This window comes from Ictidomys tridecemlineatus, unplaced genomic scaffold, assembly GCF_052094955.1.
Source record: "Ictidomys tridecemlineatus isolate mIctTri1 unplaced genomic scaffold, mIctTri1.hap1 Scaffold_3830, whole genome shotgun sequence".
Classification (NCBI taxonomy): Eukaryota; Metazoa; Chordata; class Mammalia; order Rodentia; family Sciuridae; genus Ictidomys; species Ictidomys tridecemlineatus.
This window is the reverse complement of record NW_027522525.1, coordinates 44,179-107,459: the sequence shown is the minus strand read 5'-3', so window position 1 is coordinate 107,459 and position 63,281 is coordinate 44,179. Positions and strand designations below refer to the sequence as shown.

General features: G+C 44.2%; 1 protein-coding gene across 1 annotated transcript; it reads left to right on the top strand.

The window, feature by feature from the left end:
* The first annotated feature begins 26,305 nt into the window (after window positions 1–26,305).
* Window positions 26,306–27,394, top strand: LOC101978197 (ADP-ribosylation factor-like protein 5A). Its single transcript, XM_040285728.2, has one exon. The coding sequence runs from the start codon at window positions 26,455–26,457 to the stop codon at window positions 26,917–26,919; it is 465 nt and encodes a 154-aa protein (XP_040141662.2). The 5' UTR covers window positions 26,306–26,454; the 3' UTR covers window positions 26,920–27,394.
* The last annotated feature ends 35,887 nt before the right edge of the window (window positions 27,395–63,281 follow it).

Here is a 63,281-nt window from a genome sequence, read left to right as displayed (position 1 = left end):
GGGTGCAAAAGCATCGTTACTGAAAGCAGACGTTTTTAGATTGGGGTGCAGAAGGACTTTTACAGAGAGCACAGGTAGAAGACTGGGGTGCAGAAGGAATGTTGCAGAGAGCAGAGGATGGAGACTGGGATGCAGGAGGACTTTTGCAGAAAGCAGAGGTTGGAGAGTGAGGTGCAGAAAGACTGTTAAAGAGAACAGATATTGGAGACTGGGGTGCAGAAGGACTTATAAGAAAGCAGATGTTAAAGATTGGGATGCAGAAGGACGGATAAAAAGAGCAGAGATTGGAGATTCGGTACAGAAGGACTGCTATAGAGAGCAGAGATTGGACACTTGGATGCAGAATGACTGTTGCAGAGAACAGAGGTTGGAGACTGGGGTGCAGAAGGACTGTTGCAGAGAGCAGAGGTTGGAGACTTGGGTGCACAAGCATCATTGCAGAGAGTAGCTGTTGGAGACTGGGGTGAAAAATTCCTCTCACAGAGAGCAGTGGTTTGAGACTGGGGTGCAGAAAGCCTGTTATAGAGAGCAAAAATTGGAGACTGGGGTGCAGAATGTGTTTCAGAGAGCAGAATTTGTGGACTAAGTTTAAAAGGGTCTAACATAAAGCAGAGGTTGGAGACTGATGTACAGAAGGACTGTTACAGAGAGTAGAGTTTGAAGACTGGGTGCAGAAGGATTGTTGCAGAAAGCAGAGTTTTCAGACTGAGGTACAGAAGAACTGTGGCAGAGAGAAGATGTTGGAGACTGAGGTTCACAAGGACTTTTGCAGCGAGAAGATTTTTGAGACTGGGGTGCCGAAGGATCTTTGCAGTGAGAAGAGGTTGGAGTCTGGAATGCAGAAGGACTGTGGCAGAGAGCAGACGTTGGAGACTGGGGTGCAGAAGGATTACTGCAGAGAGCAGAGGTTGAAGACTGGGGTGCAGAAGTCCTGTTGCAGAGAGCAGAGGTTGGAGACTGAGGTGCAGAATGACTGTTACAGGGAGCAGATTTTGGAGACTGTGGAGCAGGATTGATACAGAAAACAGATGTTGAAGACTGGGGTGCAGAATGATTGTTGCAGACAGCAGATGTTGGAAACTGGGTTGCAGAAACACTGTTGAATAGAGCAGAGGTTGGAGACTTAGGTGCAGAAGGACTGTTACAGAGAGCAGAGGTTGGAGACTCTGGTGCAGAAAGACTGATACAGTAAGCAGGGTTTGGAGACTGGGGTGCAGAAGGACCATTACAGAGAGGAGAGGATGGAGACTGCGGTACAGAAAGACTGTTACAGAGAGCAGAGTTTGGAGACTGGGGTTCAGAAGGACTGTTGCAGAGAACAGAAATTGGAGACTGGGGTGCAGAAGGATCGTGGCAGAGAGCAGAGTATTCAGACTGAGGTGCAGAAGGACTAATGTAGAGAGCAGATGTTGGAGACTGGGGTGCATAATGACTGTTGCAGAGAGCAGAGGTTGGAGACTTTTATGCAGATGGACTGTTCCAGAGAGTAGATGTTGGAGACTGGGTGCAGAAAGCCTGTTAAAAAGAGCAGAGTTTGGAGAAAAGGTGCAGAAGGGACTATTACAGAGAGCAGAGACTGAAGACTGGTTTGCAAAAGGATCTTAAAGAGAGTAGAGTTTGGAGACTGAGATGCAGAAGGACTGTAACAGAGTGTTGAGTTTGAAGACTGAGGTGCAGGAGGACAATTGCAGATAGCATAGGTTGAAGACTGAGGTTCAGAAGGACTGTTAAAGAGAGCAGCGGTTGGAGACTGAGGTGCAGAAGGACTGATACAGAAAGCAGAGTTTTATAATGGGGTGCTGAAGGACCATTATAGAGAGCAGAGGCTGGAGACTGCGGTGCAGAAGAACTGTTACAGAGAGAAGAGTTTGGAGACTAGGGTGCAGAAGGACTGTTGCAGGGAACAGAGGTTGGTGACTGAGGGTGCCGAAGGACCTTTCAAGATAGCAGAGGTTGGAGACTAGGGTGCAGAAGAATCTTACAGAGAGCAGAGGCTGGAGACTGGGGTGCAGAGGGATTGTTGAAGAGAGAAAAGGATAGAGACTGAGGTGCAGAAGCACTGTTACAGAGAGCAGAGGTTGGAGTCTGTGGTGCAGGACTGATACAGAAAGCAGAGCGTGGAGACTGGGGTGCAGAAGGACCGTTACAAAGAGAAGAGATTGGAGACTGGGGTACAAAAGTACTTTTACAGAGAGCAGAGATTTGATACTGGGGAGCGGAAGGACTGTTGCAAAACAGAGGTTTAAGACAGGGTTGCAGAAGGACTGTTGCAGAGAGCAGAGGATGGAGACTGGGGTGTAGAAGTACTGTTACAGAGAGCAAAGGTTGCAGACTGAGTTTCAGAAGGACTCTTACAGAGGGCATAGTTTGAAGACTGTGGTGCAAAACGACTGATACAGAAAGCAGAGGTTGGATACTGAGGTGCATAAGGACCCTTACGGAGAACAGAGTTTGGAGACTGTGGTACAGAAGGACTGTTATAGAGAGCAAAGGTTGGAGACTGGCGTGCAGAAGAACTGATGTAGAGAACAGAGTTTGGAGACTGGGGTCCAGAAGGATCGTTGGGTCGAACAGAGTATGGAGACTGGGGTATAGAAGGACTGTTGCAGAGAGCAGATGTTGAAGACTGAGGTGTAGAAGGACTGTTGAAGAGAGCAGACGTTGGAAATCTTGGTGCAGAAGAACCGTTTGGGCGAGCAGAGTATGGAGACTTGGGTGTAGAAGGACTGTTGAAGAGAGCAGAGTTTCGAGACTGGTTTGCAGAAGGATCATTACAGAGAGCAGAGTTTGGAGCCTGGGGTGCAGAAGGAATGTTGCAGAGAGCAGAGGTTGGAGACTTGGGTGCAGAAGGACTGTTGCAGAAAGCAGAGGTTGGAGACTGACATGCAGAAAGACTGATAGAGAAAGCAGATGTTGGAGACTGGGGTGCAGAAGGACCGTTACAGAGAGCAGAGGTGAAAGACTGGGGTGCAGAAGGACTGTTACAGAGAGCAGACGTTAGAGACTGGGTTTCAGAAGGATCTTACAGAGAAAAGCTTTTGGAGACTGAGGTGCAGAAGGACTTATACAGAGAGAGGAGGTTCGAGACTGAGGTGCAGAAGGATCATTACAAAGAGCAGAGGTTGGAGACTGGGGTGCAGACAAACTTTTACAGAGAGCACAGGTTTGATACTGTTGAGCAGAAGAAATGTTGCAGGCAGCAGATGTTGGAGACTGGGGTGCAGAAGGACTGCTGCTGAAAGCAGAGTTCGGAGACTAGGGGCAAAAAGACTGTTACAGAGAGCAGAGGTTGGAGACTTGGGTGCAGATAAATCGCTGCAGACAGCAGAGTTTTTCTACTGAGGTACAGAAAAACTGTTGCAGAGAGCAGATGTTGTAGACTGGGTTGCACACGGACTGTTGCAGCGAGCAGAGGTTGGAGACTGGGATGCAGAAGGATCGTTGCAGAGAGCAGACGTTAGAGACTGGGGGGCAGATGGTCTGATACAGAGAGCAGAGGTTGGAGACTGGAGTGCAAAAGGCCTGTGAAAGAGAGCAGAATTTGGAGACTGGGGTGATGAAGGACTGTTACAGAGAGTAGAGTTTGGAGACTGGGTTGCAGAAAGATCTTACAGAGAGCAGAGAATGGAGACTTAGGTGCAGAAGCACTGTTACAGAGAGTAGAGGGTGGAGACTGAGGTGCAGAAGGACCGTTGCAGAGAGCAGAGGGTGGAGACTGAGGAGCAGAAATATTGTTACAGAGTGCAGAGGTTGGAGACTGGGGTGCAGAAGGAGTGTTACAGAGTGCAGATGTTTGAGACTGGGATGACGAAGGATTGTTAGGTTAGAGACTGGGGTGCAAATTTAGAGAAACGAGAGGTTTTTAGATTGGGGTGCAGAAGAACTTTTACAGAGAGCACAGGTAGGAGACTGGGGTGCAGAAGGCATGTTGCAGAGAGCAGAGGTTTGAGACTGGGATGCAGGAGGACTTTAGCAGAAAGCAGAGGTTGGAGAGTGAGGTGCAGAAAGACTGTTAAAGAGAGCAGATATTGGAGACTGGGGTGCAGAAGGACTTATAGAGAAAGCAGATGTTGGAGACTGGGGTGCAGAAGGACGGATAAAGATAGCAGAGGTTGGAGACCCGGTAAAGAAGGACTGCTATAGAGAGCAGAGGTTAGACACTGGGATGCAGAATGACTGTTGCAGAGAAAAGAGGTTGGAGACTGGGGTGCAGAAGGACTGTTCCAGAGAGCAGAGTATGGAGACTGGGGTGCACAATCATCATAGCAGAGAGTAGCTGTTGGAGACTGGGGTAAAGAATTCCTCTTACAGAGAGCAGTGCTTTGAGACTGTTGTGCAGAAGGCCTGTTATAGAGAGCAGAGATTGGAGACTGGGGTGCAGAATGTGTTTCAGTGAGCAGAGTTTGTGGACTGTTTAAAAGGGTCTTACAGAAAGCAGAGGTTGGAGACTGATGTACAGAAGGACTGTTACAGAGAGTAGAGTTTGAAGACTGGGTGCAGAAGGATTGTTGCAGAGAGCAGAGTTTTCAGACTGCAGTACAGAAGGACTGTTACAGAGAGCAGAGGTTGGAGACTGGGGTTCAGAATAAGTGTTGTAGAGAACAGAGGTTGGAGATTGGGGGGCAGAAGTACTGCTGCAGAGAGAAGAGGTTGGTGTCTGAGGTGCAGAACGACTGTTACAGAGAGCAGAGGTTCAAGACCGGGGTGCAGAAGGACTGATACAGAAAGGAGAGTATGGAGACTGGGGTGCAGAATGACCATTACAGAGAGCAGAGGTTGGAGACTGCAGTACAGAAGTACTGTTACAGAGAGCAGAGGTTTGAGACTGTGATGGAAAAGGACTGTTACAGAGAGCATATTTTGGAGACTGGGGTGAGGAAGCACTGTTGCAGAGAGAAGAGGTTTAAGACTGGGTTGCAGAAGAACTGCTGCAGAGAGCAGAGTTCGCAGAGTGAGGTGCAGAAGGACTGTTACAGAGAGAAGAGATTGGAGACTGTGGTGAAGGAAGACTGATACAGAAAGCAGAGGTTGGAGACTGGGGTTCAGAAGGACTCTTAAGGAGAACAGAGGTTAAAGACTGCGGTACAGAAGAAATGTTGTAGAGAAAAGGTTGGCGACTGGGGTGCAGAAGGAATGTTACAGAGAACAGCGTTTGGAAACCTGGGTGCAGAAGGATCTTACAGAGAGGAACTTTTGGAGACTGGAGCGCAGAAGGAATTTTGCAGAGAGCAGACGTTGGAGACTGGGGTGCAAAAGGATCATTGCAGAGAGTAGATTATGGAGACTGCTGTATAAAAGGACTGTTCTAGAGAGCAGAGGTTGGAGACTGTGGTGCAGAAGGACTCTTGCAGAGAGCAGTTGTTGAAGACTGATGTGCAGAAAAACTGTTACAGAGAGCAGTGTTTGGAGACTGGGGTTCAGGACTGATACTGAGAGCAGAGGTTTGAGACTGGGGTGCATAAGGACTGTTAAAGAGAGCAGAGTTTAGAGACTTGAATGCAGAAGGACTGATAGAAAAAAACAGTGTTTGGAGACTGGGGTTCAGAATACAGTTACAGAGAGAAGAGTTTGGAAATTGCAGTACAGAGGAACTGTTACAGAGAGCAGAGATTGGAGACTGGGGTGGAGAAGGACTGTTGCAGAGATCTGATTTTGGAGACTGGGGTGCAGAAGAACTGTTGTAGAGAATAGGTTGGAGACTGGGGTGCAGAAGGACTTTTGCAGAGGGTAGGGTTTGGAGATTGGGGTGCAGAAGACTGAGGTGAAGAAGGACTGTTGGAGACAACAGAGTTTGGAAACAGGGGTGCAGAAGGACCGGTGCAAAGAGCAGAGGTTGGAGACTGAGGTGCAGAAGGACCGTTGCTGAGAGCAGCGTTTGGAGACTGACGTGAAGAAGGATTGTTACAGAGAGAAGTGGTCGGAGACTGAGGTGCTGAAGAACTGTTACAGAGAGCAGAGTTTGGATACTGGGTTGCAGAAGGATCTTATATAGAGCAGAGTTTGGAGACTGAGGTGTAGTAGGACTGTTACAGAGAGCAGAGGTTGGAGACTGGGGTGCAGAAGGATACTTGCAGAGAGCAGAGTTTTCAGACTGAGGTGCAGAAGGAGTGTTGAGAGTGCAGACGTTAAAGACTAGGTTGCAGAAGGACGGTTGCAGTGAGGAGATGTTGGAGGCTGGAGTGCAGAAGGACTTTTACAGAGAGCAGAGGTTGGAGACTGAGGTGCAGAAGGAAAGTTACAGACAGTAGAGTTTACACATAGAGGTGTAGAAGGACTGTTGCAGAGAACAGATGTTGGAGACTGGGGTGTAAAAGGACTGATGCAGAGAGCAGAGGTTGGGGACTGGGATGAAGAAGGACTATTGCAGAGAGCAGAGTTTGGAGACTGATGTGCAGAAGGACTGTTTCAGAGAGTAGAGTTATGAGACTGGGGTGAGGAAGGACTGATACAGAAAAAAAGACTTTGGAAACTGGGGTGCATAAGGACCCTTACAGAGAGCAGAGGTTGGAGACTGCAGTACATAAGGACTGTTACAGAGAGTAGAGATTGGAGACTAGTGTACAGAAGAACTGTGGCAGAGAGCAGATAGTGGACACTGTGGTGCAGAAGGACTGTTGCAGAGAGCAGAGGTTTGAGAATGGGGTTAAGAAAGACTGTTGCAGATAACAGAGGTTGGAGACTTGGGTTCAGACGGACTGTCGCAGAGAACCGAGGTTGGAGACTGGGGTGCAGAAGGACCGTTGAAAAGAGAATAGGTGGGAGACTGGGGTGGAGAAGAAATGTTACAGAGAGCAGAGTTTGGAAACTGAGGTGCAGAAGGATCTTACAGAGAGCAGAGTTTTAAGACTGGGTGCAGAAGGATCTTACAGAGAGCAGAGTTTGGAGACTGAGGTGCAGAAGGACTGCACCAGAGAGCAGAGGTTGGAGATTGGGGTGCAGAAGGACTGTTAAAGAGAGCAGAGTTCAGAGACTTGGGTGCAGAAGGCCTGTTACAGAGAGCAGAGGATGGAGACTGAGGTGCAGAAGGACTGTTACAAAGATAGATGTTGAATACTGAGGTGCAAAAAGACCATTGCAGAGAGCAGATGTTGGAGACTGAGGTGCAGAAGGACTGTTGCGGAGTGCAGAGGTTTGAGACTTGGGTGTAAAAGGACTGTTGCAGCTAGCAGAGGTTGGGGATTCGGGTGCCAAAGGACCTTTGCAGAGAGCAGAATTTGGAGACTGAGGTGCAGATGGCCTGTTACAGAGAGCAGAGGTTGGAGACTTGAGTGCAGAAGGACTGATAGAAAAAGCAGTGTTTGGAGACTGGGGTTCAGAATACAGTTACAGAGACAAGAGTTTGGAAATTACAGTACAGAGGAACTGTTAAAAAGAGCAGAGATTGGAGACTGGGGTGGAGAAGGACTGTTGCAGAGATCTGATGTTGGAGACTGGGGTGCAGAAGGACTGTTGTAGAGAGTAGGTTGGAGACTGGGGTGCAGAAGGACTTTTGCAGAGAGTAGGGTTTTGAGATTGGGGTGCAGAAGACTGAGGTAAAGAAGGACTGATGGAGACAACAGAGTTTGGAGACAGGGGTGCAGAAAGACTGTTGCAGAGAGCAGAGGTTGGAGACTGAGGTGCAGAAGGATTGTTACAGAGAGCAGAGGTTTGAGACTGGGGTCCAGAAAAACTGTTGCAGAGAATGGAGTTAGGAGACTTAGGTGCAGCAGGACCGTTGCTGAGAGCAGCGTTTGGAGACTGACGTGAAGAAGGATTGTTATAGGGAGAAGAGGTTGGAGACTGAGGTGCTTAAGAACTGTTACAGAGAGCAGAGGTTGGAGACTGTGTTGCAGATGGATCTTAAAGAGAGCAGAGATTAAAGACAGGGGTGAAGAAGGACTGTTATAGAAAGCAGAGATTGGGCACTTGGGTGCAAAAGGACTGCTGTAGAGAAAAGAGGTTGAAACTTTGGTGCAGAAAGACTGTTGCAGATAGAAGAAGTTGGAGAAGAGGTTCAGAAGGACTGTTACATAGAGCAGACTTTGGAGACTCGGGTGCAGAAGGACCAATATAGAAAGCAGAGTTTGGAGACTGCGGTACAGAAGGACCGTTACAGAGAGCAGAAGTTGGAGACTGTGGTACAGAAGGACTTTTACAGGGAGCAGAGGTTGCACACTGGGGTGCAGAAGGATTATTGCAGACAACAGAGGTTTGAGAATGAGGTGTAGAAGACCGTTGCAGAGAGCAGAGTTTGGAGACTGATGAGCAGAAGCATTGTTACAGAGAGCAGATTTTGGAAACTGGGGTACAGAAGGACAGTTTCAGAGAGCAAAGGTTGGAAACTGGGTGCAGAAGGATCTTCAAGAGAGCAGAGGTTGGAGACTGTGGTGCAGAAAACTGTTGCAGAGTTCAGATGTTGGAGACTGGGGTGTAGAAAGATCGTTGCAGAGAGAATAGGTTGGATACTGGGGTACTGAAGGCCTGTTACATAGAACTGAGTTTGTAGAATGGGGTGCAGGAGGCCTGTTACAGAGAGCAGAGTTTGGAGACTGTGGTGCAGAAAACTGTTGCAGAGTTCAGATGTTGGAGACTGGGGTGTAGAAGGATCGTTGCAGAGAGAATAGGTTGGATACTGGGGTACTGAAGGCCTGTTACATAGAACTGAGTTTGTAGAATGGGGTGCAGGAGGCCTGTTACATAGAGCAGAGTTTGGAGACTGGGGAGCAGGTGGACTGTTACAAAGAGCAGAGTTTGGATACTGGGTTGCAGAAGGATCTTATATATAGCAGAGTTTGGAGACTGAGGTGCAGTAGGACTGTTACGGAGAGCAGAGGTTGGAGACTGGGGTGCAGAAGGATACTTGAAGAGAGCAGAGTTTTCAGACTGAGTTGCAGAAGGACTGTTGAGAGTGCAGATGTTAAAGACTGGGTTGCAGAAGGATGGTTGCAGTGAGGAGATGTTGGAGGCTGGAGTGCAGAAGGACTCTTACAGAGAGCAGAGGTTGGAGACTGAGGTGCAGAAGGACAGTTACAGACAGTAGAGTTTAGACACAGAGGTGTAGAAGGACTGTTGCAGAGAGCAGATGTTGGAGACTGGGGTGTAAAAGGACTGTTGCAGAGAGCAGAGTTTGGGGACTGGGATGAAGAAGGACTATTGCAGAGAGCAGAGTTTGGAGACTGCGGTGCAGGATGACTGTTTCAGAGAGAATACGTTGGAGACTGGGGTGCAGAAGAATCATTGCAGAGAACAGGTTGAAAACTGGGGTGCAGAATGACGGTTACAAAATGCAGAGTTTGAAGACTGCAGTTCAGAAAGACTGTTACAGAGAGCAGAGGATGAAGACTGAGGTGCAGAAGGACTGATCCATAAATCAGAGTTTGGAGACTGGGTATTACAAGGATCTTACCGAGTGCAGAGTTTGGAGACTGAAATGCAGCAGGACTGTTTGAGAGCACAGAGTTTGAAGAGTGAGGTACAGAAAGATCATTGCAGAGAGCACAGGTGGAGACTGTGTTGCAGAAGGATCGTTACAAAGAGCAGAGGTTGGAGACTGGGGTGCAGAAGGTCTGTTTAAGAGAGCACAGGTTGGAGACTGGGGTGCAGAAAAAATTTTGCAGAGAGCACAGGTTAGAGACTGTGGTGCAGAAGGACTGATATAGAAAGCAGAGGTTGGAGACTGGGGTGCAGAAGGACCGTTGAAAAGAGAATAGGTGGGAGACTGGGGTGGAGAAGGAATGTTACAGAGAGCAGAGTTTTGAAACTGAGGTGCAGAAGGATTTTACAGAGAGCAGAGTTTTAAGACTGGGGTGCAGAAGGATCTTACAGAGAGCAGAGTTTGGAGACTGAGGTGCAGAAGGACTGCACCAGAGAGCAGAGGTTGGAGATTGGGGTGCAGAAGGACTGTTAAAGAGAGCAGAGTTCAGAGACTTGGGTGCAGAAGGCCTGTTACAGAGAGCAGAGGATGGAGACTGAGGTGCAGAAGGACTGTTACAAAGACAGATGTTGAATACTGAGGTGCAAAAGACCATTGCAGAGAGCAGATGTTGGAGACTGAGGTGCAGAAGGACTGTTGCGGAGTGCAGAGGTTTGAGACTTGGGTGTAAAAGGACTGTTGCAGCTAGCAGAGGTTGGGGATTCGGGTGCCAAAGGACCTTTGCAGAGAGCAGAATTTGGAGACTGAGGTGCAGATGGCCTGTTACAGAGAGCAGAGGTTGGAGACTTGAGTGCAGAAGGACTGATAGAAAAAGCAGTGTTTGGAGACTGGGGTTCAGAATACAGTTACAGAGACAAGAGTTTGGAAATTACAGTACAGAGGAACTGTTAAAAAGAGCAGAGATTGGAGACTGGGGTGGAGAAGGACTGTTGCAGAGATCTGATGTTGGAGACTGGGGTGCAGAAGGACTGTTGTAGAGAGTAGGTTGGAGACTGGGGTGCAGAAGGACTTTTGCAGAGAGTAGGGTTTTGAGATTGGGGTGCAGAAGACTGAGGTAAAGAAGGACTGATGGAGACAACAGAGTTTGGAGACAGGGGTGCAGAAAGACTGTTGCAGAGAGCAGAGGTTGGAGACTGAGGTGCAGAAGGATTGTTACAGAGAGCAGAGGTTTGAGACTGGGGTCCGGAAAAACTGTTGCAGAGAATGGAGTTAGGAGACTTAGGTGCAGCAGGACCGTTGCTGAGAGCAGCGTTTGGAGACTGACGTGAAGAAGGATTGTTATAGGGAGAAGAGGTTGGAGACTGAGGTGCTTAAGAACTGTTACAGAGAGCAGAGGTTGGAGACTGTGTTGCAGATGGATCTTAAAGAGAGCAGAGATTAAAGACAGGGGTGAAGAAGGACTGTTATAGAAAGCAGAGATTGGGCACTTGGGTGCAAAAGGACTGCTGTAGAGAAAAGAGGTTGAAACTTTGGTGCAGAAAGACTGTTGCAGATAGAAGAAGTTGGAGAAGAGGTTCAGAAGGACTGTTACATAGAGCAGACTTTGGAGACTCGGGTGCAGAAGGACCAATATAGAAAGCAGAGTTTGGAGACTGCGGTACAGAAGGACCGTTACAGAGAGCAGAAGTTGGAGACTGTGGTACAGAAGGACTTTTACAGGGAGCAGAGGTTGCACACTGGGGTGCAGAAGGATTATTGCAGACAACAGAGGTTTGAGAATGAGGTGTAGAAGACCGTTGCAGAGAGCAGAGTTTGGAGACTGATGAGCAGAAGCATTGTTACAGAGAGCAGATTTTGGAAACTGGGGTACAGAAGGACAGTTTCAGAGAGCAAAGGTTGGAAACTGGGTGCAGAAGGATCTTCAAGAGAGCAGAGGTTGGAGACTGTGGTGCAGAAAACTGTTGCAGAGTTCAGATGTTGGAGACTGGGGTGTAGAAAGATCGTTGCAGAGAGAATAGGTTGGATACTGGGGTACTGAAGGCCTGTTACATAGAACTGAGTTTGTAGAATGGGGTGCAGGAGGCCTGTTACAGAGAGCAGAGTTTGGAGACTGTGGTGCAGAAAACTGTTGCAGAGTTCAGATGTTGGAGACTGGGGTGTAGGAGGATCGTTGCAGAGAGAATAGGTTGGATACTGGGGTACTGAAGGCCTGTTACATAGAACTGAGTTTGTAGAATGGGGTGCAGGAGGCCTGTTACATAGAGCAGAGTTTGGAGACTGGGGAGCAGGTGGACTGTTACAAAGAGCAGAGTTTGGATACTGGGTTGCAGAAGGATCTTATATATAGCAGAGTTTGGAGACTGAGGTGCAGTAGGACTGTTACGGAGAGCAGAGGTTGGAGACTGGGGTGCAGAAGGATACTTGAAGAGAGCAGAGTTTTCAGACTGAGTTGCAGAAGGACTGTTGAGAGTGCAGATGTTAAAGACTGGGTTGCAGAAGGATGGTTGCAGTGAGGAGATGTTGGAGGCTGGAGTGCAGAAGGACTCTTACAGAGAGCAGAGGTTGGAGACTGAGGTGCAGAAGGACAGTTACAGACAGTAGAGTTTAGACACAGAGGTGTAGAAGGACTGTTGCAGAGAGCAGATGTTGGAGACTGGGGTGTAAAAGGACTGTTGCAGAGAGCAGAGTTTGGGGACTGGGATGAAGAAGGACTATTGCAGAGAGCAGAGTTTGGAGACTGCGGTGCAGGATGACTGTTTCAGAGAGAATACGTTGGAGACTGGGGTGCAGAAGAATCATTGCAGAGAACAGGTTGAAAACTGGGGTGCAGAATGACGGTTACAAAATGCAGAGTTTGAAGACTGCAGTTCAGAAAGACTGTTACAGAGAGCAGAGGATGGAGACTGAGGTGCAGAAGGACTGATCCATAAATCAGAGTTTGGAGACTGGGTATTACAAGGATCTTACCGAGTGCAGAGTTTGGAGACTGAAATGCAGCAGGACTGTTTGAGAGCACAGAGTTTGAAGAGTGAGGTACAGAAAGATCATTGCAGAGAGCACAGGTGGAGACTGTGTTGCAGAAGGATCGTTACAAAGAGCAGAGGTTGGAGACTGGGGTGCAGAAGGTCTGTTTAAGAGAGCACAGGTTGGAGACTGGGGTGCAGAAAAAATTTTGCAGAGAGCACAGGTTAGAGACTGTGGTGCAGAAGGACTGATATAGAAAGCAGAGGTTGGAGACTGGGGTGCAGAAGGACCGTTGAAAAGAGAATAGGTGGGAGACTGGGGTGGAGAAGGAATGTTACAGAGAGCAGAGTTTTGAAACTGAGGTGCAGAAGGATTTTACAGAGAGCAGAGTTTTAAGACTGGGGTGCAGAAGGATCTTACAGAGAGCAGAGTTTGGAGACTGAGGTGCAGAAGGACTGCACCAGAGAGCAGAGGTTGGAGATTGGGGTGCAGAAGGACTGTTAAAGAGAGCAGAGTTCAGAGACTTGGGTGCAGAAGGCCTGTTACAGAGAGCAGAGGATGGAGACTGAGGTGCAGAAGGACTGTTACAAAGACAGATGTTGAATACTGAGGTGCAAAAGACCATTGCAGAGAGCAGATGTTGGAGACTGAGGTGCAGAAGGACTGTTGCGGAGTGCAGAGGTTTGAGACTTGGGTGTAAAAGGACTGTTGCAGCTAGCAGAGGTTGGGGATTCGGGTGCCAAAGGACCTTTGCAGAGAGCAGAATTTGGAGACTGAGGTGCAGATGGCCTGTTACAGAGAGCAGAGGTTGGAGACTTGAGTGCAGAAGGACTGATAGAAAAAGCAGTGTTTGGAGACTGGGGTTCAGAATACAGTTACAGATAGAAGAATTTGGAAATTGCAATACATAGGAACTGTTACAGAGAGCAGAGATTGGAGAATGGGGTGGAGAAAGACTGTTGCAGAGATCTGATGTTGGAGACTGGGGTGCAGAAGGACTGTTGTAGAGAGTAGGTTGGAGACTGGGGTGCAGAAGGATTTTGCAGAGAGTAGGGTTTTGAGATTGGGGTGCAGAAGACTGAGGTGAAGAAGGATTGTTTGAGACAACAGAGTTTGGAGACAGAGGTGCAGAAGGACCCTTGCAGAAATCAGTTTTTGGAGACTGAGGTGCAGAAGGATTGTTACAGAGAGAAGAGGTTGGAGACTGGGGTGCAGAAGGACTGTTGCAGAATGCAGAGGTTTGAGACTGGGGTGCGGAAAAACTGTTGCAGAGAATGGAGTTTGGAGACTTAAGTGAAGAAGGACCATTGCTGAGAACAGCGTTTGGAGACTGACGTGAAGAAGGATTGTTACAGAGAGAAGAGGTCGGAGACTGAGGTGCTGAAGAACTGTTACAGAGAGCAGAGGTTGGAGACTGGGGTGCAGATGGATCTTACAGAGAGCAGAGATTGGAGACAGGGTTGAAGAAGGACTGTTATAGAAAGCAGAGACTGGGGACTTGGGTGCAAAAGGACTGTTGCAGAGAGAAGAGGTTGAAGCTTAGGTGCAGAAGGATTGTTGCAGATAGAAGAGGTTGGAGATGACGTTCAGAAAGACTGTTACAGAGAGCAGAGTTTGGAGACTGGGGTGCAGAAGGACTAATATAGAAAGCAGAGTTAGGAGACTGCGGTGCAGAAGGACTGTTACAAAGAGCAGAAGTTGGAGACTGTGGTACAGAAGGACTTCTACAGAGAGCAGAGGTTGCACACTGGGGTGCAGAAGGATTATTGCAGACAACAGATGTTTGAGACTGAGGTGTAGAGGACCGTTGCAGAGAGCAGAGGTTGGAGACTGATGAGCAGAAGCATTGTTACAGAGAGCAGATTTTGGAGACTTGGGTACAGAAGGACTGTTTCCGAGAGCAGAAGTTGGAAACTGGTTGCAGAAGGATCTTCAAGAGAGCAGAGGTCGGAGACAGGGGTGCAGAAGAACTGTTGCAGAGATAAGATGTTGAAGACTGGGGTGTAGAAGGATCGTTGCAGAGAGAATAGGTTGGACACTGTGGTGCTGAAGGCCTGTTACAGAGAGCAGAGTAAGGAGACTGGGGTGCAGAAGGCCTGTTACAGAGAGCAGAAGTTGGAGACTGACATGCAGAAGGCCTACTATAGAGAGCAGAGTTTTGAGCCTGACGTGCAGAAAGCCTGTTACAGAGAGGAGAGGTTGGATACTGGGGTGCAGAAGGACTTTTACAGAGAGCACAGTTGAAGACTTGTTTACTGAAGGAACTTATAGAGAGCAGAGGTTGAAGACTGAGATGCACGAGGACTATTACAGAGAGCAGTGGTTGGAGACTGGGGTGCAGAAGAATCTGGAGAGCAGAGGTTTCAGACTGAGTTGCAGAAGTACTGTTACAGAGAGCAGAGGTTGGAGAGTGAGGTGTAGAAAGACTGTTACAGAGAACAGAGTTTAGACACCGAGGAGCAAAAGGACTGTTACAGAAAGCAGAGGTTGGAAATTGGGGTGCATTAGGACCGTTACAGAGAGCAGAGGTTGGAGACTGGAGTGAGGAAGGATTGTTACAGAAAGCACAGGTTGGAGACTGAGATGTAGAAGAATAGATACAGAAATCAGAGGTTGGAGACTGGAGTTCAGAAAGACTGATTAAAAAACAGAGGTTGGAGACTGGGTTATAGAAGGACCATTACAGAGAACAGAGTTTGGAGACTGCGGTGCATAAGCAGTGTTACAGAGAGCAGATGTTGGAGACTGGGGAGCAGAAGGAGTGTTATAAAGGATGGACGTTGGAGACTGCGGTGGTGCAGGACCCTTGCAGAAAGCAGAGGTTGGAGACTTCAGTGGAGAAGGAATGTTAGAGAGAAAAGATTTTGGAAACTAGAGACCAGAAAAATCTTACAGATAGCAGATTCTTGTGACTGTGGTGCAGAAGTACTGTTGTGGAAAACAGATGTCGAAGACTGGGGTCCAGAACGATCTTTGCAGAGAGCAGAGTTTGAAGATTGGGGTGCAGAAGGACTGTCGCAGAGAGCAGAGGTTGGAGACTGAGGTGCAGAAGGACTGATACAGAAATCAGAGATTGGAGTCTGCAGTGCAGAAGGACTGTTGCAGAGAGCAGAGATTGGAGACTGAGGTGCAGAATTTCTTTTACATAGAGAAGCAGTTGGAGACTGGGGTGCAGAAGGATCGTTGCAATGAGCAGAGCTTGGAGACACGGGTGCAGAAGAATCTTACAGAGACCAGAAGTTGGAGACTGAGGTGCAGAAGTACTGTTGCAGGGATAAGAGGTTGGAGACTTGGGTGCAGTAGGATCATTGCAGAGAGAAGTGGTTGGAGACTGGGGTGCAGAAATATCGTTGCAGAGAGCAGAGATTGGAGACTGCCGTGCAGAAGGCCTGTTACAGAGAGGAGAGGTTGGAGAGTGGGGTGCAAAAGTACTGTTATAGAGAGCAGTGTTAGGAGACTGGGTTGCTGAAGGATCTTACCAAAAGCAGAGTTTGGTTACTGAGGTGTAGGTGGACTCTTACAGAGAACAGTTGTTGGAGACTGGGTGTAGAAGGATCATGCAGAGAGTAGAGGTTTCAGACTGAGGTAAAGAAGGACTGTTACAGAGAGAAGAGTTTGGAGACTGAGGTGCAGAAAGACTGTTACAGAGAGCTGAGGTTGGAGACTTTTGTGCAGCAGGACTGTTACAGAGTGCAGAGTTTAAAGACTGGGTTGCAGAAGGATATGAAAAGAGCAGAGTTGGGAGACAGAGGTGCAGAAGGACTGTTAAAGAGAGCACAGGAAGGAGACTGGGGTGCAGAAAGGTCGTTGCAGAGAGCATAGTTTTCAGACTGCGGTGCAGAAGAACTGTTACAGAGAGCAGGTGTTGAGGACTGGGGTGCAGAAGGAATGTTACAGAGAGGAGAGGATGGAGACTTTAGGGCATAAAGATCTTACAGAGAGCAGAGGTTGGAGACAAGGATGCAGAAAGACTTTTGCCGAGAGCAGAGATTTGAGACTGTTGTGGAGAAGAATCATTGCAGAGAGAAGAAGTTTGAGACTGGGTTTCAGAAGGCCTGTTACAGAGATCAGAGTTTTGAGACTGGGTTGCAGAATTCCTCTTACAGAGAGCCGAGGTTGGAAACTGTTGTTCAGAAGGACTGTTACAGAGAGCAGAGTTTGGAGACTGGGATGCAGAAGGGTCTTACAGAGAGCAGAGGCAGGAGAATGAGGTGCAGAATGATCGTTGCAGAGAGTAGAGTTTTCAGACTGAGTTGCAGAAGGACTGTTGCAGAGAGCAAATGTTAAAGACTGAGGTTCAGAAGTACTGTTTCAGAGCGCAGAGGTTGGAGACTGGTGTGAAGAAGGATCATTGCAGAGAGCAGAGTTTGGAGACTGGTGTGCAGAAGGACTGTTACAGATAGCAGAGTTTGTAGACTAGGTTGGAGAAGGTTCCTACAGAGAGAAGAGATTGGAGAATGAGGTTCAGAAGAACTGCTACAGAGAGTAGAGTTTTGAGACTGAGGTGCAGAAGGAACGTTGCTGAGTACAGAGTTTTGAGACTGAGGTGAAGAAGGATTGTTACAGAGAGCAGAGATTTGAGATGGTTGCAGAAGGAGTGTTGCAGAGAGCAGAGGTTGGAGACTGGGGTGAAGAAGTACTTTTGCAGAGAGTAGACTTTGGAGACTGTGGTGCAGAAGGACTGTTACAGAGAGCAGAGGTTGGAGACAGGGGTGCAAAAGGATCTTTAAGAGAGCAGAATTTGGAGACTGAGGTACAGAAGGACTCTTGCAGAGATCAGAAGTTTGAGACTGTGGTGCAGTAAGATCATTGCAAAGAGCAGAGGTTGGTGACTGGCATGCAGAAGGCCCACTATAGAGAGCAGAGTTTTGAGACTGGCGTGCAGAAGGCCTGTTACAGAGAGGAGAGGTTGAAGACTGCGGTGCAGAAGGACTTTTATAGAGAGCACAGTTTGGAGACTGGTTTGCTTAAGAAACTTACAGAGAGCAGAGGTTGGAGACTGAGGTGCACGTGGACTGTTACAGAGAGCAGTGGTTGGAGACTGGGGTGCAGAATAATCTGGAGAGCAGAGGTTTCAGACTGAGGTGCAGAAGTACTGTTACAGAGAGCAGAGGTTGGAGACTGAGGTGTAGAAAGACTGTTATAGAGAGCAGAGTTTAGACCCTGAGGAGCAAAAGGAATGTTACAGAAAGCAGAGGTTGGAAATTGGGGTGCAGTAGGACCGTTACAGAGAGCAGAGGTTGGAGACTGCGGTATAAAAGGACTGTTACAGAGAGCAGAGTTTGGAGACTGGAGTGCAGAAGGACTGTTACAGAAAACACAGGTTGGAGACTGAGGTGTAGAAGGATAGATACAGAAAGCAGAGGTTTGAGACTGGGGTTCAGAAAGACCGATTAAAAAACAGAGGTTTGAGACTGGGTTATAGAAGGACCGTTACAGAGAACAGAGTTTGGAGACTGCGGTACATAAGGAGTGTTACAGAGAGCAGATGTTGGAGACTGGAGAGCAGAAGGAGTGTTACAGAGGACAGACGTTGGAGACTGGGGTGCCGAAAGACCCTTGCAGAAATCAGAGGTTGGAGACTGCAGTGGAGAAGAAATGTTAAAGAGAGAAGATATTGGAAACTGGAGACCAGAAAAATCTTACAGAGAGCAGATTTTTGAGACTGTGGTGCAGAAGTACTCTTGTAGAAAACAGACGTTGGAGCCTTGGGTCCAGAAAGATCCTTGCAGAGAGGAGCGTTTGGAGACTGGGGTGTAGAAGGACTGTTGCAGAGAGCAGATGTTGGAGACTGGGGTGCAGAAGGACTGTTGCAGAGAGAAAAGGTTGGAGACTGGAGTGCAGAAGGATTGTTGTAAAAAGCCGAGTTATGAGACTGAGGTGCAGAAGGACTGTTACAGAGAGCAGCGGTTGGAGACTGGGGAGCAGAAGTACTGTTGCCGAAAGCAGAGGTTGGAGACTGAGGTGCAGAAGGACTCATTGAGAGAGCAGATGTTGGAGACTGGGGTGGAAAAGGACTGATGCAGAGAGCAGAGATTGGATTATGGGGTGCAGAGAGACCATTACAGAGAGCAGAGGTTAGAAACTGCAGTACAGAAGGACTGTTGCAGAGAGCAGAGTTGGGAGACTGGGGTGCAGAAGGACTGTTGCAGAGAGTTGATGTTGGAGACTGAGGTGCAGAAGTCCTTTTACATAGAGCTGAAGTTGGAGACTTTGGTGCAGAAAGATCGTTGCAAGGAGAAGAACTTGGAGACAGGGTTTCAGAAGGATCTTACTGAGAGAAGAAGTTGGAGACTGAGGTGCAGAAGGAGTGTTGCAGAGATACGAGGTTGGAGACTGGCATGCAGTAGGATCATTGCAGAGGGCAGAGGTTGGAGACTGGGGTGCAGAAGAAATGTAACAGAGAGAACACGTTTGAGCCTGAGGTGTAGATGTATATATACAGAGAACAGAGTTTTGAGACTGGGCTTCAGAAGGACTGATAGAGAAAGCAGAGTTTGGTGACTGGGTTGCAGAAGGACTGTTACGGAGAACCGAGGGTGCAGACCGCGTTTCAGAAGGACTGTTTCAGAGAGCATATGTTGGAGACTGGGGACCAGAAAGACTTTTGCAGAGGAGAGAGTTTGGAGATTGGGTTTCAGAAGGACTGTTTCAGAGAGCATATGTTGGAGACTGGGGACCAGAAAGACTTTTGCAGAGGAGAGAGTTTGGAGATTGGGTTGCCGCAGGACACTTGATGGAAGCAGAGGTTAAAGACTGGGTTTTAGAAGGAATGTTGAAAAGTGTAGAGTTATAAACTGGAGTGATTATGAATCTTACAGAGAGCAGAGTTTGGAGACTGTGGTGCAGAAAGACTGTTGCAGAGAGCAGAGATTTGAGACTGGGGTGCAGAAAGACTGTTACAGAAAGCACAGGTTTAAGACTGGGGTGAGGACGGATAGATACAGAGCGCAGAGTTTGGAGACTGGGGTTCAGAAGGACTGATATAAAAAGTAGAGGTTAAAGACTGGGCTGCAGAAGGACCGTTACAGAGAGCAGAGGGTGGAGACTTCGGTACAGAATGACTGTTACAAAGAGCAGATGTTGGAGACTGGGGAGCAGAAGGACTGTTACAGAGGACAGAGGTTGGAGACTGGAGTGCCGCAGGACCTTCGAAGAAAGCAGAGGTTACAGACTGCGGTGGAGAAGGAATGTTAGAGAGACAGCAGATTTTGGACACTGGCGTGCAGAAAAATCTTACAGAGAGCAGAGGTTAGAAACTGTGGAGCAGAAAAACTGTTGCAGAGAGCACACATTGGAGCCTGGGTTCCAGAAGAATCGTTGCACAGAGCAGAATTTGGGGACTAGGGTTAGTAGGACTGTTGCTGAGAGCAGATGTTGGAGAATGTGGTGCAGAAGGACGGTTACAGAAAGCAGAGGTTGGAGACTGGGGTGCAGAAGGAAGGTTACAGAGAGCAGAGTTTGGAGACTGGGGTGCAGAAGGACTGTTGCAGGGAGCAGAGGTTGTTGACTGTGGTGTAAAAGGACTGTTGCAAAGAGAAGAGGTTTGAGACTGGTGTGGAAAAGAATGGTTGCAGAGAGAAGAATTTGGAGACTTGGGTGAGATGGTCTGTTACAGAGAGCACTGGTTTAAGACTGGGTTGATGAAGTATCTTACAGAGAGCAGAGGTTGGAGACTGAGGTGCACGGGGACTGTTACCGAGAGCAGTGGTTGGAGACTGGGGTGCAGAAGGATCGTGCAGAGAGCAGAATTTTCATACTGAGGTGCAAAAAAACTGTTTCAGAAATCAGAGGTTGGAGACTGGGGTTCAGTAGAATCATTGCAGAGAGCAGAGGTTGGAGAAAGGAGTGCAGAAGGCCCGATACAGAGAGCAGAGGTTGGAGACTGCAGTACAGAAGGTCTGTTACACAAAGCAGAGGTTGGAGACTGTTGTGCAGAAGGACGGTTACAGAGTGCAGAGTTTAAACACTGGGTTGCAGAAGGATCTTACAGAGAGCAGAATTGGGAGAATGAGGTGCAGAAGGATGTTACAGACAGCAGAGGTAGGAGAAGGGGTGCAGAAGGTTCGTTGCAGACAGCAGAGGTTTTATACTGAGGTGCAGAAGGACTGTTGCAGAGAGCAGATTTTGAAGACTAGGGTGCAGAAGGACTGTTGCAGAGAGCAGAGGTTGGACACTGGTGTGAAGAAAGACTGTTACAGAGAGCAGAATTTGGAGACTGGGTTTTAGAATGATCCTACAAAGAGCAGAGTTTGGAGACTGACGTGCAGAAGGACTGTTACAGAGAGTAGCGGTTGGACACTGAGGTGCAGTAGGACCCTTCAGAAAAGAGAGTTTGGAGACTGAGGTGCAGAAGAATTGTTACAGAGAGCAGAGTTTGGAGAATTGGTGCAGAAGGTCTGTTGCATACAGCATAGGTTGGAGACTGGGGTGCAGAAGGACTGTTGCAGACAGCAGAGGTAGGAGACTGGGGTGCAGAAGGACTGTTGTCGAGAGCAGAGGTTGGAGACTGAGGTGCATAAGGACTCTTAGAGAGAGCAGATGTTGGAGACTGGGGTGCAGAAGGACTGATGCAGAAAGCAGAAATTAGATTCTGGGGTGCAGAAAGACCGTTACAGAGAGCAGAGGTTAGAGACTGCAGTACAGAAGGACTGTTGCAGAGAGCAGAGTTTGGAGACTGGGGTGCAGAAGGACTGTTGCAGAGAGTAGATGTTGGAGACTGAGGTGCCGAAGGACTGTTGCAGAGAGCTGAGGGTAAAGACTGGGGTGCAGTAGGATCGTTGCAAAAAGCAGACCTTTTAGACAGGGGTGCAGAAGGATCTTACAGAGAAAAGAAATTGGAGACTTAGGTGCAGAAGGAGTTTTGCAGAGATCAGAGGTTGGAGACTGGCATGCAGTAGGATCATTGCAGAGAGCAGAGGTTGGATACTGGTGTGCAGAAGGACTGTTGCAGAAAGCAGACGTTGGAGACTGAGGTGCAGAAGGACTTTTACAGAGAGCACTGGTTGGAGACTGTGGTGCAGAATAACTGATACACAAAGTAGCATTTAGAAACTGGGATGCAGAATGACCGTTACAGAGAGCAGAGTTTGGAGACTGCGGTACAGAAGGACTATTACAGAGAGCAGAGTTTGAAGCCTGGGGTGCAGAAGGACTGTTGCAGAGAACAGAGGTAGGAGTCTTAGGTGTACAAGGATTGTTCCAGAGAGCAGCGGTTGGAGACTGAGGTGCAGAAAGATCGTCGCAGAGAGAAGAGTTTGGAGACTGGATTGCAGAAGGACTGTTACAGAGAGCAGAGGTTCGAGATTGGGGTGCAGAAGAACTGTTACAGAGAGCAAAGGTTGGAGACTGGGGTGCAGAAAGCCTGTTTCAGAGAGCATCGTTTGAAGACTGAGGTGCAGAAGGACTGTTAAAGAGAGCAGAGATTGGAGACTGAGGTGTAGAAGAATTGGTACAGTGAGGAGAGGTTTGAGACAGAAGTGTAGAAGGACTGTTATGGAGAGCAGAGTTTTGAAAATGGGGTGCAGAAGGATCGTTTCAGAGAGCAGAGGTTGCAAACTGACGTTAAGAAGGATCGTTGCACAGAGCAGAGGTTGAAGACAGAGGTGCAGAAGGATCGTTACAGAGAGCAGAGGTTGGAGACTGGGGTAAGAAAGACAGTTACAGAGAGCACAGTTTGGAGAGTGGTGTACAGAGGAAATGTTGCAGTGAGCAGAGACTGGAGACTGTGGTACAGAAGTACTGTTACAAAGAGTAGAGGCTGGAGACTGCGGTTCAGAAGGAATGTCACAAAGAGCAGAGTTTGGAAACTGGGGTGCAGAAGGATCTTAAAGAGAGCAGAGGCTGGAGACTGGGGTGAGAAATACTGTTGCAGAGAACAGCCGTTGGAGACTGTGGTGCAGAAGGATCATTGCAGAGCACAGAGGTTGGAGACTGGGGTGCAGAATAACTGATACACATAGAAGCATTTAAAAACTGGGGTGCAGAATGACCGTTAGAGAGAGAAGAGGTTGAAGACTGCAGAACAGAAGGACTATTACAGAGAGCAGAGTTTGAAACCTGGGGTGCAGAAGGACTGTTGCAGAGAACCGAGGTTGGAGACTGAGATGCAGAAGGATCGTTGCATAGAGAAGTGTTTGGAGACTGGGTTACAGAAGTCCTGTTACAGAGCAGAGTTTGCAGACTGGGTTTCAGAAGGACTGTTACAGAGAGCAGAGGTTGGAGACTGGGGTGCAGAAGGACCATTACAGAGAGCAGAGTTTCAGACTGAGACTCAGAAGGACTGTTACAGAGAGCAGAGGTTGGCAATTGTGGTTCAGAAGGACCGTTACAGAGAGAAGAGTTTGGAGACTGCGGTACAGAAGGACTGTTACAGAGAGCAGAGTTTGGAGACTGGGGTGGAGAAAGACAATTGCAGAGAACAGAGGTTGGATCCTGTTGAGAAGAAGGATCGTTGCAGTGAGCAGATGTTGGAGACTGGGGTGCAGAAAGACCATTACAGAGAGCAAAGTTTGGAAACTGAGGTGCAGAAGAATTTTTAGAGAGAGCAGACGTTGGATACTGGGGTGCAGAAGGACTGTTACAGAGAGCAGATATTGGAGACTGGGATGCAGAAGGATCTTACAGAGAGCACAAATTGGAAACTGGAGTGCAAAAGGACTGTTGCAGAAAGCAGAGGTTGGAGACTGAGGTGCAGAAGGATCGTTGCAGAGAGAAGAGGTGGAAGACAGCGGTGCAGAAGGCCTGTTAAAGAGAGAAGAGTAAGGAGACTGGGGTGCAGAAGGCCTGTTACAGAGAGCAAAGGTTGGAGACTGGGGTGCAGAAGGACTGTTACAGATAGCACAGTTTGAAGACTGGGGTGCAGAAGGATCGTTTCAGAGAGCAGAGGATTCAGAATGAGGCACAGAAGGACTCCTACAGAGAGCAGAGTTTAGAGTCTGAGATGTAGAACGAATGTTACAGAAACCAGAGGTTGGCAATTGGTGAGCAGAAGGACCTTACAAAGAGAAGAGGTTGGAGACTGCGATACAAAAGAACTGTTACACAGAGCAGAGTTTGGAGAATGGGTAGAAGAAGGATCGTTGCAGAGAAAAGATGTTTGAGACTGGGTTGCAGAAGTTCCGTTACAGAGAGCAGAGTTTGGAGATTGTGGTGCAGATGTACTGCACAGAGAGCAGAGGTTAGAGACTGGGGTGCAGAAAGATTGTTACTGAGAGCAGAGTTTGGAGACTCGGGTGCAAAAGGACTGTTACAGAGATCATAGGTTCTAGACTGGGGTGCAGAAGAACTGTTACAGAGAGCAGAGTTTGGAGACTGGGTTGCATAAGGCCTGTTACAGAGAGCAGACGTTTGTGACTGAGGTACAGAAGGACTGTTATGGAGAGCAGATGTTGGAGACTGAGGAACAGAAGGATTGGTACAGAGAGCAGAATTTGGAGACTGAGGTGTAGAAGGACAGTTACAGAGAGCAGATGTTGGAGACTGGGGTACTGAAGGATCATTGCAGAGAGCAGAGGTTGGAAAATGGGGTGCAGAATGATCTTTACAGAGAGCAGAGGTTGGAGACTGGGGTGAAAAGGACAGTTACTGAGACCAGAGGTTGAAGACTGGGGTGCAGAATGATCGCTGCAGAGAGCAGAGGTTGGAAACTGAGGTGCAGAATGATCGTTTCAGAGAGCAGAGTTTGGAGACTCAGGGGCAGAAGAATCGTTACAGCGAGCAGAGGTTGTAGACTGGGGTGTAGAATGACAGTTACAGATAGCACAGTTTGGCGATCTGAGTGTAGAAGAAATGTTGCAGAGAGCAGAGGGTGGAGACAGGGGTGCAGAAGTACTGTTGCAGAGAGTAGAGGTTGGAGATATAGGTTTAGAAAGACTGATACAGAGAGCAGAGATTGAAGACCAGGGTGCAGAAGGACTTATAAACAAAGAAGAGGTTGGAGACTGGACTGCAGAAGGACGATTACAGACAGTAGAGTTTGGAGACTGCAGTACAGAAGGACTTTTACAGAGAGCACAGGTTGGATACCGGGGTGCAGAACGACTGTTTCAGTCTGTTGGAGACTGCTGTGCTGAAGAATCATACAGAGAGTAGAGGTTGCAGACTGGGTTGCATTAGGACTGTTGCGCAGAGCAGAGGTTGGATACTGGGGTGTAGAATGACTGTAACAGAGAGCAGAGTTTGGAGACTGGGTGGCAGAACGAACTTACGTAGAGCAGAGTTTGGAGACTGAGGTGCAGAAGAAATGTTACCGAGAGCAATGGTTGGAGACTGGGGTGCAGAAAGATTTTTGCAGGGAGCAGAGGTTGGAGACTGACATGCTGAAGTACTCTAGTAGACAACAGAGGTTGGAGAATGGGGTTCAGAATAACTGTTACAGAGAGCAGATTTTGGAGACTGAGGTGCAGAAGGATTGTTACAGAGAGCAAAGGTTGGAGACTCGGGTGAAGAAGAACTCTTACGGAGATCGGAGTTTGGAGACTGGGATGCAGAAGGATCTTTCATAGAGCAGATGTTGGAGACTGCGTTTCAGACGAACTGTTGCACAGAGCAGAGGTTTGAGACTGGTGTGCAGGAGGACTGTTACAAAGAGCAGAGTTTGGAGACAGGGTTGTAGAAGGATCTTACAGAGAGCAGAGGTTGGAGACTGAGGTGGAACAGGACTGTTACAGAGAGCAGATTATGGAGTCTGGGGTGCAGAAGGATTGTTGCAGAGAACCGAGTTTTCAGACTGAGGTGCGCAGTGATTGTTGGAAATTACAGAGGTTGGAGACTGGGGTGCAGAAGGACTGTTGCAGAGAGCAGAATTTTTAGACTGAGGTGCAGAAGGACTGTTACAGAGATCAGAAAATGGGTTCCAACCAAGAATCGTGTATCCGGCGAAATTAAGCTTCAGGATAGAAGATGAAATTAAAACCTTCCACGATAAACAAAAGTTAAAAGAATTCGCAGCTAAAAAATCACCTCTGCAAAAAATCCTTGGAAAAACATTACAGGAAGAGGAAATGGAAAATCACATTGAAAACCAACAATGGGAGGTAGGACAGTAAAGGGGGGAAAGTAGTCAAAGTTAATCAAAATGGATAAAGAAGGACACTTCATACTGCTCAAGGGAACCATACACTAAAGAGACATAACAATCATAAATATATATGCCCCAAATAATGGTGCAGCTGTGTTCATCAAGCAAACTCTTCTCAAGTTCAAGAGTCTAATAGACCACCATACAATAATCATGGGAGACTTCAACACACCTCTCTCACCACTGGACAGATCTTAAAAACATAAGTTAAATAAGGAAACTATAGAACTCAATAACACAATTAATAACCTAGACTTAATTGACATATATAGACTATACCACCCAAAATCAAGTAGTTACACTTTTTTCTCTGCAGCACATGGAACCTTCTCAAAATTAGACCATATATTATGTCACAGGGCAACTCTTAGACAATATAAAGGGGTAGAGATAATACTATGCATCTTATCTGATCATAATGGAATAAAACTGAAAATCAATGATAAAAGAAGGAAGGAAAAATCAAGCATCACTTAGAGAATGAACAATAGGTTGCTGAATGATCAATGGGTTTTAGAAGACATCAAGGAGGAAATTAAAAACTTCCTAGAGTTTAATGAAAACACAGACACAACATATCGGAATCTATGGGACACATTGAAAGCAGATCTAAGAGGAAAATTCATTGCTTGGAGTTCATTTCTTAAAAAAAGAAAAAACCAACAAATAAATGATCTCATACTTCATCTCAAAATCCTAGAAAAAGAAGAGCAAAACAACAGCAAAAGAAGTAGAAGGCAAGAAATAATTAAAATCAGAGCTGAGGCAGCCGTCCAAGAGGAGCTGGGGGAGGACGGTGGCCCGCTAGGCTCGTGCAGACAACGTGGCGGCAATGTCAGCGAGCCAGGCGAGTGCCGCAGTGGCAGCGGCGGGGCCTCGCGCACGGCAGGGCTGCCTGGGTTTTGGCCTCCCCCGGTTCCCTGGAAGCGGGCCGGTGGCCAGTGTGGGAACGGCAGCAGCAGCAGAGGCGGAGGCTTCAGTGCGTCTCTCTACCCTTTAGCCTGAGCCAAGGGAGGCCAGGCAGCCTGGGTGGCTGGAGGGGGTCCACTGCCCGAGAATGGGAATTCTCTTCACCAGGATATGGAGACTGTTCAATCACCAGGAGCACAAAGTTATCATTGTTGGATTGGATAATGCAGGAAAAACTACCATCCTTTACCAATTTTCAATGAATGAAGTTGTACATACATCCCCTACAATAGGAAGTAATGTAGAAGAGATAGTGATTAATAATACACGTTTCCTAATGTGGGATATTGGTGGCCAAGAGTCTCTTCGTTCTTCCTGGAATACTTATTATACTAACACGGAGTTTGTAATAGTAGTTGTGGACAGTACAGACAGAGAGAGGATTTCTCTAACTAGAGAAGAACTCTACAAAATGTTAGCACATGAGGACCTAAGAAAAGCTGGATTACTGATTTTTGCTAATAAACAAGACGTTAAAGAATGCATGAGTGTAGCAGAAATCTCCCAGTTTTTGAAGCTAACTTCTATTAAAGATCATCAGTGGCATATCTAGGCATGCTGTGCTCTTACTGGCGAGGGATTATGCCAAGGACTTGAATGGATGATGTCACGACTTAAAATTAGATGATCTCTACTGACCTCTTCTCATAGACTTTGTATAAACAAAGTGCTGGACTTTACCTGAAAGCTGCAAAAATTAATGGTTTAGATATATTTATAATAAACTGATTTCAATTTTTTTCTATAAGAAGAAAAATTAAGACCACTTATTTGAAAACAAGATGAAGTCTCATCTTCCAATTTGCTTTCTCATTAGTTCCTTCCAAAGTACTTTATTAAAGCTGTGATTGACATTTTTCTCAATGAATCCTCTCAGGACAATGTATAGCCTGTGGTAAGTACAAAGGGAGAGGAAGATGTTTTGAACTTTAAGAGCTTTATTATCAGTATACCCCTCCCCAACTGAATGTTGTTCTCTTTTTGTTCCACTAAGTCAAAATACAAATCAGCACATATACTGTTTCCAATATTTTAAATGTCATGTTAGTTATGAAAAAAAAGTATTTTACTTAAGGTTGTGTATGTATTATGTATATACCTCAGGTTCAAGTTAATGGCTTTGATTTGTGTTCTAAAGAAAAGCAAATAACGCAAAAATTAGTAATATCCTTAGTTATTGCCCTAATGAGATAAGTACTGGCATTGGTATTAAGTGCCATTTTATACTTTTCCTGTATGTTTTCTGTATTATACTAATCAAACGTCCCCTCTCCCCAAATCATTGAGCTGCTCTTAAGAAAAAAAAGATACAGGAAAAAACTTGACATTGTATATCCATTTTTGTTGATCAGTAACACACATAGAAATGTGTAATCCAACTAAGTGAAATAACTGTAAAATTTTTGGCTTACCCAGTTGACAGAATTGCACAGTGGAGCATTGATCAGATTAATCCTTGTATTGGTCTAAATTATTGAATAGATTATTAATCCACTTATAAATCAATCATAAATTGCGATTAAAACTATCAAGTGATTTCTTCTTAATTAAAATCTATTGTGTGAAACATGTCTACCCAAAAAAGTAACATTCTATAAATATTATTAAACAATTACCTAGAGTCTTTTTAAGTATAAAAGTATATATGTCAAGCTGTTAAAATGAGAGTACAAGTAATGCATAAAAAATTTCTGAGCAACATTTGAAATTTTTTAATTTGCAGATTTCTTATTTTAGGATTTGGAATCCTTTTGAGGTTTTTTTTGTTGTTTTTCTTAAGTTTTCTTTGATCTTTCACCTTGTAAATGCATTGTTTAACAATTAATAGTGGTAAATTTTTAATGCTGTTGGCTGGAAAACTGATTGGTGTATGATATATTATTTGTACTAAGAAATAACTTGCCACAAAATAATTTTGTTTGCTTAGGTTTCTTTCTTTCTTTCTTTCTTTTTAATGTCTGAAAATTGAAGGTATTTTTGTCATAATTGTAAACAGAATTATCCTGTATTAAAATATATACTCTATTTGTGTATCTTTTATGCCCTGAAAATTTGAAGGTTAATCCATACTGGCATGTTTTAGAACATTCGAAAAAAGAAATTACTTTTAATACCAACCTTTTAAATTTCATGAAGATTTTGGTAGAAATAATAGTATATACTATAGGCATTGACAAAACTGAAAATTTCTTTCTATGAAATATAAAATGCTCAGTATCTAAATCCAAGTTGGGTGTGGTATATCAGTGTTAACTTTGGATGTTTTGTGTTTTATATTTATGTTTCAGTGTTCAAAATGCAAATATAACATTTAATATTTGTCATGCTTTTACAAAAGTGAATCCTAAATTACTAAGCTTTGTCCATATGTACTCATACTTTTGGAATTACTTGTTGTATATTAAAAATTCCCTTAAAAACCCAATTCTATTTTGCAGTTTCATCAGAAACAAATATCCTTTAATAGAGTCCCAAAATCTACACTCTTTGTCCTTTTTATTTTTTAATTTGAGTAATCATGTACTTATCCTTGGATTGCTGTCCTGTCAATACAATACAGATACATTCACTTGTCATCAAAGTGTTGGAAAAGTATTTTAATTGGATGTGTAAAGAAAGCATACACTACATTGTTAGAGGTGGTTTAGTGTAATTGACTACTGACATGATATCATGAGAATGCTTGGTATCTTACACGACATTAACAAAACATGATTTTTTTATTTTCTACCCTTCTAGACTGAGCATCAGAAATAAAACAGTACCTGTGTGCTTGTATGTAAAACCAAAATTGCAACTGTGAAAAAAAGATATCATTTCTTCTATGAAAATATCAAAATCATTTTAACAGTATTTTTCCAAATAAGATGGAGAGCCTCATGAACAGTCATTCTGGCAATTTATATGTAGTTTAAGTGGAAATAAGCAAAGAATAATTCTCTTGGGTTTTTAATGTTATTTGGGGTTATTTATGCTCAGTTTTGGAAAGAACGAAGATTTGTATCTCTATACATGTAGCAAGATTTAAATACCTGTTTTGATACTAATTTTGAGAGTCATAACTTCTTTTGATATGTTGGTAGAAATTAAAAATGAGCATATGCTAAAGCATTAAGATATACTTAATTTTGTCATAATAGCATTTATAAAGTATATCTTTCACATTATATTAAAGGTTCTTGTTTGAAATTTTCAGTTTTCGTTATCTTCCTAGCACATCGTGGCCCTCACAATGGGCAAAGAATACAGTGAAGGCAAGTGGAGTAGGGCAGTGGGGAGTGGGCATTCATTTCCTTATATGATATTTTGCCTTAAGAGTAAAAAAAGTGCTTTAGCACTGTTGGTTGGCATATTTAATGCAGGTGGACAAAGTGACTTTAGAAGTATGACACGAAATAGAGAACAGAAGAATTTCTGGCCTTTTAAGAAGTGCCTGGTAGGTAGATACAGAGTCACAGAGAAGTGCAGAGAGCTTAAGGAAAGGTGTGAAGTCCTTGAGATGTTCTTTTTCTTTTGTCTTTAGGGTATAGTATTAAAATGCCTAGAAATGGGACTGTATTGTCTCTCTCATGGGCACTTTACATTTCTTGCTGTCAGTACAGCAGCGACATACAGTACAGTCAACCTCAAAATCTGTTTATAAAAGTAATGTAAATAGAAAAATTATAGACAACTTTCTAGTTTTCTGTGCAGGCAGTTTTGGGAATGTATTGTAGTCTGCTCTGCTTTGTATATAGGGGAAAAGAGCACATTGTAGATTACCTGTGACCTTTTGTCATCTTCTCTTAATTGCCCAGGGTATCCTGGCCTCAATCTCATTTTCAGGGTTTGGGTAGAGGCAAGATTTTTTTCATGACTCAACTTTGATCCCTTCCACTTCTTGCTTCAGGATTGACCTTTCCCATAGCTCAATTATTCCTTGTTCTCCTGAAGGTACACTAAATTTTATCTATAACCATTATTTCCCAAACAACTAGTTCTGAATAGCTCATCTAGTTTCTAGCTATCTACCCACCATTGCCTTTGTTTGCTTGTTTGGATTTTGTTCATTAAAGGGCATTTTAAGAGTTGTTGAGTCCATCAGAAGACCAGATTGCAATGTATACAGCATATATGTGCCAATAGTAGAATCCTGTATATTATACTGTATTTAACATTTAATGCTTCTTAATTATTCATATGCTGCAAAAGTAGATTCAGAAAGATATGAGAAATACCTAAACTCTGCCAGTTCCTTGAGCTACTAGTAAGGTCTGGAGGATATTAAGTTATATGTGCATTATTTTCCCACTACCAAGAATGGTTATGTTTTGGAGCATACCAGTTCAAGTAATTTAAGTTGGAAAAAGATGCCAAATCTTTATGTAGTGTTTAACTTAAAGATATCCTTAAACCATTGCCCACATTCCATTTTCCCCCCTCATGTTTACTTAAAGAACAAAGATCAATATTGGATTTCTAAAGGAATTTGTAATAAGAAACAGTTTTACAAAATAATTTGCCTATTGGGATGGACTTTAAAAGACATTAGAATAATCAACCACTATGTATTGGCTATGTAAATGCAGGTATAAAAAAGAAAAAGGCCTTTAAACTTTGAAGCTCCACTTACACAAAAGAATGTATTAAAGATTATATTAAGATCATGATATGGAGTCAAAGAACGCAAGCTAGAATAGAACACTTTATTAAAAAGTTTCTGCTTCTCTTTAACCTTAAAATGATATGAAATTTTGAAGAAATTGATAGGATACAGTTGGGTTAGTTATACAATATTTCTTATTGATTTTGTAGCCTTTCCTCCTTTACATGTTGTTCTGAAAGCTAAAGTTTAAATCTTTATGGTATTGTATGCTAGATAATGCCATTCTTTGGTAGAAAACTCCCATAGTCTGTATCCAAGAAGTGCCTAAAATTGATTTGTGTTGATTTTTAAGTCCATCTAATAAATTATATGTTTTATAAAAAAAATCAGAGCTGAAATAAATGAAATTGAAACAAAAGAAACAATTGAAAAAATTGACAAGACTAAAAGTTGGTTCTTTGAAAAAATAAATAAAATTGACAGACCCTTAGCCATGCTTACAAAGAGAAGAAGAGAGAGAACTCAAATTACTAACATACGGGATGAAAAAGGTAATATCACAACAGACACTTCAGAAATACAGAAGATAATCAGAAATTATTTTGAATCCTTATACTCCAATAAAATAGAAGATAGTGAAGGCATAGATAAATTCCTTAAGTCTTATGATCTGCCCAGATTGAGTCAGGAGGATATAGACAACCTAAACAGACCAATAACAATAGAGGAAATAGAAGAAACCATCAAAAGATTACCAACGAAGAAAAGCCCAGGACCGGATGGATATACAGCAGAGTTTTACAAAACCTTGAAAGAGGAACTAACACCAATACTTTTGGGAGGGAGAACTTCCAAATTCCTTCTACCAGGCCAAAATCACCCTGATTCCGAAACCAGACAAAGACACTTCAAAGAAAGAAAACTACAGACCAATATCTCTAATGAACCTAGATGCAAAAATCGTCAATAAAATTCTGGCGAATCAGATTCAAATACATATCAAAAAAATTATACACCATGATCAAGTAGGATTCATCCCTGGGATGCAAGGCTGGTTCAATATACGAAAATCAATAAATGTTATTCACCACATCAATAGACTTAAAAATAAGAACCATATGATCATCTCGATAGATGTAGAAAAGCATTCGACAAAGTACAGCATCCCTTTATGTTCAAAACTCTAGAAAAATTAGGGATAATTGGAACAGACCTCAAGATTGTAAAAGCAATCTACGATAAGCCACAGGCCAGCATCGTTCTAAATGGAGAAAAATTGAAGGCATTCCCTCTAAGATCTGGTACAAGACAGGGATGCCCTCTCTCACCACTTCTGTTCAACATAGTCCTCAATACACTGGCCAGAGCAATTAGACAGATGAAAGAAATTAAAGGCATAAAAATAGGAAATGAAGAACTTAAATTATCACTATTTGCAGATGATATGATTCTATACCTAGCAGACCCAAAAGGGTCTACAAAGAAGCTATTTGAGCTAATAAATGAATTAAGCAAAGTGGCAGGATATAAGATCAACACGCATAAATCAAAGGCATTCCTGTATATCAGCGACAAATCCTTCGAAACGGAAATGAAGACAGCTACTCCATTCACAATATCTCGCCAAAAAATAAAATACTTGGGAATCAACCTAACAAAAGAGGTGAAAGATTTATGTAATGAAAATTACAGAACCCTAAAGAAAGATATAGAAGAAGACCTTAGAAGATGGAAAAATATACCCTGCTCATGGATAGGCAGAACTAACATCATCAAAATGGAGATATTACCAAAAGTTCTCTATAAGTTCAATGCAATGCCAATCAAAATCCCAATGGCATTTCATGTAGAAATAGATAAAAGAATCATGAAATTCATATGGAATAATAAAAGACCCAGAATAGCAAAAACAATGCTAAGCAGGAAGTGTGAATCATGCGGTATAGCGATACCAGACTTCAAACTATACTACAGAGCAATAGTAACAAAAACAGCATGGTACTGGTACCAAAACAGGCGGGTGGACCAATGGTACAGAAGAGAGAATACAGTAACCAATCCAAAAAACTACAACTACCTTATATTTGATAAAGGGGCTAAAAGCATGCAATAGAGGAAGGATAGCATCTTCAACAAATGGTGCTGGGAAAACTGGAAATCCATTTGCATCAAAATGAATCTGAATGCCTATCTCTCTCCATGCACAAAAGTTAACTCAAAATGGATCAAGGAGCTTGATATTGGGGTTGGAGATTGGGTTGCAGAAGGATCGTTGCGGCGAGCAGAGTATCGAGACTAGGGGGTAGAAGGAGTGTTGCAGAGAGAAGAAGTTGTGGACTGGGGTGTAGAAGGACTGTTGCAGAGAGCAGATGTTGGAGACTTGGGTACTGAAAGACTGTTGCAGAGACAAGAGGTTGGAGACTTGGGTGCAGAGGGACTGTTACAGAGAGCAGACTTTGGAGACTTAGGTGCAGAAGGATTGTTGCAGAGAGCAGATTTTGGAGACTGGGGTGCAGAAGGATCGTTATAGAGAGCAGAGATTGGAGACTGAGTTGCAGAAGGACTTTTACAGAAAGCACAGGTTGAAGACTGGGGTGCAGTAGGAGTTTTACAGAGAGCACAGGTTGGAGACTCATGTGCAGAAAATCTATTGCACAGAGCAAATTTTGGAGACTGGGTTGCAGAAGGAGTGTTGCAGAGAGCAAAGATTGGAGATTGAAATGCAGAAGGACCCTTTCAGAGAGCAGAGTTTCGAGACTGCTTTACAGAAGTACTTTTACAGAGTGCAGAGGTTGGAGACAGGTGTGAACAAGGATCTTGCAGAGAGCAGAGGTTAGAGACTGGAGTGCAGAAGGACAGTTGAAGAGAGAAGAGTTTGGAGACCGGGGTCAAAAGGCCTGTTATAGACAGCATAGGTTGGAGATTGGGGTGAAGAAGGCCTGTTACAGAGAGCAGTGCTTGGAGACTGGGGTGCAGAAGGATAGTTACAGAGAGCAGATTTTAAAGAGTGGGTTGCAAAAGGATCTTACAGATACAAAAGTTTGGAGACTGAGGTACATAAGAACTGTTACACAGAGAAGAGGTTTGAGACTGAGATGCAGAAGGATCGCTCCAGAGAGAAGAGTTTTCAGACTGAGGTGCAGAAGGACTGTTACTGAGAGCAGAGTTTGGAGACTAGAGTGGAGAGGGACTGCTGAGGAAAGTAGAGGTTGGAGACTGAGGTGCAGAAGGACTGTTACAGAGAGCAGAGTTTGGAGACTGGGGTGCAGAGGGACTGATACAGAAAGAAGAGGTTGGTGACTGTGCTTCAGAAGGACTGTTGCAGAGAGCAGTGGTTTGAGACTGGTTTGCAGAAGGACTATTTCACAGAGCAGAGGTTGCAGAATGAGGTGCAGAAGGACTGTTACAGAGAATAGAGTTTGGAGAATGTGGTGCAAAAGGACTGATACAGAAAGCAGTGGTTGGAGACTGGGGTGCAGAAGGACCCTTACAAAGAACAGAGGTCGGAGACTGCGGTACAGAAAGACTGTTACAGAGAGCATAGGTTGGAGACTGGGGTGCACAATAACTGTTGTAGAGAACAGAGGTTAGAGGCTGGGTTGCAGAACGACCATTGCAGAAAGCAGAGGTTGGAGACTGGGTTTCCGAAAGATCTTACAGAGAGCAGAGTTTGGACACTGAGGTTCAGAAGGGCTTTTGCAGAGAGCAGAGTTTGGAGATTAGGGCACAGAAGGACTGTTGCAGAGAGCAGAAATTGTAGTCTGAGTTGCAGAAGGACTGTTACAGAAAGCAGAGTTTAGAGTCCAGGGTGCAGAACGACTGATACAGAAAGCAGAGTTTGGATACTGGGGTCCAGAAGGACCATTACAGAGAGAAGAAGTTGGAGACTGTAGTACAGCAAGACTGTAACAGAGAGCAGAGGTTGGAGACTGGGGTGCCGAAGGACTGTTGCAGAGAGTACACGTTGGAGACTGAGGTGCAGAAAGACTTTTACAGAGAGCAGAGGTTGGAGACCTGAGTGCAGAAGGACTGATAGAGAAAGCAGAGTTTGGAGAGTGGGGTGCAGAAGGACCATAACAAAGAGAAGAGTTTGGAAACTGCAGTACAGAAGGACTGTTACAGAGAGCAGATGATGGATACTGGGGTGGAGAAGGACCGTTTCAGAGAGCAGATGTTGGAGACTGGGTTTCAGAAGGACTGCTGCAGAGAGCAGAGGATTGTTGCAGAGAGCAGAGGTTGAAGACTGGTTTTCAGAAGGACCCTTACAGAGAGCAGAGTTTTGAGACTGTGGTGCAGAAGGACTGATACAGAAAGCAGAGGTTGAAGACTGGGGTTCAGAAGGACCTTTACAGAGCATAGAGTTTAGACACTGCAGTAAAGAGAACTGTTGTAGAGAACAAGGTTGGAGACTGGGGTCCAGAGTGTCCATTGCAGAGGGCAGACGTTGGAGACTGGGGTGCAGAAAGAATGTTACAGAGAGCAGAGTTTGGAAACTAGGGTGTAGAAAAATCTTACAGAGAGGAAAGTTTGAAGCCTGGGGTGCAGAACGATGGATACAGAAAGCAGAGTTTGGAGACTTGGGTGCAGAAGGACCGTTACAGAGAATAGAGGTTGGAGACTGTGGTACAGACGTACTGTTGCAGAGAGCAGAGGTTGGAGACTGGGGTGCAATAGGACTGTTGCAGAGAGCAGAGGTTGGAGAATGGGGTGCAGAAAGATCGTTGCAGAGAGAAGAGGCTAAAGACTGAGGTGCAGAAAACCTGTTACACAGAGAAGAGCTTGGAGACTGGGGAGCAGAATGCCTGTAACATAGAGCAGCGTTTGGAGACTGGGTGGCATAAGAATCTAACAGAGAGCAGAGTTTGGTGACTGAGGTACTGAAGAACTGTCAGAGAGAGCATAGGTTGTAGACTTTGCTCCACAAGAATCGATGCAGAGAGCTGAGTTTTCAGAATGAGGTTTAGAAAAACTGTTGCAGAGAGCAGATGTTGGAGACTGGGGTGCAGATGAACTGTTGCAGAGAGCAGAGTTTGGAGACTTGGGTGTAAAAGGATTGTTGCAGAGAGCAGAGGGTGGAGACTGGGGTGCTGAAGGACTGTTACAGAGAGCAGATGTTTAAGACTGAGGTGCAGAAAGACCTTTGCAAAGAGAAGAGGATGGAGACTGAGTTGCAGAAGGACTGTTGCAGAGAGGAGAGTTTGGACACTGGGGTGCAGAAGGACTGTTATAGAGAGCAGAGTTTGGAGACTGGGTTGCTGAAGGATCTTACAGAGAGCAGAGGTTGGAGACTGAGGTGCAGGTTGACCTTTACAGAGAGCAGTGGTTTGAGACTGGTTGCAGAAGGATGGTGCAGAGAACAGCTGTTTCAGACTGAGGTCAAGAAGGACGGTTACAAAGAGCAGACCTTGGAAACTGAGGTTTAGAAGGACTGTTAGACGTAGAAGAGTTTGGAGATTCAGGTTCAGAAGGGCTGTACAGGAAGCAGAGTTTGGAAATTGGGGTGCAGAAAGACTGTTACAGAGAGCAGAGTTTGGAGACTTCGGTATAGGACTGTTACCGAGAGCAGAGGTTGGAGACTGGGGTGCAGAAGAATTCATACATTGAGCACAGGTTGGAGACTGTGGTGCACACGGTTAGATACAGAGAACAGAGGTTAGAGACTAGGTTCAGACAGATTGATACAGAAAGCAGACGTTGGAGACTGGGGTGTAGAAGGACCCTTACAAAGAGCAGAGGTTAATGACTGCGGTACAGAAGGACTGTTACAGAGAGCAGATCTTGGAGTCTGGGGAGCAGAAGTACTGTTTCAGAGGACAGAGGTTGGAGACTGGGGTGGAGAAATAATGTTAAAAAGAGCAGAGTCTGGAAACTGGAGTGCAGAAGGATATTACAGAGAGTAGAGGTTGGAGACTGTGTTGCAGATGGACTGTTGCAGAGAGCAGACGTTGGAGACTGGGGTCCAGAAGGATCGTTGCAGAGAGCAGAGTTTGGAGACTGGAGTAGAGAAGTACTGTTGCAGAGAGCACACATTGGAGACTGGGGTTAAGAAGGACTGTTACAGAGAGCAGAGTTTGATGACTGGGGTGAAGAAGGACATTTACAGAGAGCAGAGGTTGGAGACAGGGGTTCAGATGGATCTTACAGAGAGCAGAGTTTGGAGACTGGGGTGCAAAGGACTGTTGCATTGAGCAGAAGTTGAAGACTGGGGTGGAGAAGAATCGTTGAAGAGAGAGGTGTTGGAGACTGGAGTGCAGAAGTCCTGTTACAGAGAGCAGAGTTTAAAGACTGTTGTACAGAACGACTTTTACAGAGTACAGAGTTTAAAGAATGGGTTCCAGAAGGGTCTTAAAGAGAGCAAAGTTTGGAGACTGAGGTGTAGAAGGACTGTTACAGAGAGCAGAGGTAAGTGACTGGGGTGCAGAAGGGTCGTTGCAGAGAGCAAAGTTTTCAGACTGAGGTGCAAAAGTGCTGCAGAGAGAAGATGTTGGAGACTGGGCTGCAGAAGGACTGGTGCAGAGTGCAGATGTTGGTAACTAACGTGCAGAAGGACTCTTTTAGAGCGCATAGGATGGAGACTGTGGTGCAGAGGACTGTTTCAGAGAGCAAAGTTTGGAGACTGAGGTGTGGAAGGCCTGTAACAGAGAGCCGAGTTTGGAGACTAAGATGCAGAAGGACTGTTACAGAGAGCAGAGGTTGGATACAGGGATGCAGAAGGATCTTATAGAGAGCCAAATTTGGAGACTGAGGTGCAGAAGCACTGTTGCAGAGATCAGAGGTTGGAGACTGGGGTGCAGAAGGATCGTTGCAGAGAGCAGATTTTGGAGACTGGGGTGCCGAGGCCTGCTACAGAGAGTAGAGTGTAATGACTGGCCTGCAGAAGGCCTGTTACAGAGAGGCGGGGTGGGAGACTGAGATGCAGAACTCCTGTTACATAGAGTAGAGGTTGGAAACTGGGGTGCTGAAGGATCGTGCAGAGAGCAGATGTTTCAGGCTGAGGTGCAGAAGGACTGTTGTAGAGATCAGAGGTTGGAGACTGGGGTGCAGTAGGATCATTACAGAGAGCAGAGGTTGGAGACTGGGGTGCAGAAGGATCCTTGCAGAAGGCAGAGTTTGGAGACTGGCGTGCAGAAGGCCTGTTACAGAGAGCAGAGGTTGAAGACTGAGGTGCAGAAAGACTCTTACATAGAACAGAGGATGGAGACTGAGGTGCAGAACGGTAGATACAGAGAACAGAATTTGGTCACTGCGGTTCAGACAGACTGTTATAGAAAGCATAGGTTGGAGACTGGGATTTAGAAGGACCGTTACAAAGAGCAGGGTTTGGAGACTGCAGTACAGAAGGACTGTTACAGAGAGCAGATTTCGGAGTCTTGGGAGAAGAGGACTGTTGCTGAGGACAGAGGTTGTAGACTGTGGTGGAGAAGGAATGTTACAGAGAGCAGAGTTTTGAAACTGGAGTGCAGAAAGATCTTACAGAGACCAGAGTTTGCAGACTGTATTGCAGAAGTACTGTTACAGAGAGCAGTGGTTGGAGACTGGGGTCCAGAAGGATCATTGCAGAGAGCAGAGTGTGGAGACTGAGGTGCAGAAGGACTGTTACAGATAGGAGAGGTTGGAGACTGAGGTGCAGTTGGGCTGTTACAGAGATCAATGTTTTGAAAGTGGACTGCAGAAGGATGGTGTAGAGAGCAGAGGTATCAGACTGAGGTTAAGAAGGACTGTTACAGAAAGTAGAGGTTGGAAATTGGGGTTCAGAAGGACCGTTACAGAGACCAGAGTTTGGAGATTGCGCTATAGAAAAATTGTTACAGAGAGCAGAGGTTTGAGTTGGGGTGCAGAAGGAATGTTATCGAGAGCACAGGTTGGAGACTGAGGTGAGGATGGATAGATACAGATAGCAGAGGTTTGAGACTTAGGTGCAGAAGGACTGATACAGAAAGCAGTATTTGGAGACTGGGGTGCAGAAGGCCCCTTACAGAGAGCAGTGGTTGGAGACTGCGGTACAGAATGACGGTTACAGAGAGCAGATGTCGGAGACTGGGGAGCGGAAGGACTGTTGCAGAGGACAGAGAATAAAGACTGGGGTGCCGCAGGACACTTGCACAAAGCAGAGGATAAAGACTGGAAAGGAGAAGAAATGTTACAAAGAACAGAGTGTGGAAGCTGGAGTGCAGAAGGATCTTACAGATACCTAAGATTGGAGACTGTAGTGCAGAAGGACTGTTGCAGAGAGCAGAGATTGGAGACTGAGGAACAGAAGTCCTGTTACATAGAGTAGAGGTTGGACACTGGGGTGCAGAAGGACTGTTGCAGAGAGCAGAGGTTGGAGACTGGAGTGCAAAAGGACTGTTGCAGAGAGCAGAGTTTGGAGACTGGGGTGCTGAAGGACTGGTAAAGAGAGGAGAGTTTGGAGACTGGGGTGCAGAAGGACTGTTATAGAGAGCAGAGTTTTGAGACTGGGTTGCTGAAGGATCTTACAGAGAGCAGAGGTTGGAGACTAAGGTGCAGGTGTACTGTTACAGAGAGCAGTGGTTTGAGACTGGGGTGAAGAAGTATCGTGAAGAGAGCAGAGGTTTCAGACTGAGGTTCAGAAGGACTTTTACAGAGAGCAGAGGTTGGAGACTGAGGTGTAGAAGGACTGTTACAGAAAGGTGTGTTTGGAGACTCAGGTGCAGAAGGATTGTAACAGGTAGCAGAGTTTGGAAATTGGGGTGCAGAAGGACCGTTACACAGAGCAGAGTTTTGAGACTGCGGTATAGGACTGTTACCAAGAGCAGAGGTTGGAGACTTGGGTGCAGAATAACTCTTACATAGAGCACAGGTTGGATACTGAGGTGCAGAAAGATAGATGCAGGAAACAGAGGTTGGAGACTAGGGATCAGACAGACTGTTACAGAAAGCATAGGTTGGAGACTGGAGTGAAGAAGGACTGTTACAAAGAGCAGAATTTGGAGACTCCGGTACAGAAGGACTGTTACAGAGAGCATATCTCTGAGTCTGGGGAGCAGAAAACTGTTGCAGAGGACAGAGGTTGGAGAATGGGGTGGAGAAGGAATGTTACAGAGATCAGAGTTTGAAAACTGGAGTGCAGAAGGATCTTAAATAGAGCAGAGGTTGGAGACTGTGGTGCAGAAGAACTGTTGCAGAGAGAAGACGTTGGAGACAGGAGTCCAGAAGGATCGTTGCAAAGAGCAGAGTTTGGAGACTGGGGTTCAGAAAGACTGCTTCAGAGAGAAGATGTTGGAGACTGTGGTAAAGAAGGACTGTTGCAGAGAGTAGATTTTAGAGGCTGGGGTGCAGTAGGACTATTACATAGAGAAGAGGTTGGAGACTGAGGTGCAGAAGGACTGTTACAGAGCTCAGAGTTTGGAGACTGGGGTGCAGAAGGACTGTTACAGAGAGCAGAGTTTGAAGACTGGGGTTCAGATGGATCTTACGCAGAGCAGAGTTTGGAGACTGGGGTGCAAAAGGCCTGTTACAGAGAGCAGATGTTGGAGATTGGGGTGGAGAAAAATCGTTGCAAAGAGAAGAGGTTGGAGACTGGGGTGCAGAAAGACTGTTAGAGTGCAAAGTTTAAAGACTGGGTTGCAGAAGGATATTACAGAGAGCCGAGTTGGGAAACTGAGAAGAAGAAGGACTGTTACACAGAGCAGAGTTAGGAGACTGGGGTGCAGAAGGGTCGTTGCAGAGAGCAGAGCTTTCAGACTGAGATGCAGAAGAACTGTTGCAGAGAGCAGATGTTGGAGACTGGGGTGCAGAAGGACTGTTGCAGAGAGCAGATGTTGTTAACTAGGGTGCAGAAGGATTGTTGTAGAGAGCAAAGTTTGGAGAATATGCTGCAGAATGACTGTTGAAGAGAGCAGAGTTTAGAGACTGATGTGTGGAAATTCTGCTACAGAGAGCCGTAATTGGAGACTTGGATGCAGAAGGACTGTTACAGAGAGCAGAGGTTGGATACAGGGGTGCAGAAAGATCTTACAGAGAGCAGAATTTGGAGACTGTGGTGCAGAAGGCCTGCTACAGAGAGAAGACTTTGTAGACTGGTGTGCAGAAGGCCTGTTATAGATTGAGGTGCAGGTGGACTGTTACATAGAGAAATGTTTTGAAACTGGGGTGCAGAAGGATCGTGTAGAGAGCAGAGGTATCAGACTGATATGCAGAAGGACTGTTACAGAAAGTAGAGGATGGAAATTGGGGTGCAGAAGGACCCTTACAGAGACCAGAGTTTGGACGCTACGGTATACAAAAACTTTACAGAGAGCAGAGGTTGGAGACTGGGGTGCAGAAGGAATGATATAGAGAGTACAGCTTGGAGACTGAGGTGCAAAAGGATAGATACAGAGAGCAGAGTTTTGAGACTGAGGTTCAGAAGGACTGATACAGAAAATATTATTTGGAGACTTGGGTGCAGAAGGCCCGTTACGGAGGGCAGTGGTTGGAAACTGCGGTACAGAAGGACTGTTACAGAGAGCAGATGTTGGAGACTGGGAGAAGAAAGACTGTTGCAGAGAACAGAGGTTGGAGACTGGGGTGCCGCAGGACACTTGCACAAAGCAGAGTATAAAGACTGGGGAAGAGAAGGAATGTTACAGAGAACAGAGTTCAGAATCTGGAGTGCAGAACGATCTTACAGAGACCAGAGTTTGGAGACTGTGGTGCAGAAGGACTGTTGCAGAGAACAGTGATTGGAGACTGAGGTGCAGAAGTCCTGTTACATAGAGTAGAGGTTGGAGACTGGTGTGCAGAAGGATGGTTGAAAGGAGAGGAGCTTGGAGACAGGGGTGAAGAAGGATCTTACAGAGCGCTGAAGTTGGAGACTGAGGTGCGGAAGGACTCTTGTAGAGATCAGAGGTTGGAGACTGGGGTGCAGAAGGATCGTTGCAGAGAGCAGATTTTGGAGACTGGGGTGCAGAAGGCCTGCTACAGAGAGAAGACTTTGGAGACTGGCGTGCAGAATGCCTGTTATAGAGAGGAGAGGGTGGAGATTGAGGTGCAGGTGGACTGTTACATAGAGAAATATTTTGAAACTGGGGTGCAGAAGGATCGTGTAGAGAGCAGAGGTATCAGACTGATGTGCAGAAAGACTGTTACAGAAAGTAGAGGTTGGAAATTGGGGTGCAGAAGGACCGTTACAGAGACCAGAGTTTGGATGCTACGGTATAGAAAAACTTTACAGAGAGCAGAGGTTGGAGACTGGGGTGCAGAAGGAATGATACAGAGAGTATAGCTTGGAGACTGAGGTGCAGAAGGATAGATACAGAGAGCAGAGGTTTGAGACTGAGGTTCAGAATATATACTGTATGTTTCCTTTAAATAAATTTCAAAAATTAGCAAAACAATTATTATGTTGAAGTAATAATGGTGGTCTTTTTTTTTTTTTTTTGGAGCTCAGCGGTGATATCAGTTGAAGCATGAAGGAATTTTCTAAAGTGATGGAGATGTTTTATATCCTGATTTATGGTAGTTCATATATATGTAAAATATTATAAACCTGTACACTTTAGATCTGTGCATTCTTTGAGTACAAATTATAGTTCAATTTTTAAAAATAGCCTTATTTTAAAAATAAGTAATTAATGGGGAAGAGTGGTACCTGTCTGTTATCCCAGGTACGTGGGAGACTAAGGCAGGAGAATCATAAATTTGAAACTCTGCAAGGCCCTCCGCCCCAAATAATTGAAAGGGCTGGGGATATAGCTTCATGGTAGAGTGCCACTGGGTTCAATCCCCCGTACTGCAGTAAGTAAGTAAGTAAGTAAGTAAGTAAGTAAGTAAGTGAGTAAGTAAATTGATAAGTAGAAGTGAAAGCATTTTTTCTTTTTTTTTTTTGCAATATAAATGGGTTGAATGCTATAGTTTGTATCATTTTTTATTATTTATTATTCATTTATTTTTTTAAAACATTACATCTTTCCTAATATATCATGTTTCACACTTTGATTCAGAATGGTTATGAACTTCCATTATTACCCCGTATACAGATTGCTGAATCACATCGGTTACATCAGTTACATTTCCATTGATTTACACATTGTCATTCTAGTGTCTGATGAATTCTGCTCTCTAACCTATCATTTACTATCCCCCCACCCCTCCACTTTCCTCCCCTCTTCTCTCTCGACCACCTCTACTGTAAAACATGTATTCCACATGTGTACTTCTTCCGTTACCCCTTACTTCCTCTTGTATGTAATTTTATATAACCCTGAGGATCCCCTTCCCTTTCCCTGCAGTTTCCCTTCTCTCTCCCTTTCCCTCCCCCCTCTCATCCCTATTTAATGTTAATCTTCTTCTGCTCTTCCTCCCTACTCTGTCCTTAGTTACTCCCCTTATATCAAAGAAGTCATTTGGCATTTATTTTTTAAGGATTGGCTAGCTTCACTTAGCATAATCTGCTCTAATTCCATCCATTTCCCTCCAAATTCTATTATTTTGTCATTTCTTAATGCATAGTAATACTCCATTGTGTATAAATGCCACATTTTTTATCCATTCATCTATTGAAGGGCATCTAGGTTGGTTCCACAATCTTGCTATTGTGAATTGTGCTGCTATGAACATCGATGCAGCAGTGTCCTTATAGCATGCTCTTTTTAAGTCTTTAGGGAATAGACAGAGAAGGGGAATAGCCGGGTCAAATGGTGGTTCCATTCCCAGCTTTCCAAGAAATCTCCATACTGCTTTCCAAATTGGCTGCACCATTTTGCAGTCCCACCAACAATGAACAAGTGTACCCTATTCCCCGCATCCTCTCCAGCACTTGTTTTTGTTGGACTTCATGATGGCTGCCAATCTTATTGGAGTGAGATGGTATCTTAGGGTAGTTTTGATTTGCATTTCTCTGACCGCTAGCAATGGTGAGCATTTTTTCATGTACTTGTTGATTGATTGTATGTCCTCCTCTGAGAAGTGTCTGTTCAGGTCCTTGGCCCATTTGTTGATTGGGTTATTTGTTGTCTTATTGTCTAATTTTTTTGAGTTCTTTGTATACTCTGGATATTAGGGCTCTATCTGAAGTGTGTGGAGTAAAGATTTGTTCCCAGGATGTAGGCTCCCTGTTTATCTCTCTTAGTGTTTCTTTTGCTGAGAAAAAACTTTTTAGTTTGAGTAAGTCCCATTTGTTGATTCTAGCTGTTAACTCTTACGCTTTGGGTGTCCTATTGAGGAATTTGGAGCCCGACTCCACAGTATGTAAATCATAGCCAACATTTTCTTCTATCAGACGCCGTGTCTCTGATATAATATCAAGCTCCTTGATCCATTTTGAGTTAACTTTTGTGCATGGTGAGAGAAAGGGATTCAGTTTCATTTTGATGCAAATGGATTTCCAATTTTCCCAGCACCATTTGTTGAAGATGCTATCCTTCCTCTATTGCATGCTTTTAGCCCCTTTATCAAATATAAGATAGTTGTAGTTTTGTGGATTGGTTACTGTGTCCTCTATTCTGTACTATTGGTCCACCCGCCTGTTCTGGTACCAGTACCATGCTGTTTTTGTTACTATTGCTCTGTAGTATAATTTGAGGTCTGGTATCGCTATACCACCTGATTCACACTTCCTGCTTAGCATTGTTTTTGCTATTCTGGGTCTTTTATTATTCCATATGAATTTCATGATTCTTTTATCTATTTCTATGAGAAATGCTGTTGGTATTTTGATTGGCATTGCATTGAACTTATAGAGAACTTTTGGTAGTATCGCCATTTTGATGATGTTGGTTCTGCCTATCCATGAACAGGGTATATTTTTCCATCTTCTAAGGTCTTCTTCTATATCTTTCTTTAGGGTTCTGTAGTTTTCATTGTATAAATCTTTCACCTCTTTTGTTATGTTGATTCTCAAGTATTTTATTTTTTGGGGGAATATTGTATATGGAGTACTTGTCCTCATTTCCGTATCAGAGGATTTGTCGCTGATATACAGGAATGCATTTGATTTATGCGTGTTGATTTTATACCCTGACACTTTGCTGAATTCATTTATTAGCTCTAATAGTTTCTTTGTAGACCCTTTTGGGTCTGTTAGGTATATAATCATGTCGCCAGCAAATAGTGATAATTTAAGTTCTTCTTTTCCTATTTTTATGCCTTTAATTTCTTTCGTCTGTCTAATTGCTCTGGCCAGTGTTTCGAGAACTATGTTGAACAGAAGTGGAGAGAGAGGGCATCCCTGTCTTGTGCTAGATCTTAGAAGGAATACCTTCAATTTCTCTCCATTCAGAATGATGCTGGCCTGTGGCTTATCATAGCTTGCTTTTACAATGTTGAGGTATGATCCTGTTATCTCTAATTTTTCTAGGGTTTTGAACATAAAGGGATGCTGTACTTTGTCGAATGCTTTTTCTGCATCTATTGAGATGATCATGAGGTTCTTATTTTTAAGTCTATTGATGTGGTGAATAACATTTATTGATTTCCGTATATTGAACCAGCCTTGCATCCCAGGGATGAATCCTACTTGATTATGGTGTATAATTTTTTTTGATATATTTTTGAATCCAGTTCGCCAGAATTTTATTGAGGATTTTTGCATCTAGGTTCATTAGAGATATTGGTCTGTAGTTTTCTTTCTTTGAAGTGTCTTTGTCTGGTTTAGGGATTATTGTGATGTTGGCCTCGTAGAATGTATTTGGAAGTTCTCCCTCTTTTTCTATTTCCTGAAATAGCTTGAAAAGTATTGGTGTTAGTTCCTCTTTAAAGGTTTTGTAAAACTCTGCTGTATACCCATTCGGTCCTGGGCTTTTCTTAGTAGGTAGTCTTTTGATGGTTTCTTCTATTTCCTCTATTGTTATTGGTCTGTTTAGGTTGTCTATATCCTCCTGACTCAACCTGGGCAGATCATATGACTTAAGAAATTTATCTGTACCTTCACTATCTTCTAATTTATTGGAGTATAAGAATTCAAAATAATTTCTGATTATCTTCTGTTTTTCTGAAGTGTCTGTTGTGATAATGCCTTTTTCATCCAGTATGTTAGTAATTTGGGTTCTCTCTCTTCTTCTCTTTGTTAGCATGGCTAAGGGTCTGTCGATCTTATTTATTTTTTCAAAGAACCAACTTTTAGTTATGTCTATTTTTTCAATTGTTTCTTTTGTTTCAGTTTCATTAATTTCAGCTCTGATTTTAATTATTTCTTGCCTTCTACTCCTATTGCTGTTGTTTTGCTCTTCTTTTTCTAGGATTTTGAGATGAAGTATGAGATCATTTATTTGTTGGTTTTTTCTTTTTTTAAGGAATGAACTCCAAGCAATAAATTTTCCACTTAGAACTGCTTTCAATGTGTCCCATAGATTCCGATATGTTGTATCTTTGTTTTCATTTAACTCTAAGAAGTTTTTAATTTCCTCCTTAATGTCTTCTAAAACCCATTGATCATTCAGTAGCCTATTGTTCATTCTCCAAGTGATGCCTGATTTTTCCTTCCTTCTTTTATCATTGATTTTCAGTTTCATTCCATTTTGATCAGACAAGATGCATGGTATTATCTCTACTCCTTTATATTGTCTAAGAGTTGCCCTGTGACATAATATATGATCTATTTTTGTGAAGGATCCATGTGCTGCTGAAAAAAAAGTTTAACTACTTGATGTTGGATAGTATATTCTATATATGTCAATTAAGTCTAGGTTGTTGATTGTGTTGTTGAGTTCTATAGTTTCCTTGTTTAACTTATGTTTTTAAGATCTGTCCAGTGGTGAGAGAGGTGTGTTGAAGTCTCCCATGATTATTGTATGGTGGTCTATTAGACTCTTGAACTTGAGAAGTGTTTGCTTGATGAACATAGCTGCACCATTATTTGGGGCATATATATTTATGATTGTTATGTCTTGTTGGTGTATGGTTCCCTTGAGCAGTATGTAGTGTCCCTCTTTATCCCTTGTGATTAACTTTGGCTTGAAATCTATTTTATTAGATATGAGTATGGACACTCCTGCTTGTTTCCGCAGTCCATATGAGTGGTATGATTTTTCCCAACCTTTCACCTTCAGTCTATGTATATCTTTTCCTATCAAATGCGTCTCCTGCAGGCAGCATATTGTTGGGTCTTGTTTTGTGATCCATTCAACTAGCCTGTGTCTCTTAATTGGTGAGTTTAAGCCATTAACATTTAGGGTTATTATTAAGATATGGTTTGTTCTTCCAGCCATATTTGTTTATTGATGATACTAAACCTGGTTTGTTTTCCTCTTTGATTTCATTCTCCCATTTACTGTCCTACTTCCCAATGTTGGTTTTCAGTGTTATTTTCCACTTCCTCTTCCTGTAATGTTTTGCCAAGGATTTTTTGAAGAGAAGGTTTTCTAGCTGCGAATTCTTTTAACTTTTGTTTATCGTGGAAGGTTTTAATTTCATCTTCCATCCTGAAGCTTAATTTCACCGGGTACACGATTCTTTGTTGGAACCCATTTTCTTTCAGTGTTTGAAATATGTTATTCCAGGATCTTCTAGCTTTCAGCGTCTGTTTTGAGAGATCCTCTGTTATTCTGATTGGTTTACCCCTAAATGTAATCTGCTTCATTTCTCTTGTAGCTTTTAAATTTCTTTCCTTATTCTGTATGTTGGACATCTTCATTATAATATGTCTAGGTTTGGATCTCTTATGGTTTTGCACATTCGGCATCCTGTAGGCTTCTAGTATTAGGGATTCTGTCTCATTCCTCAAGTCTGGGAAGTTTTCTCGTATTATTTCATTGAATAGATTATTTATTCCTTTGGTTTGGAGTTCTGTGCCTTCCTGTATCCCAATGACCCTTAAATTTGGTCTTTTGATATTATCCCATAATTCTTGGATGTTCTGCTCATGGTTTCTTAGCAGTCTTGCTGAGCTGTCTATGTTCTTTTTCAGTTGAAATACTTTGTCTTCATTGTTTGATGTTCTATCTTCTAAGTGATCTACTCTGCTGGTAGTATTCTCAATTGAGTTTTTAAGTTGGTTTATGGCTTCCTGCATTTCTAGGATTTCTATTTGTTTGTTTTTTATTACCTCTATCTCCCTGTGAAATTGATCTTCTACTTTTTGGATTTGTTTGTCAATGTGATCTTTTATTGTCTGATTTTGCTGTCTCATGTCTTCCTTGAGACTCCAGATCAACTGAAGCATATATATCCTGAACTCTTTCTCTGATATTCTCTCTGTTGCAGCTATTGCCTCTTCAAAAGTTGAGCTGACCTGCATTTCTTGTGGTTCTTTCTTTCCTTGTCTTTTCATACTGCCATGTGGTTAAGAGCTGGGTGGCTGGGGCAGCCGCTCGCAGAGCGAGAGATGGACCTCTTGTGAGATCCGAAATGGTGGAGAGCACCTGCCGGTTAGGCGGGGCGGGCCACACAGCTTCGGGTGCCAGCTTCTAGCAGAAGCGGGTGCTGGCTGCAGGACTAAACTCTTGCACCCGCCGTGGAGCGGCCTGTGGAGTCGGGTAACTGCGGCCACGTGGTTAAGAGCCAGGCGTGTGGAGCAGCAGCTCGCTGAGGGAGAGATGGGCCTCCTGTGGTAGCCCAGATGGTGAAGGGCACCTGCCGGTTCGGGCCGCGCAGCTCCAGGTGCCAGCCAGCCACTTTCAGAAGCGGGTGCTGGCTGCAGGACTAAACTCCTGCACCCGCCGTGGAGCCGCATGTGGAGCCAGGAAGCTGCGGCCGCGTGGTCAAGAGCCAGGCAGGTGGGTGGGGCAGCCTTTCGCTGAGCGAGAGATGGGCCTCCCGTGCTAGCCCAGATGGTGAAGGGCGCCTGCCGGTTCGGGCGGGGCGGTTCGGCCTCCGGGTGCCGGCCGCTTGCGGTAGCGGGTGCTGGCTGCGGGACTAAACATCTGCACCCCCCGTGGAGCCGCCTGTGGAGCTGGGTAACTGCGGCCGCGTGGTTAAGAGCCAGGCATATGAAACAGCAGCTCGCTGAGAGAGAGATGGGCCTCCTGTGATAGCCCAGATGGTGAAGGGCACCTGCCGGTTCAGACTGCGCAGCTCCAGGTGCCAGCCACTTGCAGAAGTGGATGCTGGCTGCAGGATTAAACTCCTGCACCCGCCGTGGAGCCATCTGTGGAGCCACTAAGCTGCGGCCGCGTGGTCAAGAGCCAGGCAGGTGGGTGGGGCAGCCTCTCGCTGAGCGAGAGATGGGCCTCCGGTGCGAGCCCGGATGGTGAAGAATGCCTGCCGGTTCGGGCGGGGCGGGCCAGCCACCGGGTACTGGCCGCTTGCAGTAGCGGGTTCTGGCTGCGGGACTAAACTCCTGCACCCGCCGTGGAGCCGCCTGTGGAGCCGTGAAAGCATTTTTTCAAGATGATTTTTAACTCAGGATTGGTTGGAACCACATCTAAATATTTTTTTAGGTCTCTAAGAGGTTAAGTATTATCTCCCATATTTTTGCATTTCTCTACTTCTTTTTTACCACAGTGATAGTCCAGGACATTTCACATTTTACAAGTGACATCAGTTGTTTTCTGATCACGATCTGTTTGAAGCAGTAAATGTGATTGGTGGGTGCATTTGGTCTGTATCACAGATAAAAAGCCTTGCTCACCACGATGGATGGGCGAGTGCATGTGTGAGTGTGCATGTGTGTGTGTGTGTGTGTGTGTGTGTGTGTGCGTTATTGGTTGTGGGATTGGTCTTGAGTGAGAACACTGTCTTATAGTTAGTGGGATGGTAAGTTGGCATCTCAGGCAACATTGATGGCAGAAATCTCAAAGAATATAGCAGGAATCTGCCATCTAAGGCTCAACAAGCTCAGAACACTTGGTTATCCTAATTGCTATAAATGGAAAGACCCACACTATTGAATTTCTCTGAGAGCTGCATCACACTGGGGCGGGAGGAGGGAGCCCATTTCCATAGAGATGTACCCTGTTTCTCTGGAGACTCCAGCTAGGCTTCAAGAGGCTGGTGGGATAGTACCAGTGGATGCTGCCAAGCCCTGGGTCATTCTGAGAAGCCTGCTACATTAGGAGAGATGGCAGGGTATCAGCCTATGGGGCCGGGACTCCGCTCTGTGAAGCTGTGTCAGGCCTGATTTCTAAGCAAGGTACTTGGCAATAGAAACCTCGGAAAACGTCCCACCCCCCACCATGCCATGGGCCACCAGAGAGCCCAGGTGTGTCTCTGGAAGCCAGGCTTGGGTATGGGCATGGACATCAATGATTGCAGAGTATCAACAATAAGGGACCATAAATCTCTTTCAGGTGAGTGCAGACTGAAAACAGAGACATCTGGAGGGAGATAGACTGGGTTTGAGAAAATCATCAGATCTCTTGGTCTAGAACACGCAGATAGACCCACTCATGAAATTGTGCGTGTGAGTCCAAAGAGCAGGGGTCGATAACTGTGAAACCTGGTTACCCAGGTATTAGACACACCTGTTTAGTTTAAAAGAGTGATCTGAGTGCTAAAACAAGATCAAAATGAAGTGGTCTGTATCTGAAGACGTGCTGTGTTAAAGGTGGAAGAAAATCTCTGAAGCCCAAATGGAGAAGGATATGGAGAACTTTAAAGTCCTAGTTGAAGAGGACACGGTAAAAACAACAAATCAGTTTGGGCAGGCTGGCTAGCTGGTGGGATCACTCAGGAAAACAGGAATATGTGAGGAATAGCAGATGTAGAGGAGGCTTTGGTGGATTTGATTTGAGTAATGTTGAATGTGAGTTATCTGTGGGATAATCACGTGGAAATGCACTTCACAGACAGCCTAGAACTGCAGGTGTGGATTTGGGAGTCATTGTCTTGAAGGAAACTGTTACAGCAAAGGGTGAATGTGAAATCCCCCAGGGGAATAGAGAAAGTAGAGAAGGAAATAGAGAAAGTAGAAATTCTTGTGATATTTGGTGTTTACGAAAATTGTAGTAAAAGTTTATCCAGAAATGACTAAAAACACCACACTATCTCATTGAGTTGTAGGTATCGCTTTCTCTAAATAATTTCCCTATTTTCCCAAGTTATTTAGAAATCACTGACATGTATTTTCTTTTAACTCCCCGTATCAAAAAGATCAATATGACAATCTCTTTTATAGGTAGATATCTAGATGTTTTCAGAAAAAGAAACAAAATTCCACATAGAAGGCAGTTCCAGCAGATTTTACTATGGGAAGTTGGTACATGGTCTGTGGATGTGTAAAAGGGAAAACTAAATGTAAATGTTCAGGGATTTAAAAATACAATCTCTGAAGTTGTACATACTGCTATTGTAAATGTCTTAAATCTAAAGGTCAGTTCAGGAGGGACAATTTCATGGGGCATAAAAAAATCTCCCAATGTATGTTTCTATAATTTAATCTACATATAACTATTTCCTTGGTTTTACTGGCTAATTTCTTGTAGGTCACGGGTGTGGGGTAGGGTGAAGGATGATACCCAAACAATTTTTCTTATCCTCTATGCTCTTTATTAATGTAGGGCATTAGATTGAATCATCATCATGGTCATCATTAGAATCCATTATTAACAATCATAACTCATGAATGACACTTTGTGACACAATATGTACTTGTTCTTAGAATTTATATAATGCAGCATAGGAATTAGATCAACTTAACAGTAAATCCTCTGCTCTGCAATAATAATAACAATAATCATCATAATCATCTAGGGCATATTTCATAGAAAAATAATTTGAGTGTGAGTCTTCTTAGATTACTTCAATACACACAAATGCCTGACTTTAAAAACCTTGTTTAATGTAGTTTAAAAGTGGCATGTTTTCTGTAAAAATTAGATTGAATTTCGGATAATCCATTCTATCAAAACTCAGTGAATTTCTTTGTAAAGATGAATTTTTACATACCTGAATCCAATCAGGATTTTTCAAATTGAGTAACGAATAGATACACATTATGTAAAAATACCTAACACTTCTTAAATGCGTATAAGACTTTTACATGCATTAACTTATTTGGTTTACACAACAACCTGTAAGATAACCTATTATCCCCATTTTACAGAAAAAAGAATTGAAATTAATGCACAATATATTAATGCAAGTAGGGAAACATCAATGAACCCTTTAATTTTCATAATGTACATTAATTTGTACATTTAATATGTATTAACAGTTATGATTTAAGAAACAAAAAAACAATTGAGTCAGAAAATTTATCATGTAATAACTCTTATTTGTAGTGATACTTTGTTACCTGATTATAATACCATATATTATTAAACTGTCTTATTATCTTCAATGCCCAGACATTCTTCTCTTTGGTTCTAATAATTCATTGCACATGATTAATAGGCCAACACAGCTTTCATTAAAATTCCAAATCTCAGGGCCTTAAGAAGCTTAAAGTATTTAAATTTCAATAGAAAGTTGGTGCTTCAGTTAAGCACAACTAATTTTAAAATCTAAATATAAACAAAATAAAATAAATAAGTCTAGAGTCTTAAAAGAAAAACTTTTTTTTTTTTTGCTTTGGCAATAAATGAAATGTTTTGCTGATAACCTTAGGGATTCATTTCCTAAAACGAAAAAAAAAAGTGGGCATGATCAAAACGAGGAAGAATGGTGTGATCATGAAAACCCTTATGCACATCAGGGAAACAATGATTCCTATTTGATCTCAATAGCACAAGCAATGATTAAAATTTTTAAATCCAATTTTCATGTTGCCCAGTAAATTGCTTAAAACACACACACACACACACACACACACACACACACACAGTACAAGGTCAATTAATTCAGAAAAATATCTGAATGATTTCAGGTGCTTGTGGCAATGTGAATTTATTACTGTGAAATCTATGAGCAATCTGGCCTTGCCCAGAGTTTTCCTCATATCCTTCCATGTGGTGTTGGTGCTTGGAGCCGAGGGAAAGATCAGAGGTCATTGTGCAGAACAGTTGGCCCCAGTCAGTGAGTTCCAAGTGTTCCCAGTGATGTTGGTCCAAAAACACACTTTGAGGGAGGCTGGGCTTTTTCACCTAACATGCAGGGATGCCCTTAACCCTAACTGGTAGGTTTAAAATCTTAACAAATTAACCAGGAAGAAGTGTCCCTCCTGTCTTGGAGATTCAGCACTCAATTCAGCATTTAACATCTCTTTCAGTTCTGTTTTTTGGGGGACGGTGTGTAGGGGCGCAGTTACCGGAGATTGAACTCAGGGGCTTGACCACTGAGCCACATCCCCAGTGCTATTTTATATTTTATTTAGAGACAGGGTCTCACTGATTTTCTTGGTGCCGTGTTTTTGCTGAGGCTGTCTTTGAACTCACTATCCTCCTGCCTCAGCCTCCTGAGCTGCTGGGTTACAGGTGTGCACCACTGTGCCAGCTCTTACAGTTCTTTTTATTTCACCTGTGCTTCTTCTAGCATAAAGGGTAAATGGAAGACAAATTATTACCTCTTACAATATGTCAGAGCCTTCTAGTTATAAAATTCTTCTAAATAAAAAATTCTCTTTTTTATTTAGGATTTTAAAATTTCTTTTCTTGGTAGTGGTTAGTTTCAATTCAAACTAATATTGTTCCTATTCAGGGTCTAATTTAGACCTAAGCCAGATCTACTAAGAAACCCAAAGAGGATAAGATCTGATCCCTGTCCTGCTGCGCCCCTCCCCTGACTCAGGCAATGGCAAGGCCCTACTGAGGTGAATGGCGCAAGGTGTCCACCCTCTGGAGGAGCGCAGTATGTTTCTGGGAATGGACTGATTTGTTTTTGTATTCTTTAATAAGTATAGTTTTGATTTCTCATATGACCACTAAGTATAAAAGAAAAATCATGACTTTTTCAATTAATGCAACTGCTTCTAAAGCATAGATCTGTTTGTTCTAAATGCAATGATTCAGCTGTGGAGTGTAAATTGTTAATGTCTAAAGAAAAACTCCCTGTATTCCTGTCAAGGAAGTTTTTGAGAAATTAAATTAAAATCTAGAGAATGAAAATTAATGTTAAGAAGATAGATTAGTGCTTAGTACTGGGCAACTTGTTCTTGTTCCTGTGCACAATGGTTTGTGCTCTTACTTTTGTTTGGTTACAAGTAATAACAAATCAACTACTTGCCATAACCATGGCACCGGTTCCAGTCAGTAAGTCAAGAAAGAATAGTCAAGGTATAGGCCAATAGTTTGGGACATTTGTAACTATTATTAAAAGTTAAATAAGCAGAAACAGCTCAAAGCAAAACTCGAACTGAAAGTACAAATGCTTGCTTTTGCATAAGCCAAGATACATTCTTCTATTCTAATTGTAGCTACGTAATATTTTGTTTTGTTTGAATAATGATTCCTGTTTTGTAACCACAAAGTACTGTAAGCCAGCCAAAATGAAAAGTGTATATGATCAACTTTACAAGTAAAGATTTGGATCAACACCTTCACTTTGGTGTCTGTGTTGTTTCTCCACCCACTTTTCCGCCGACTCCTCACCATCCGTTCGTCTCCTGAGAACCCCTGTTGGAGCTAGTATCAGACACTGTCCTTCAACCAACTTACAATCTAATGGGAAGATGAACTAAATTAGTGCAGAAAACTTGGTAACAATTCTATGTAATCTACAAATTATCATTATTTTCCCTTAGTGTTTGCTTGGGCAGCTCTGGGAATGGAGCACTTAATACTTGTCAAAGCCCCTCATTCCATCATTAATATGTGCTCCTCCAGGTCCTAGTTGGGCCTCTCAATTGTTTTCTAAACACTAGGGCAACACCTTGTGTAAATGTGCACTCAGTAAAGGTTTGAAGAATGAAGAAGGTCTGTCAAGTACATCCATGGAGCAGAGTTTTTAAAAGATTCTTTAAAGACGGTACTGTGTGGGACATAAAGGATCTAACAGAGACTTGACAGAGGCGAGAGGACATTTCTGTTCAGTGGTTATGGTGCAGATATCTTGCTGAGAAAAATAAAGCCTCTTTGGGCATAAGTGAGGCAGCCTAGCCCAGCGGCTTCTGAGGAACTCAGTGTCTCCTTTCTCCTAAACATATCCCTTATGGAGACCATCGGCTCAGTTCCCACAGAACAAGCAGCTCTACATCTTTCTTTCCCAATCAGTCATCTCAAAGTCAGGTGACCGAGAATGAAGTCACTTATGAGTGACCCCAAAATATAATATTTCTAAAGGAGGGGGGTTGTGTATGAAGTAGATTACTCACAAGCTTCAGAAATTTATTACAGTTAATAAATTGCTTGCAACTCTCCTCCCCAAGTATCCATGTGTTGTAAGATAAAGATGAAAACCCCTAGTTAGTAAATAAATACGTTTCTAAACATAACTTTTTCTACAATAATGATTTTTATTTCTACTCTGGCTGTTGGTCTCCATTCACCACAAAATGGACCTGTTATTCTGAGAGATGCCTGTCGCATATCTTTGGCCTCATGAAGGAGTCAAAATCCTCTGATCTCTCACAATTCATTTTCCTGTGATGGACATTTATAGATGTCTGGGGCCGACCTGTTGGGAATATTCATCGTGACTTTACTCTGCAGCTGCTCTGGGACTCCTCAGTGTGCAAACACAACTCAAGGGCAACGGCTTGAATTCAACTGCAACAATGGAGAGCAGTTAATTCGCTGTTGGATTCATTAATGTCTTGGCAATCATCTGTTCCCAGCATGCAGCGAGAAGATCAGCATCCTCTCTCTTCTGGGATGTGGGTGAGCGAAGTTCAGAGTGAGATTTCTGCTAAGAATTTGTGGGTTGCTGAAACCTCAAGACTTCCTTCCCTTCGCACTAGGGAGAGAAGGGGTCAGGGTGGGTGTACACTTATTGGGATGGATTTCGCACGGCATATGAAGTTTTTCCTTCATGTTACATACTTTGCCAGATGGACAGATATCAGAAGCCACAATATTAAAAGCATCCCCACTATCTTCAGCTCATCCACTCCTGCTAAGGGCTGATCCCTTACCAAACCCTGTATAACTTCGTGCCCCTTAATTTTATGATCCTGCTGATGCTCATGACCTGGTGAAGAAATTGTTTGCTATAAAGTTTAAAAGTAGGGGAAAAAAAGAGTCATCAAACAGCTCTTTCGGGCACAGATGGAGAAAATACAACAAGCTTGAAAGTCTTGTAGTATTTTACTGCACATAAATAAAAATATGAGTATTAGATAAAGAGGTAAGTCTCTAAAACTTAAAATTTCCCATAATACAATGGGGTATTCCTCATGCTTAGGAGAGACACATTAACAGTACTCCTAAAAAATCTTAGAATGATTAGCAATCAGGGTAAGGCAAGCTAAAGCACATTTGATGAAGCACTTCACACATTCCAGGGTCGTCACAAGAAAAGGAATGATAATGATGTGTTGTTAAGGGAGTGAGGAAATCAGAAGCTTTATTCACCACTCTTAATAATAAGATAAGCTGGTTCCACTGGTCTGAAAATGATCTGGTGTGGTGAGCCGTTCCTGCGGACTGTGGTCGCCATTACATGATGGCGCTGGCTCTGCTGTGGTCTGTGAAGGACAACTCCATATCAGAGAGAGTTGGCGTGTTGTCAACTCCTTATCAGAGAAAGTTGGCGTGTCGTTTTCTACCACCCTGTGAGAAGGGTCCACGTGGCAGGTTCGCATTGGGGTTCGCGGTGCTTTATTAAGGCTGGGAGGGGCATCCGAGGATTATTAGAAGAATTATTAGAAAAATATCAAGGGCCTGAATAAACTGCTGAAAGAAGATTCCTGAGTCGCGTCTTCCTTGTGGGCAAGGGGGTCGTGACAATTGGTGCCGAGACCAGGGAGAAAACACCAGGAACCAGAACTTTCAGCAGTCAGGGAGGCGCGCCGGTAAGTCCCAGGTAAGGTGGGACCCACTGTTAAAAAGCGGAGGCTCCTCTATACATAAAGAGGGAGCGTTATAAGGTACCTGCTCCTCTGTAAATAAAGAGAGGGCGTTATATCTCATAGCAATTGCACTCTGTATTTTTGTTTTTGTTTTCTGTGTATTTTCGTTTTGTTTTTGTGTATTTTCACTTTCATTTTCTGTGTTTTCTTGTGTTGCGTCATGGGTGCCGTGACTTCAAGTCCACTTCTTCTGGCCCTAGATGGCCTTTTACGTTCCAAGGGACTGGAGGTGAAGCGCAGTACCTTAGAGAGATTTTTACAGAGGCTAGATACAGCTGCACTGTGGTTTGCATTTTCGGGCAGCCTCACTACACCCAGCTGGGATAAATTAGGCAAAGACCTTGACTTTGCTCGTGAGCAAGGCATGCTAGAGGGCGGGGTGATACCCCTTTGGAAGATGGTCCGTAGTTGCCTTACAGATGGCAGATGCCAGGAAGCGCTTGTTAAAGGGCAAGAAGTTTTAGAACAATTACATGAGGAAAAATCAGAAACAACAGAGAGCGAAGTGTCTCAGGAAGAGGGGAATGTGCGGGGCTTGGAGAATGGGAGGAGACTGTATCCAGATCTCAGTGTGCTGCGCACGCCCCCATGAGAAAGTGGGTCAGAGATAGAAGATAATGAAGAGGAGAAGCTGGAGACGCTGTCTCGGCAGCTAGGGAGTTTAGGAACAGGGAACAGAGATAAGCAAGGGCTCAAGAAAGGACAGCCTCCCGATCCGCCTCCGTATGGCGGGGGTGTTTCGTGACGAAGTTTCCACGCCCAAACATGGAGGGCTGTTAACGCTGAGATGGGTCTTGCTTATCCAGTTTTTCAGGATGATAATAGGGGAAGATTTCATGAGCTTTTGGATTTCAAAATTGTAAAGACCCTGGCGGAGTCTGTGCGCACTTATAGGGTCGATGCCGCTTTTACACTAACTCAGGTAGAGAATCTGTCTAGATACTGCATGACTCCCTCTGATTGGGCTAGCCTCGTTCGGGCTTGCGTCTCCCCAGGCAAATATTTGGACTGGAGAGCATTTGTACTAGAGGGCGCAGCAGAGCAGGCCACCCAAAATCATGCAGCAGGACACCCCCATTGGGACAAAGACATGCTTTTGGGGCAAGGGAGATTTGCTAATCAACAGACAGGATTTCCTCTTGAAGCATATGACCAGATTAATAATATTTGCATTTGGGCATGGAAATCACTTCCAAATAGAGGAGAGGTGTCTGGTAACCTGACTAAAATTATGCAAGGCCCTACAGAACCCTTTTCAGATTTTGTAGCTAGGATGGTGGATGCCACTGGAAAGATTTTTGGAGATCCTGATAGAGCCATGCCCCTTATCAAGCAATTGGTTTTTGAGCAATGCACCAAAGAATGTAAAGCAGTAATTACTCCTTATAAAAATAAAGGCATAGAAGCATGGATGAAGGTGTGTAGAGAGATTGAAGGACCTTTAACTAATGCAGGTCTTGCAGCTGCTGTCCTTCGGATTACAAGAAGGGGCGGTTCTGGTGCCGGAACATGCTTCCGTTGTGATCAGCCTGGTCATCTCAAGCGTGAATGTCCCAAAAAGGACAATTTCAATGGACCTCCCCATGGTGGCTTTTCCAATGGCCCTCGTTTACCAGGGTTGTGTCCAAAATGTAAAAAGGGGAAACATTGGGCAAAAGAGTGTAGATCAGTGAGGGACATCTATGGGCAGCCTATTTTAACTGGGCCAAAAAACGGCCGAAGGGGCCCTCGACCCCAGGGCCCACAAATATATGGGGCAATGGAGAATGTCACACCCAAACCCAAGACATTGCCGTCTCTATGCCATCCCATGAGATGCGGAGAGCCACTACAGGTGCAGCGGGATTGGACCTCTGTTCCACCTCCAGACTCGTATTAACACCTAAGATGGGAGTCCAGTTGGTGGAAACTGAGTTCAAAGGGCCTTTACCACCTGGCACTGTGGGCTTATTGATTGGACGTGCTTCCTCTATTTTACAAGGTCTTCATGTTTTTCCCGGAGTCATAAGCCCTGATACTGTGGGGACAGTAAAAGTCATGGTGGAAGCTCCAAGAGGCATTGTGTCTATCTCCCCAGGGGATCGGATTGCTCAATTACTAATTTTGCCTAGTTTACATAACCACTTCCCAGCTGACTCACGGTCATTGATGGGAAGTGAGATTGGTAGCACTGGAGAGAATTGTGCCTATTTGTCACTGGGTATGAGCAACCGCCCCACCTTGGAATTAATCATAGAGGGTAAATCTATTGTGGGACTGCTGGATACAGGAGCAGATCGTAGTATTATAGCCCTTAAAGACTGGTCTAAGGGATGGCCAGTACAGTCTTCTGATCAATCCTTAAGAGGACTTGGATATGCCCAAGCTCCTCAAATTAGCTGCAGACATCTGTCCTGGAAGGACCCAGAGGGACACAGTGGTACCTTTCAATCTTATGTGCTTGATTTACCTATTTCTTTATGGGGCCGTGATCTGATGAAAGACATGGGGTTCACCCTTAGTAATGACTATTCCCTAATGTCTCAACAGATTATGCAAAATATGGGGTATAGGCCAGGTCTAGGACTAGGAAAACATCTACAGGAGTGTAAACACCCTGTACAAGGTCGTCAAAAACTTGACAGATTCGCTCTGGGTTTTTCATAGGGGCCACTGGGGCTCAAATACCCATAACTTGGCTCACTGAGGACCCTGTTTGGGTGCCTCAGTGGCCCCTTCCCTCGGCTAAACTGGCAGCAGCCCATGACCTAGTTAAAGAACAACTTGACTTGGGCCACATTCAACATTCTACTTCTCCATGGAATACTCCTATATTTGTCATTAAGAAAAAATCAGGGAAGTGGCGCCTACTACATGATTTACGAGCAGTTAATGCTCAAATGCAACTTATGGGGCCCATTCAAAGAGGGCTGCCGCTGCTTTCCTCTGTTCCTCAGGGCTGGCCTATCATTGCTATTGACATTAAAGACTGTTTCTTTTCTATTCCTTTGCATCCTAAAGACTCACAGCGTTTTGCCTTCACCCTTCCCTCGTGTAATCACGAGGAACCAGATCAAAGGTTTGAGTGGGTTGTTTTACCACAGGGAATGTCTAACAGTCCTACGATTTGTCAGATGTATGTAGGGAAGGCACTCGCACCTATCAGACAAAAATATCCTTCCATCAATACTATTCATTATATGGATGATGTATTATTGGCAGCCAAATTACAACAGTCAGTTAATGAGGCCTATAAAGACTTGGTGAAGTTGTTAGCTCAATATGGATTACATATTGCACCTGAAAAGGTTCAAACAGGGGATTCTATTCAGTATTTGGGAGCGACAATTGGATATGACATGTTAAAACCACAAAAAGTTACTATACGAACTCAAGATCTCCAAACTCTAAATGATTTTCAAAAACTGTTGGGAGATATTAATTGGATAAGAGGTTATTTACATATTCCTAATATCGTGCTTCAGCCTTTGTATGCTATTCTTAAGGGTGATCCAGATCTTGCTTCCCCTCGTACCCTCACTAAAGAGGCCAGAGTGGCCCTTATAAAAGTAGAAGAAGCTATACAACATGCTACTCTATGCAGGCTCCAGAGTGATAAACCTTTCCAGTTATGTGTGCTTGCCACTATGCGGCAGCCTACTGGAGTACTGTGGCAAGATGGGCCTTTACTATGGATCCACCCACATGTATCCCCAGGAAAATATTTAGAATACTATCCTGATGCTGTTGCAGCGTTAGCACTTAGAGGGATTCAACAGAGCATTCAATTTTTCGGACAAGCACCTTCTTCTCTTATCATACCCTATTCTAATGCTCAAATTAATGTTTTGTGTGCTACTCTAGACAACTGGGCTATTCTATGTTGCTCGTTTCAAGGGGATATTGATAATCATTACCCTTCTCATCCATTACTCCATTTTGTTAAAGAACATCCCATCATTTTCCCTAAAGTAACTTCACCCACTCCAATTCCAGGGGCTGTTAACATTTTTACTGATGGCTCTAAGTCTGGAATGGGAGCTTATGTGATTGATGACTCTCCCCCTGTCCAGCATCAATTTGCTACTGGAAATCCACAATGGGTAGAAATACAAATTGTCATTGAAGTTTTTAAACAGTGTTCTTTTCCTTTCAATCTCATTTCAGACTCCATCTATGTGGTGCAGGCGCTCAAAATTCTGGAGGCTGTAGAAGCTATTATTGACACCCATAATGTATCTGCTTACTTTAATCAGCTTCAACGGCTTAGCCGTAGCCGTACTGCCCCTTTCTATCCTTGCACATTCGGGCTCACACCTCTCTTCCTGGCCAGTTATCACAGGGTAATGCCTGTGCTGACTCGGCAACTAGAAGCCAGTTGGTATGCTTGGCCTCCTCCTTAAAAAAAGCTAAATTGTTTCATCACAACTTTCACATCAATGCTATGACACTGCGCAGACGTTTTTTCATCTCAAGAGCGGATGCTCGTCAGATAGTATTACAATGTCCCCGTTGTGTCACATTTCTTCATCCTCCTACTTATGGTGTAAACCCACGAGGATTGAAGCCATTGGTTGTCTGGCAAATGGACGTAACTCACGTGCCTGACTTTGGTAACCTCAAATATGTACATGTTTCTATTGACACATACTCTGGAATTATTCATGCTTCTGCTTTATTGGGAGAAAAGGCGCATAATGTCATTACTCATTGCTTAGAGGCATGGGCAGCATGGGGTGCACCTGCATCCCTTAAGACTGATAATGGACCTGCTTATACTGGCAGACAGTTTACATCTTTTTGTTCTACTATGGGAGTACACCTTGCTCATGGGTTGCCTTACAATCCTCAAGGGCAAGGCATTGTTGAACGTGCCCACCGCACCTTAAAAGAAACCTTAGAAAAACAAAAAAGGGGAATAGGAGTTGACCACACTCCTAAAGAACGCCTGTCCTTAGCTATTTTTACCATTAATTTTTTGAATTTGGATATTCATGGCCGCTCTGCGGCCGATAGACATGTGTCCCCTCAGCCCTCTGTGACTGGCTATGTTAAGTGGAAGAATGTTCTTACGGGCCAATGGAACGGCCCTGACCCCGTGCTGACATGGGCACGAGGATCTGTATGTGTTTTCCCCCAGGATCGCACGGAGCCGCTGTGGATCCCTGAACACCTGACAAGAAGAATCTCGAGATCTACTAACCAGAGGCAGGAGGTGCCACAACAGTCCCATGATGAGGAGCTTCATTCTGATGAGTGCTCTGGCTCTGATGCTGGTACCAACGGTACAGATGGAACCAATGCAGTGGTGGGCAGTGGCACGGCCATGGCCAATGCCAATGCCAGTTCATAGTAATTCTAGTGTCCTCCCCACTCTTTTTTCTACCTCATGTGAGATGTCTGCTCCTTGTACCTCTCCTAGAGGGGACATGGAAAATATTTTTAACCAGTCTCAAGTTAATCTCACAGGAGTTTTTTGTTTCAGCCTTGGAAACACTAATTGTATTAGCCTTAAGACCAAAAATTTGACTAACTGGGAGGACCCATTGCGGTCCAGTCGAGTCTCAGGGAGTATTCTCAGTGCTGTATTGAGCCAAGTAGTTTCAGGGAAGTAATCAGGCTCAGGGACCCCCGCAACTAGCTCTGTTTTAAACATAACTACGTTAGCTATTATCTCCGAGGTACTAATCCCAATGCCTCCTTCTTCTAATAGTACTTGCAATGCCACTCATTTCAAGGCCTCTCCTTACTGTACCCCTAATTTTGGTTTTCCCCCAACATTTACACCTTGTCAGGATCATTCTTGGGAGAAACATCAAGTTGCTAAAGGTTTCTCCTTTTCCCCCTCTCTTAATAGATATGTTTACAACTTTAACAACAATGCCAACTCCTCTACAGGAACAGGTTGGTCCTGGTTTCAATGGCTCATTTCCAATGAGAAGGGGGCTTCAGCCGATATTTCTGCATTGGCTCAATTACTAGGAGCCAAAAGTTGGCTGGCTAATGTTTCTGGCACTACCAAGGAGAGTGAACGAGGTAATAGGCTTACATCTGTTTCGTTCAACTCTCTGTTACATAGTGCCACATTGCCTCCTGCAATGGTCTGTATCCAATCCCCGTTCCTGTTCCTTTTAGCTAATAACACCTCATCGGGGATGCTGGATTGTTCTAATATTACCTGTTCCTTATCTGAGTGTTGGAATGGTTCTTGGACTGTAGCAGTGATTATGAAAATTCCAACTTTTGTCCCAATCCCAGTCACTGCTGATCCAGATAACTTTCCTATTGTAGAGCTACTTAGAGTCCGCAGAGATTTTGGAATCACAGCAGCTATAGTGACAGCCGTGGCGGCGTCTGCTGCTGCAGCAGTTACAGCCGGAGTAGCCATGGCCAGTCAAGTACAAACTGCTGCCACCATTAATCAAGTTGTTCAACAAACGTCCACTATACTTGAATCGCAAAATGCGATTAATCAACATATTTTGTCAGGGATTTTAGCTGCCAACCAAAGAATAGATTTTCTTCAAGCTCAGATAGAGGAATTGGCTGACCTAGTACTTTTAGGCTGCATTGACCAACGTGCACATTTATG

What these genes read in the sequence shown, in the direction of transcription:
- LOC101978197 (XM_040285728.2), top strand. Translation starts at nt 26,455, where the DNA reads ATGGGAATTCTCTTCACCAGGATATGGAGACTGTTCAATCACCAGGAG.